General features: G+C 34.8%; 2 protein-coding genes across 2 annotated transcripts in view; one reads left to right on the top strand and one right to left on the bottom strand.

Annotated features, from left to right (window-relative positions):
- Positions 1 to 21,204: 21,204 nt before the first annotated feature.
- Positions 21,205 to 51,562, top strand: LOC145258018 (uncharacterized). Its single transcript, XM_080115742.1, has 5 exons — positions 21,205 to 21,484; positions 33,393 to 33,594; positions 39,752 to 39,830; positions 42,005 to 42,084; positions 51,010 to 51,562. Exons 2-5 carry the CDS (start codon positions 33,423 to 33,425, stop codon positions 51,240 to 51,242), a joined length of 564 nt encoding a protein of 187 aa, XP_079971868.1. The 5' UTR covers positions 21,205 to 21,484; positions 33,393 to 33,422; the 3' UTR covers positions 51,243 to 51,562.
- Positions 51,563 to 68,864: 17,302 nt separating this feature from the next.
- LOC145258251 (sodium- and chloride-dependent glycine transporter 2-like) overlaps positions 68,865 to 72,089 on the bottom strand; it is a 69,623-nt gene continuing 66,398 nt past the window's right edge. The window contains exon 14 of the mRNA XM_080116226.1: positions 68,865 to 69,628. Coding sequence (XP_079972352.1) covers positions 69,521 to 69,628 — 108 coding nt within the window. The 3' untranslated portion in view covers positions 68,865 to 69,520. The remainder of the gene's footprint in view (positions 69,629 to 72,089) is intronic.

Here is a 72,089-nt window from a genome sequence, read left to right as displayed (position 1 = left end):
ATTTGTCTTTGTTTGTTTCTTCTGGTAAACACATGTTAGTTCTTTCTTATTTATTTTATCTTTGTTCCTTTGGTATCTCTTCTCTTCTATATTAATAAAATGAAAACTGGTTTTCTCTTGAAACATTATAGGAAAATAAGAAAGCACTTCCTATGCACAACTTTTTATGCTCACTACCTCCGGTTCTACTAACGTGTGTTCTTAACCCACAATACATAATTTTGTCCCAGTTTTATTATTTTTATTTTTTAACTTAGTCGGCGTACTCTCTCAAATACGTAATCTCACTGAAATAGTAGTTAAATATTTCGCCGATATGTAATTTAGTCCTGTCTCGTAACCCAGCGTTACTTTAACGAAATTCAACTACAAAACAGTGAGTGGATAGCCCACACGAATCATAATAAGATCTACAGCATCTCTTCGCTTTCTTAAGAATGTCCCATGATTTTAGGCTACTATAGACGACCTCACATATTCGCCACTTTGTTTTCACTCATACTTAATAGAGTAGAATAGTATTAACGCCGAACAAGTAAAAACAAAACAAAAAAAAAACTATTTTAACGCTTTTTAATATTTATTATAATGTTAGAAAACAATCAATACACTAGGAAAGTGTTTCTTTATTAGGAGTTAGGATTACACGAAATCCTTTTTTACAGAAATACGCTTCAAAATAAATTCAATCACAAAAAAAATAGGTATGTAGAAGAGTAGTGTATGTGTGTATGTGTGTGTGTGTGTGCGGGTGCGTGCACGCATTATAGGCACGTATATATCTTATCTCCTCTCTCAGATAAAATTTTATATTAGAAAACTCATTAATGCAACGTACAAGATAGAAAGGTAGATCCAAATTTGAAACTTAGTAAAAAATATTCATTATGTGTGTGTATGTGTGTGTGTGTGTGTGTTTGCATTATAGGTATGTATATATTTAATCTCTTCTATTATATTAAATTCAATATTAAGAAAAATCTTGTTAATCACAATTACAATATAGAAGCAGATACAAATTAAAAACTTTGCAAAGACATTCGCATAATGTCTGTTAACAAATCGATATTAATTTAGATATATATTTAAATATATATATATATATTTAAAACATTTTCGATTACATTGTAATTTTAACCGTATAAAATGATGTTTAGCGAATGTTTTTTTATGCTGAAAACAAGCAGTGAATGTAACCCAAAATTAAAAATCGATATATAAGCCATTTAAATTTGCCTGTGTTTCTTAATCTTCCTCTCTTGGCATCAACACATGTCAATTCTATCTCATTCAAGAATTTATTTTTTTCTTTAATCGTTTTATTTATGATAAACTTTGAACATTTATATTGTTCTTTCATAATCTTATTAAAGAGTGTACGATTGCATAATACCATTTTAAGTTAGATAAAAGAAATCTCATATCTAGTGTAAGTATGAATGTTACGATATAATGTATTTACATTGATTTCTCCAACAGACATAGAAGGCATTAACGCTGAATTCCCCTCGAAAATTCTATTGATTGTTTTTATGGTTTCCATGCAGTATAGTTAACGAGAAATTGTAAACAAACGAAATATGCAACAAATAACTTTTACTAAATGCAAGTCAGTTTATTTTTCGTACCGACCTGCATAGTTTTAAGCTCTGAAAATGTTTCAAAGTTTATTTTATATATTAGATTTGTCATTATCAGTTTGGGAGTAGACTTGAAATCCATGGCCAAACAATCCGCTGTTTGTGGTGGCGTAACATTCCTTAAAAATAGTTTCCCAAAAATGACTTAATTTACGATTAATTTCAGTTCGACAGGCAACACACCCGGACTATAGTGTCAATAAGATTCATCGTCAATTAATTTATGCAGATTTCATATTTATTATTACAGAGCAAATTCTCTATTGATTGTTATATTTTAAGGTATAAATTAATATACAGAGTGAGTCACAGGAAATGAATAATTTTAGAACGCTCCTTGCTCACCTTGAGAAAGGAATAGGGAGTGAGGAAGGTAGTCTTTAAATCTACTTAAGGAAGTTTTATTTTCCTTAAAAACATCCGCTTCCTGTGACTCGCCCTATTTATATACATATATATATATATATATATATATATATATATATATATATATATATATAAGTGAACGTGTCTGTGTGTCTGTGTGTGCGATTTGACTTTTGAGAACTCTGCCAAACTTCTCCGACAATTTTGGGTCTAAACACTTGAAATTCTAGGTATAGGTTCCTTGGACATGAATCTAACTTAATAGCTTGATTTTAGCCCAAAACAATAAATTTTAAGGGGTAGTAATAGGGGTCAAAGTTTTAAAAAGTTGACCTCTGCGGTCTCTACCAAATTACTAAGACAATTTCTGATCTAAACATTTGAAATTTTACATTCATTCAGAGATAGGGCAAGCTTTTTCATCGGTTTGGGTCTAAAAAATTTTAGTTACCAATATATAAATGTATGTATGTATGTATGTATGTATCTATGTATGTTTGCATTTCTGCCTAAAACTTTCGGATTTTACCAAGATCAGTATTGTTTTAAAGTTCGACCTTTCATACGAGAAATAGCGAAAAATTGTCTAAAAACATTAATATCTTCACCTTGAACTAGGCACTTTTTTACAGCGGGTCGCTTTTTTCGCAGATATTTTTGAAAGATATCCTTTTCTTTCGATTGTCTAGCCTTAATTTAAACGTAAGTCGCTTCAGGCAAAGACGTCAGGGTTTTTTTCCCGTTCTTTTCCTCCCTTGCGGTACGGATTCGAGCCTGCCTTCCTCCAACCACTTTTTTTTTTTTTTGGCTCAACATACACATCCAAACACCTAGGCAACGCCGTGCTGAAATGGTAGTATATCTATAAAAGTGAAAATGTCTGTTTTTTCTCTATGGTAGTTAAGGAAAACTTATTATACAGAAAGGCATTACTTTACATATGCACACTTTTTAATATATACATATGCACATAACCTTATGAATAGTACATAGAGCCCGAGCAAAGCCGGGCGGAACTGCTAGTATATATATAAAAGTGAACGTGTCTGTCTGTGTGTGTGTCTGTGTCTCTGTGTACATTTCGCATCGCAATAACATTGTCAATTTTCAGTCTACAAACTCGAAATTTGATATACTGAGATTTGGGAAAATCTTTGTAATCCGTTTTCGGCCAGAAATTTGGCTGTTAAGGGGTCAATGTTTACGATATGACATTTGAGAACTCTACCAAACTCCTCTGATAATTTTGGGTCTAAACACTTGAAATTTTAGATATAGGTTCCTCGGGCATGGATCTAACTTAATAACTTGATTTTAGTCCAAAACAATAAATGTTAATGGGTCATAATAGGGGTCAAAGTTAAAAAAATTGACCTTTTTTTTGTTATATATTTTTTTTTTTTTTTTGCTCAAAACACACCTCCAAACACCCGGGCAACGCCGGGCACCTATGCTAGAATATATATATATATATATATATATATATATATATATATATATATATATATATATATATATATATATATAAACTAAACTTACACACATGAGCATGGCGACATTCATTACGTGAAACTTTCGCCTGTTCTTCTTTAAGTTTTATTGCCACAAATCTTCAGTATTGATAGAGTTTCTAGCATTCACACGGTTCCCAAAGTAGACCATAGGTTTTCAATGAGGTTTAGGTCCGGACTTTTAGGAGGCCAATTCAAAACATCCACATTTTTCTCGTTCAAAAATTTAATTACATGCTTAGCCTTTTCGTAGGGGCGTTATCCTGCATGAAAATAGGTTTTTCACACTCAGAATTTCAAAGTATTGGGATGACGTGATCTCTCAACAATTCTTTTAACTCTGGTGTTTAGACGGACCAGATCAGTCGTTCCTGCCCAAGAAATCATTCCAAACATCATTACGCTACCCCCACCAAACTTAACCGTTTTCTTCGTGCATTTTTTATTAAATCTTTCACCACCAACCCTCTTTATAAATTTCTTCCCGTCAGATCCATATATATATTACACTTACTTTCACCAGAAAAATACATTTCGCCACTGATCATCTGTCAACAACACATGCTTTTGAGCAAAGCTTAATTTGAGTTTCTTGTTCTGTTTTTCAACGGTTTCTTAGCTGGTGATCTCGCAAAAAGGCCAATTTCATTAAGGCATCTTGACACTGTTTTACGAGACGCTTTGATGTCATGATAGGCATGTAGTTCACGAGAAATGCTGGCAGCTGTCTGAAACCTATCGTTCAGTACCATCTTCTTAATCAATCGATCTTGTCTAGAAGTTATTCGAGGTCTGCAATTTTTCTTCGATGGTAGAATTTTCACAATATTCTTGAAATCTTTTATAACTCTCCCAACGGTACTTTTCGACAGCTTCAAGTCATCAGCCATCTTCCGTATTGAATGGTTTTCCCCATGAAGTTTAATAATTGATTTTTTGACGGAAGCATCAATTTTAGGTGTCATAATAATGATGGAACCAGTTGCAATGACTACAAAGTGACGTAATCGACTCATTCGTCATTTTCGTACTGAGAAAAGTGGAAAAACTGACTACACCGTCCACAATAAATTATTTTCTTTGTTTTGTCTAGGTTTTGGCCACTTTAATTAAAAAAACATTGAAATGCTCATAACTTTTTCTATCCTTTATAATGAAGTGTAATTAATACAGTGTATCAATATATATATATATATATATATATATATATATATATATATATATATATATAGTGTGTGTGTGTGTGTGTGTGTGTGTGTGTGTGTGTGTGTGTGTGTGTGTGTGTCAGGAGGTGATGAAAAAAATCCAATAAAGTGCTCGATCATGGATGTGAGAGCTGAAGATACAAAATTTATTACGACACTATATATACATATTTCAAAGTCGTACCATTGGTTCCATTACGCCGAATCAACCATAAGAGGTTGGACACAGTCAGCGTAATTTCATCAGCGACAATTGAAAAACTGTTTTTTTCAGTTACATCCCTTGAAATACGCCTTCGTGAATACCTAACTCTGACTTCTATGCGTCTTCGAAACCTTCATCTCTCATAAACAACTATTTTTGCTTTTATATATTTTATTAGCCACATACAATGCCAACATATTTTTACTCTTCTTCTTCTTCTTCTTCTTCTTCTTATTATTATTATTATTATTATTATTATTATTATTATTATTATTATTATTGTTATTATTGGCTCACATGGAGCTTTCACACAGGTCATCAAAGATCTTATTGAAAATCTGTGGTGTTCCCTAGAAGCTGAGTGACAACAAGTCTCCCCAGACGTCCAACACTCTTCGCCTCCTTCGATAGCATTTGCAAATAAGTTTGCGTTATCGCAACAGCCTCTCGCCATTGATTTCTCGTTAGCAACGGCCATTGGTCTGTACTGGAATTTGAGTGGCACTAAGCCTCCCCAAGGCTCTAGTTCTCTTCGCGCTTGTCCAGCAGAGGTCTGGTTAGTGCTCTCTCCTCGGTCTTTTCCTCCTCCTTGACCCTTCTCGGCTATTTGGTTCCACACTTTTGGGTAGGGCGGTAATGGGACAATGGGAGGGGATGCGTGATGGGGATGTAGCTTCTTAATGTTTTGCCTCTGTAGAAATTTTTCTATCCCACGCATGTGGTTTATGTGTATTATTCTCCGCATTCAAGGGTTTTCCTTAATATTTCAGCCGTTTTCCTTATCGTTAGTCGTTGTATCTTTGCAGCGATTCCTCTGATTTCAATTTCTCCCATTCTTTTTTCAAAGTTTTTCGGAATTGTTCCTAGTGCTCCTACTATTATAGGTATTATTTTGATTTTCTTCATCATCCAAATCCCTCTTAACTCTCTGGCTAGCTCTGTGTACTTGCTCCGTTTCATCTTTTCTTTCATACTTACCCTGTGGTCAGCTCGGACAGCAAAGTCTACGATTTGACAGGATTTTTCTTTCTTGTTAATTATTACGACATCTGATCTTTCTGCTTGGACGGGTTTGTCCGTCTGTATGTCCATTTTCCATAGGATTTTGTAGTTCTCGTTTTCCATTCCTGTTGCGGGCTTATGCTTGTACCATTTCTCTGTGCCTTCAAAATGCAATTGTCTGCATAATTCCCAGTGTACTGCCCTCCCCACTTTGTCGTGCCTGTTTTTGTATTCCTTTTGGGCCAGTAAGCTGCATTCATTTACTATATGGTTTATCGTTGCGTCTCTTTGTCCACAGAGTCTGCATTTGCTGTTTTCTTGTGTTTTATCGATCTTTGCTTTGCTACGGTTCGTTCTTATCGAGTTATCTTGTGCTGCAGTTATTAAGGATTCAGTTTCTCGGTTTACATGTCCTTTTTCGCATCCATGTTCAAGTGTTTTCGTTATTCTCATCTTTTGTCATTCTTATGAATCTTCCCATTTTTCTTTTCTTGTTTTGTCATTTGTCTCTCTGTTTTCTGTTTTATTGATTTTTTTTTCAGTGTCTCTCGCTGCCATAATTATCCTTTCAGCATTTTCGCATAATGCATTTTCTAGTTCTTTTTTGTCATTCACATAGTCTTCTATGCAGACCAATCCTCTGCCGCCGTCTTTCCTTTTCACGTAGAGTCTGTCAATATCATCCTTTGGGTGTAGTGCATTGTTCATGGTCATGAGTTTCCTGGTCTTCTGATCGGGGTGTCTCAGTTCTTCTTTTGTCCACCCTATAAAAGGCCCAGAGTATCTTACTAGTGATACTGTCCATGTATTTATACCTTTTATTAGGTTTCTGCTATATAATTTCGTTTCCAGGAGTTTTCTTGTTCTCCTGGGGTATTCCTTTCCAATTCTCACTTTCATTTCTGTTGCTCTGATGGTGTCTGCTTCCAGAATTCCCAAGTATTTATAGCCGTCGTTTTCCCCTAGTGCCCTCATTTCGGTTTGGTTGGGTAGTTCCATGCCTTCTGTCGTTTCCAGTTTTCCCTTTCTTATAACTAATAGTGCGCATTTTTCGATTCCAAATTCCATTTGGATATCCTGGCTAAAGATTCTGGTAGTGTTAATTAGTGTCTCTTGCTCCTTTTCAGTCCTTGCAAAAAGTTTCAAATCGTCCATGTACATCAGATGGTTCATTTTTTCCTCTGTGTTAGAGAACTTGTATCCGGCTTGGCACTTTCTCAGAATACTGTTCAGGGGCATCATGGCTATAATGAACAGCAATGGTGATAGTGAGTATCCTTGGAAGATGCCTCTTTGTATGTTAATTTCTGTTATGTGTTGTCCATCTGCTGTCAATTCTAGTCTCCATGTTCTCATTGCATTTTCTATTACGTTGATGATCCCGCTTGGTATTTCATACATTTTTAAGCATTCTATTATCCGTACTTGGGGGATCCTGTCGCATGCTTTTTTGTAGTCGATCCATACCATGACTAAATTCTTTCTTCTTTTTTTTGCCTCCTTCTTTTGATCTATATATAGCAGATCATGTGTTCCTCTTTTTTCTTTTTGGCATCATTTCTGTTCCTCGGGAAGGAGCCCACGATTATTAAGAGAGTGGTAGATTTGTTCCCTCAGTTGTGCTACCAGTATTTTCCTCATAGGTGGTAAGCACGTGATCGGCTTAAAGTTGCTGGGGGCGGTTCCTTTCTCTGTGTCCTTTTGTAACAATGTGGTTCTACCTTTTGTCATCCAATCTGGCACACTTGCTTCCTGTATACATCTTCTCAGGTTTTGGGCTAGCCTTTCGTGTGTATCATCATCATCATCATCATCATCATCATCATCATCATCATCATTATTATTATCATTATTATTATTATTATTATTATTATTATTCACTAGGAGTTTTCACACGTGGCACCATCAAAGAATTGTAATTGGGAACAACTTGTGGGGTTCCCTGGAGTCTGAGTGTCAACAAGTTTTTTCAGATCTTTTCAGTACTTTCCAACTCTTTTGATAACATTTGCAAATTGATCTGTGTTATCACTGCATACCATTAATATCTCGAGTGTAGTGACGATTAATGTTCACTGGAATTTGTGTGGCAATAAGTCTCCCCAAAGTCTCAGTCCTCTTCATACTCATGCAGTGGAAGTCTGTTCAGTGCTTTCTCTCCTTGGTATTTCTATTCTTGTTGATCCTCCTCGTATATTTGGTGTGGTATCAATTGATGTTATTACTTTTGGGGGTTGGGGGGTAACTTACAATTATACAATTTCAGTTTTATTGATTTCATGTAGGGTTCTTTTTTCTTTTACTTCTGTAGCAGTTTCTATATGTTCGGCTAACATCGGTGTCTCATATGTATAATTCTCTGCATTCGACGGTTCTCCTCAATACTTTGGCCGTTTTCATTATTGTTATCCTGTTGTCCTTTATATCTTCCCAATCTCTCTCATTCTTTTTTCAAGTTTTTTTTTTCAAATTGTTCTTAATGCTCCTACTATTGTTGATATTATCTTGACAATCCTCATCTTGCACATCCCTTTCAGTTCTTTTATTAGCTCTGTGTATTTGGTCCGCTACTCATACTCCTTGACATTCACGCTATGGTCTGCTGGAACAGCAAAATCTAAACTTTGGTAGGAATTTCTCTTTTTATTATTATTATTATTATTATTATTATTATTATTATTATTATTATTATTATTATTATTATTATTATTATTATTAACACCAGTGCCAACCAGTGACTGCCCCTACCATGAAGTGACAGTGAACACCTTACAAGAGCAATGAGCACCACGGATCATGATGCCCGCAACTGGATGACATTTTCCGATATTTGCAAACAAGCGATTTACCCGCCAGTTATCACCCCTGTAATGAAGTGCCAATATCCATAGTTAATTTCATTTCAGAGCAGTTCACTGGTGCCCAACACAAGTTATTATCAATAATTGTAGAGGAATCCAGTGCTCGCTAGTAAACGCAAACATCCGCCTTAATTTCATTTCGGAGCAGTCCAATGAAAACCGATACTGCTCATGGCCGTTAGTGACTGACACTTTAAGCCGGGAAACGACAGTGCCAGTTGTAAAGGCAGCCAAGGTCAACCAGTGCCAGACAGTGCTCCACGGCTGATTTCAGTTAGGAGTATTCCAATGGAGACCGGCACTGATCATAGCCACTAGTGAGTTCCAGTTACAAAGGCCACCAGCGCCCACCAGCAGACGCCAGTAAACGGAAGTAATCGTCCACTAACGGCACTAATCGCATGTAACCAACAGTGATGACAATCACAGCCAGTGGCTTCTGCTAACTGCCACTGCCACTTCCAGGCAATGCTAGACAGTGGAGCCAGATGATTTCATTTGGGCTACGGCCGCCAGTGCCCTCTATTTTCCAGGGCTTCCACTAACAACCGTAATTTAATTTGTTAACGGGGTGGGGCTTATTGAATCTGTTCGGGCTTTGTGACATATTTCCACCGGTCAGCGCCTGTACACGAGTCCTGCTAGCCTAGTATTAATTAAACACAGAAAAAACAAGTTGTGTGTTTATGCATTAAAAGAAATAAACGTTTCGTTGTTTCATTGATTTTAAAGACTAAATTTTGTTCATTATTTACTTAAACATTGTATTTCGAACAAAAAAAGGAACACGATTTGATTAATATCGAAACTGAATTTTAGTCACTATAAATTAGAATACATGGCTGTGTAATTACGTGTGTTTGAAGCAAAACACAACCAAATAGCACAAAAACTGAATTATGAGTTTATGGAAATAAACAAACTATTATTAAAGAAACAAATTAAAATCGAACGATAAATAATTTTTCAAATAAAATCTAATGATGCATATCTTTTAAATAAAAACGCGCTCCAATATTTTTTTTTAAATCAAAATAAACGATAAATAATTTTAAAAGCCAAAACGAACCATATTTAAAGCCAATGATGAATCATTTTTCAAATGAAATCTAATAATGAATATTCTTTAAATAAAAATGCGTTCTCATATTTTTTAAAATCAAAATAAACGATAAGTAATTTTAAAACGAACCATATTCAGAATCAATGATAAATAATTTTAAAATGAAAGGAACGGTGAATATTTTAATGGAAACGAACGATAAGTAATATTACAACTGAAAACAAACCATTAACATATTTTAAACTGAAAACGAACTATACGTTAAAAAAATAGACAAAACAAATTAAATTCAAGCAAATGATTTTGATATAAACAAACAATAAAGTTATCAGTAAAAAAAAAATCTTTATAATCAACATTAGAGAAAAAGTTCTTGGATGTGTGTTTGAAATTTTCTTTTTCTTATCAATTTCTTGTAAATAGCATCATCGGTTTCCTTGCCATTAAAATTGTTTAAAAATGAATTTGAAGAAATCCAGATGACCATTTTTTTTCTACTTTCTCAATAAAGAAAAATGTCACGATCACATTTATTAAGTGGATTTGTACGATTATTTTGTTTAATTTTCGATTTGGAGTGATTATTATGACTCCCTAGATGATATTTTAATTATGGCTAGTTTTTTGTTCAACTCTGTACTACTATTGGATAATGTGGATTCCGGATAGCGCCGGATGACCTGATGGAATGAGGAAACAAAATGTGGACTACGATATGTACGATGTTATTGAGATGTGAAATATTTCGATAGAAGAATAATATGCTAGAAGATAAATAGTTTAAACCAATAAAATATTTACATGATATTTATATTATAATATATGGGGATTTTCTAAGCTAATTAAATATTTATATAATAAAACATTTATAATTTTAGTTACAAAAACAATTTACCAAAACAATAAGATTGACCTGGTTGGTGACGTAAGATAACTAACAAGTTATCATATATTCACGAAATACATACCAGTCAGAGATTTTGCAGTCAGTCGCCAAGTGGATGGGGGTTCAATCGAACAACTAGAATTATTGGCTCGAATGAGATTTTGTCTTGCAGCCCATGGGAACATCCAATGGACACAACTAGAGACAATGTTGAAACAAAGAGAAATGTGTGCAAACTCTTAGACGGGGAAAATCAAAAAAATTAAATAGCATAAAAATATAACCCGGATGCCATGGCGTTTTCTTCTGATGGAGATATGTTCGTTACAGAACCAGAAGTCAAAGGAAACATCACCATAAGGTATGTTTATCTTTGTCTGGTGTGCCACAAAATGAAGATGATTAAAGAACTATTTCTAAATGATATTTGTCACGTATGTGAATTATGTGTATTTGAATATGTGTATACACCCTTACACGCTCATGCACCCTCTGAATGAACATCATATATATATATATATATATATATATATATATATATATATATATATATATCGGTTGGAACTTGTTTATACATATGCAATATTTAGTGCAACACGTTTTATATTGTTGATATGAGCACTTATGTACAGAAATATATGACAGTGTACGTTTTTAGATTATACATACTTCAAGAGACACGTTACATGAACACGGTTGCATAGACTTTATAAAGCTGGTATCTATATACACACGTCATACAGGCTATACAACAGATCATTGATTGAAACATGTTTGTATACACACACTCATGGCTATGCAACATTACTTGTGTTTCAAACTAAGTAAATGCTTTAAAATAAGTTAAAACACAAAAAAAAACATATCTAGAAAAATAACTTGCCTTTTGTAACATTTATTTGTTATATATTTGTTGTTGTTTTTTACCACATTTTCGTTTTCTTGTCTGTACATTATTTTGTGAAAACTTTGGATTTGTAATTTTGTGAAAACTTTGGATTTGTGATTTTGTGAAAACTTTGGATTTGTAAGTAATTTTATTTTTAGAAGAGAAGACAAATGTTTTTCCAAACAAAATGGCAATATCGATCCAGACAAGCTTTGATTTGTAGAAGTTTGCAGACGAAGAGTTGAGTTTCCGTAGGTAACCAACCCGAAGATGTCCTGGCGCAGAGTAAAGTCTCTTCCCTTGTGAAGGCGAAACATTGTGTGCAGGAATTCTTAAGAAAGTTAGTATTTTATGGAGCGGTTTCTGTTTCTGATTGGTTAATTCCGTCAGATTAGTCAGCTCTTATTGCTATTATTTAGAAAGATAACCTTCAATTTTGTTGTAACAATGCCCTCATAGTAATACAAGAAATGTTGCAACTCCAAAATATGGCCGATAAATCAATGGAAAATTTGTATTTATTATCATAAAAGCTTAGTAAAATTTAATTGTAAACGCAATGGGTATATTTGCTGATGACACTATGTTGTATTCTATACTTGTGGGGAAAAGAGTCTGTAGTTAAATGAGGGCCATTCTAGGTTTTGCAAAAAAAAAAATACGGAACTTAGTTTCGAATAAGTTTTAGGTTATGTTAAGGGTATATTAAAGTTACCTTAGAGTATGTTAGAGTTAGTTTAGTTTTCGTTTATTTTAGGATATAAATGGCAAAAGAAAGCATTTGGTTTGTAATGTGAAGATCGGTTCATTTATCTAACGCTCGCTACAGTTAGCTTTACTTTTCAAAACATATGTATTTACGGATTAAATATTTTTGTCAAGTAATCGCTACTGTAATAATTGAGAACATCACCTTACACATTTCTAACAAATGGAAAATAGTGCAAAAATAATGCTCATCTCATGGAAAATAGTGCAAAATAATGCTCATCTTGGCACCATTTATATTTAAAACATGAAAATGGCTGATAAGATAATGCTCCAAGAAACAATTTACATAGTCCTTATTCCGCGAAGTTTCAAAGAATGCTATTCATGCTATTCTTCGAAAGAAAGAAAATTATATTTGTAGCAATACTAGAATTTGCTAGTTATGGCATTAAGTTAAAACTGCAATTTATTGTAGCCATAAATTGCCAAGAAAACAGGTGAAAAAATGTTGAATATGTAAAAACATATATAAAAACAAACCGCGCATATTTCAGTTTGCATGAAAATTTTCCTTAGGTAATCCGAAAGGCGAAAATAGTTTTTTAGAGAGAATGGAGTCCAAAATTAAGTCCAGTGTACTGATGTATATAGTCCAGTTGGAAAATTTTCAAAGCAGCTGAAATAATGGAAATTGTTTTTTCGGACAGTGCAGTAGCCCAAAAAGAAGTTGCTCTCCAGTTAAACGGGGTCGAAAAATAAAAAGAAGAGAAAAACAGCATGTCAACTTTCATCGGCGGCTTAATTAGAACAAGAGATTTCAGACTAAATTTTAAAGAATTAAGATCAGGCTTTAAAAAAAAACAGCCCGTAACAGTTTGTATTACTCTGACCGGATATTGTCTAGACAGACCGAAACAAATCTTTCTGATGTCAATATTTAAAGGGTGGGGGTGATGATTAGAAAGTTTTAAGCGTCGCAGAATCTTAGCTTATTAGTAATTATAAGGCTGTCGAAAAGTCATGATATCAATGATGATAATGATTACAAAACAATAAAAATAATAATTATTATTATTATTATTATTATTATTATTATTATTATTATTATTATTATTATTATTATTATAAATAATGCAAAGTAATGCTAATAATAGCATAAGTGTAACAATAATATTAGTAATAATAATAACAGTAAAACCACTTATAATCATAACTATGTAACTTTGTAAATTGTTTTTTGGAGTATTCAGTCGAACAATAAATTTTGATCGTAAAGTTCAACTTACAGTTTTAATTTTCTTTCTCTGATATATATATATATATATATATATATATATATATATATACATATATATATATATACATATTATATTATATTACATATATATATGTATATTATATTATATTATATTATATTATTTAATATATATATTTATATATATCTATATATATATATATATATATATATATATATATATATATATATATATATATATATATACTTAAAGATTTAAAATGAATTAAATCACAGGTTAGTGAATCTAGTGGTTTCAAGTCTTACAAAATCTTATTGGAACGAAATATTCATATAAGATAATCTCAGCCAAATAAAGATTGCTCAATATACTAGATGGAGCAAATAAAATTAGACTTTGCATATTCAAATTCTATTTCAAAAGAATTACTTTTCAAATAAAAATTTATTGATTGAATCAAAGAATACAATGTTCAAAATAATTTCCTTAATCCATGGATTTTCAATGTAAGTACGTAAACACTAGAAAAATATGAATATTGGTTCAAAATTATTTTGCGAAATAGCACATACAGAGAAAATATTAAAGATTAAATGCCTTTAAGTGACATAGAGAAAGAGAATGAGTATTGAAAGCAAAAAAGAAAGATATGATAATTGGTATCCAAATACGGTTTTAATCCATGAAAAAAAGTAGGATTATTAAGTTCCATATTGTTTGAAGATTGGTAGAATGTGTGTAAAAAAAAAACGACTCCGGTGAAGCATTCAAAGTAGTGGGCAGCAATCCTTTGCGAATATAATTAATCCGTGTCATTTTTGGTAGTATAAGACAACATTAGTATGTTCTTTGCATAAATTCAAATCCAAATGGTCAAGATTGAAGTTCAATTTCGTTTACAGCCATAATAAAATATAGTTATTATTATTTTGTTTATTTGGACAAGAGTTACATTCATATCCGGGAAATTTTTTAAACTTTGAAGCCAAGCGGTTGGCATTAAAAAAAACGCTTCTGGAAATAATGATCCCTACTAATCTACCCTACTAAATTATATATATATATATATATATATATATATATATATATATATATATATATATATATATATATATATAATCAGTACGAAAAATATATAGATGTTTGTATTTATTTCCTATATATTGACGTATAGGAATAAAAAAAAATCTTTCGAAAAATAAAAATATTTCTTTCAAAAGCACATAACTTCGACTGATCCTTTGGTCTTCTTCAGTGTGATTGATGGAAACATGAGTGTGTGAACCTATCTTGGTTAAACGGCTCCACACGTGGCACTATCCCCGTCGTACGTCACCAAATGTGAACCATGCTCGTCCTTCGCAGGGGGATCCCCAGCAAGTAGCAGAACTCGTCAATCGATTTGGTTGGTATTAATTTCCTGATTGGGTTGATATGCCGCTACTTCGTCGATCTGTCATGCTGAAAGGGAATCAATCTTATACACACAAAAGAAAGACAAACTCGATTATCTATTCTACTCGTTAATTCAAAATGATATACAATATATATACTTATATACAATTGTCCATAGTTCAATGTTGATTTTGACAGACTTCACTGAGCCAAAAAAATAACAATAGATTAATTTCTCTCTCTCTCTCTCTCTCTCTCTCTCTCTCTCTCTCTCTCTCTGTATGTATGGCGGTGGAATGGTGCAGGGAGATATGGTGACGACTCTTCGATTGTGCTTGATTATCTCAAAGTCTCAGCTCGATTCTGCTGGTTTCGAGGCGGGGACCCGTTCATATAGTGAGGTGACGGTGTGGGCCGGAACCGCTTTCTGGGCCAATCGCAACCAGTGACGTCATCTCAGGGGAGGTCACATCTTCCCCCGATTGCATCTCTGGATTGCAGGCGCTGTTCTCACGAACGAAAGTGGTTTTTTGGTCTCTTTTACGTTGTGTTCGTGGGTTTTCCGTCGGTCAGGTAACTGCACAATGCCCAAACAACCCTGGCATCGAAAATAAAATTGTTTTCATTACGTCTCTCAAAGTGACATTGTTGTCGCTTTCATAAAATAATGGAATTTATAAATCAATTCTTTCTCTCAGCAAGGTTGGTTGCCGTCGCCCGGTACACAACGATACTTAAAGAAGAAAACAATCATATCTTCCCGGTATTCTCCAGTGTTTCGGGAGTTTTAGCCTCCCAAAGTGGGGAGGCCAATCGATCCCTAGGACGGTCACGTTACATTCCGCCCCACTCCCCTGTAACTTATTGTTTCCCGAGGAAACGGATGAGTCTACGTCATCCACACACACCGTCTCTGTCCCGTCAACCTCTCACCGCATACCATACCAGCTGGTTTCATCGGCCGTTTTTTCCATTATTTTTGCACCTGTTTGAAAAGAAACACATATAGTTCGAACTTGAGTTCAACAACAACCACCCACAGGTGATGGTTCTCTACATCAGCTCGTAACCCGAGCTATTCCCCTTCTGGGCTTCAGAAGTTTAAAAGTTCAAAAAGCTCAAAAGTTCAAAATTTCCAAAAAAAAAATTCAAAATTGTCAAAGTGTCATTATTCTAGTCTTTCTCTTTTTTTCAACACAATTATAACAGTTTTTTAACAAATAAGAAAAGTTTCTCAATATTTTTCAATAAAAAAAAATTATGAAAAATTATGAAAATCACCCAGAATTTTTTTCACAAATTTAAGTCACCTGTTTTTTTTCAACACATTATAAAAGTTATTGTTTTTTTATTTATTTAATCAAAAGAAATTATAAAGGTCACTCTTTTTTTTTCACAAAAATTAGCTTGATCTCGATAGTCTAATGCCCCTTTTCTTGGTAACTAGTACCCGCTCTTTATTGGACTAGTTTACTTCCTTCTCACCTTAACTGGTCACGGTCGGGATTCTCCTTGACGGTTCTCGTGTCAATTTTTTGCAAGAATTCCAAGAAAACAGAGAAGGAGAGAAAAGAAAAAAAAGAATCACGGTCACTCTTATTGACTCTGCATTTCGGGTTCTGGAGAGGTTCCGACACACGTGCTGCTTTCCTCTGGTTGCTCACCAGGAACTGGGTTTTCCGCAGATGGGGTCATCTTGGCTGCAGGTGGGTTTGGACCGGGGTTACTTCCGTCATCAACGCAAACAGCTTCGAGATGTTTCTTGCCGTCTTTCATCCTCACTCGCGCTCTGGCACACCACACCACTGCATTTTAGATCACCTTAAGCATTAATATCATGCTTATCACTCCCCACCATCACTGTCAATTCACGAAAGTTAGTTCCTGACTCTCTGACCTCCGGACCTTCTAAACGATCTACCGTTCCTTCAACCTGATAATACGCGGGTAACTCTATACCCTTCCCATGGGCCTTGCATCTCTTGACCAGTTCTATCATAGTTAAAGGTGGATTAAATTATGAACGAGGTGCTATGTTGTGTGTGGATATTCCAACTAAAGTAATGCGATTAGTTACTGTGGCCGACACAATGACGTCATGCAAAATGAAGATAAATTCCCAAGGGCCTCGCATCCCTTGTCTGCGTTGTGTGAGGATATTCCGCCTAAAGTATTACTCGTAATCTTAGGTGCAAGTGCCCCTATGAGCGTCAACAGAGTGACCGAGAACTGGGGACGCTACCTCTGTCATCAGGTGACTCGCGACTGGGCCCTTAGTCGAAAAACACCCAACGTATTGTGCGGCGGCATAATCTGCCCTCCTTCCCAGTCCACCCTGAAGATTAACTCGCATGTGAAAAAAAAATAATTCTTTGTTATTAACCTCTCAACTCGTCGTTCCAAAATGCTTCAAATTTATTTTATTTTTTAATTTAATCCAAAATCTTCATGTAGAACTTGATAAATAGACGCTTTAAAATGAGTGAATAAAATTCTCTCCCCTTTTTCTTTACTTACTCTCGGTTTGAGGCTCTCAATACTTCCAATATTAAAGTCATTACATTCTCATTAACTCATTTTCCAACTTACCCTCGGATAAATTCCACTTCTTATTCAACGAAGGAGAAATCTTTCCAGACTGAGGGATTTTTCTTCTTTCTTCTTAAAAATTAATTTAATCTTCCCAAAGTAATACTCTTACTAACTCTCGAATAATTAAACTAGATCAGAGTGCAACATCGGTTCTCATTCAACGAAGGAAAGATCCCTCCAGATTTTATTTAATTTACCGTAAATACTCTTTAGTCAACACTTCTAATTTCAATTAAATTAAACCTTCAATTAAGGAAACTGCGCGAATAATTCCTCCTTAAAGCAAATTTTAGCGTTAGTCAAATAATTTGTCTTCAAATTTTATTAAAAATTCGGGCATTATAATTGAGTATATTCGCTCGTTGAAAATCACGTAGCGTCTTAAGTATTACGATAGAATAAGCTCTCCCTTAAAGAAATTATCAAAATTCCAGATTTACACTTCACGCATAACGTTCGAAATCGATTATCTCAAAAATCATTAAAATACACGTAATCCAATAATTGTTCTTTTTTTCGGTCTCTTTTGTGTCGTGTAAGTGGGGGGGGTTCAGTCTCTCTTTCTCTCACTATATTCTTTTTTTCTTCTTTTTTTTTCTAATCCTTTCCCGATCACTCAGGGTCTTTCCTAGTCAAACGGGCACCAAATGTTAACCTTTCCTGATTAAACAGCTCCACATGTGAAGCTATCCCCGTCGTACGTCACCAAATGTGACCCATGCTCGTCCTTCGCAGGGGGATCATTCGTATGATATCTCAGTGTCGCAGGACTCGTCAATCGATTTGGTTGGTATTAATTTCCCGGTCGGGTTGATATGTCGCTACTTCGTCGATCTGTCATGCTGAAAGGGAATCAATCGTATGCACACAAAAGAAAGACAAACTGAATTATCTATTCCAGTGGTTAATTCAAAATAAGATATACAATATATACTTATATACAATTCTCCATAGTTCAATGTTGATTTTGACAGACTTCACTGAGCAAAAAAAATAACAATAGATTAATCTCTCTCTCTCTCTCTCTCTCTCTCTCTCTCTCTCTCTCTCTCTCTCTCTCTCTCTCTCTCTCTGTGTATGGCGGTGGAATGGTGCAGGGAGAGAGGGTGACGACTCTTCGATTGTGTTTGATTTTCTCAAAATCTCAGTTCGATTCTGCCGGTTTCGAGGCGGGGACCCGTTCATATAGTGAGGTGACGGTGTGGGCCAGGACCGCTTTCTGGACCAATCGCAGCGAGTGACGTCATCTCAGGGGAGGTCACATCTCCCCCCGATTGCACCTGTGGATTACAGGCGCTATTCTCACGATCGAAAGGTTTTTTTGTCTCTTTTACGTTATGTCCGTGGGTTTTCCGTCGGTCTGGTAACTGCACTCAATGGCCAAACAACCCTGAGTCATCACTCGTTGGCATCGGAAATGAAATTATGTTTTCGTTACATCTCTCAAAGTTGACGCTTTCATAAAATAATGGAATTTATAAATCAATTCTTTCTCTCTGCAAGGTGGTTGCCATCGCCCGGGCACACAATATTATTTAAAGAATAAAACAATCGTATCTGCCCGCCATTCTCCAGTGTTTTAGGAGTCTCAGCCTCCCTCAGTGGGGAGCTCAATCGCTCTCTGGGACGGTCACGTCACAAGTGCAAAACGGACAGGGTTAACTGCAGGAGGGGCATGGGTGTAACCAATGAGGTAAAGATCTATCTGAATATGAACTTCCCAATATTTTTTACTTTGAATGGTCAGGAACTTCTGTTGCCTTTATTCAAAACTGAATTGAACACCAACGCACCACTCGCATATGTAAACATACATGCATGTACATCCGCACACATTACTACATGTGCTTCTACACGTGCTCGTACACACAGAGAATACGCACGCATACGTTTATAGACGTACGTACACATACACCTGGAGACTGATGAACAGATGTAGGCCGATAAGTGGAAACTTCTGACCAAAAGTCTGGAAACTCTATTTATGAGATATAATATTTTTAAATGTTGCCCATTTTCAGCTACACATATTTGTGCTCTTTCTAAAACATTATCTATGACAGATTGCAGAATCTCCGAGTTGCGATTTAACTTTCTTTCAATTCTTGCAGGTTTTGGGGTTTGTTAACATAGACTCTTTCTTTATCGCTATCCTTTACATGAAAATACCGTCGATAAGCTCTTTGAGTCAAAACAATTTCACAACCCTGTAAATCTTATGAGATGACTGATCAATTTTTATGATTTCATGTTCAAATGAACAGCTACAGAAGGAATTGCAATACACCCTACTAAAGCCTAATTGTCACAGATGGTAAATCGCAAAAATGCAATCTAGACTTGAGGATACTTCAGAAGAACGATATCCAATAAAATTCTGTTTTAAATTTGGAAAGTAAATGGCACAGAAACGTATAGAATGCTTCAGACCCTTTTTAAACCATCTTGAATAAATCGAGCATCAGTTTTTTAGTGGCATCAGAAATTCAAGGAAGGCGAGAAGTCTTTGAGGGATAATGAAAGCTATGGAAGACGTAAGGAAGTCAAAACACCAGAGTTAATTGGCCAAATAAAGAATTTCATGGATAAGAACTGTCGTGAGACAATAAGTGCACAGATTGATGTAAGTGTGAAACTGTACAAACAATTATTTGCGATGAACTGAAGTTGCGGAAGATTTGTGTGAAGTTTGTTTCAAGGGTGAGCCATCCTTGTTACAGATTATTTGACCAAAATGGACATCTAGACAGTTCTTCACCCTCTCTATAGTTGAGACCTTGATCCCTGTGATTTTTTATTATTCCCTAAGCTCAAGGAAAACCTTAGAGGCTCTCTTTATGAAACGATTGGGAGGAAAGTGACGAGGGTCATTTACATGCTCACACAAGAGGACTTCCATGGAGCCTTTCAGAAGTTGTTGGAACGGTACAACGAGTGCATTGCAGCTGGGGGAGATTACTTCGAAGGGGACTAGAGTTTCATGTGTGTATTATCAGAAAAAAAGCCCATACGAAAACATTCTAGAAACGTATTGAAGGTACCTCGTGTGTATGTATATATATATATATATATATATATATATATATATATATATATATATATATATATATATATATATATAAGAACAAGTAGTTAATAAAACATGTTAAAAAACACTTTGAAAAGAGTTAAATACATTTAATTTTAAAAATGAAACACTAAATAAATTAATAGTCTTTAATCCTCGGAGTTATATATATATAATGTACCAACCAGGGATCGAACCCAAGACCCAAGAATCTGAAGACTTACATCTAAGCTCTGAAGGCGAAGAATATAACACAATTTTAATAGCTGTTAATTAATTGTTTTTGTTTTTTGTCTGTGATACATTTTACGATCGAAATGAACAACTTAAATGCTGATTGTGAATAATTTTCCCTCACCCAGGTGATGCCCTCAGATGGGGAGCGACCACACATATAAATGTGTGTGTGTGTATTAGCTACATGAAAGTGTTTGATCGTTATACAACTTATGAGTATGTGTGTGTGATTGCGTCTGTGGCCGCGTGTGTGCATTATAAGTAAGTATATACCTGCTCTTCTCTATATAATAAATTTAATATTAGAAAGAACTCATTAATCACAATTAAAGTATAGAAGTAGATCCAAATTGAAAACTTTGCAAAAACATTCACATAATGTCTCTTAACAAATCGATATTAATTTAGATGTTCATGAATATATTTAAAACACTTTCAATTACAGTGTAATTTTAACCGTATAAAATGATGTTTAGCGAATTTGCTATGCTGAAAACATACTCAGCGAACGTAAACCAAAATTAAAAATCGATATATATTCCATTTAAATTTACCTTTGTTCTTGGATTGCCGTCACTCTCATCGCCCGTCTTTTCAGGTAAACACGCCAATTCTTTCTTATTCAAGAATTTATTTCTTCTTTGTTCGTTTTGTTATTTATTATAAACTTATGAACATTTATAATGTACAGGCTGCGGCAGAGCAACTTGCTTATTTTGAATATTAATTAAAACACAAGTAATGCAGATATACATGTAATCCTTTGAACTGCAACTAGTATAATATTTAACGTTTATTTTTACTAGTTTTACAGATGATTTCATAAGATTGTGTTCATTCTTCTCTATACAGAGATAATCGAACTGAAGTTTCAGTCAACTCATTCCAGCATATCGATGGGTATGTTGGCGACACCTTTACGAATGTTGTTTTTCAGGTGAGTCAAGGTGTTAGGACGATCGTTGTAAACAATTGATTTCAGATATCCCCATAAAAAATAGTCATATGGTGATGAATCAGGGGACTGTACTGACTAATGTAGATCGACCCTCAGGGAGGTGAGGTGTCCTAGGAAGTTTTGCCGCAAAACAGTTATTGACGCAAGCACTGTGTTTGCCGTGGCACCGTCCTGCTGGAACCATGCATTTTCCACACCCATCTGGTTCAGTGTTGGCAAGAAACACTTATTGATCATGTTGCCATAATAGTCAGATGTCACTGATAATACCTGTTTGTTTTCTTAAAAAAAAACATGGGCCAATTATGCCAACTCGCGGTAGTGCACACCAAACAGTTACACGTGGTGCGTGTAGAGGACGTTGATGAAGTTCTCTGGGGTTTTCAGGACTCCAATAGCGCATGTTTTGCTTATTTACAGATCCCGAAAGATGGAAGTGAGCCTCATCACTGAAGAAAACAAGTGTGTCGTCAGGCAAACCCAAAAGCGCCTCACATGCATTTTCATAAGCAATAAAATCGCGTCGATTAAGTTCCTGCACCATAACCAACTTGTGGGAATGAAATTTTAATTCTTCTGGAGGAGTCGTCTCACAGAATGAGCAGACAACCCAAAATAAGATACGTGTTTGTTGGCAGACCGTCGGGGAGATCTCAAAACAGATTGCTTCACCGCCTCAATGTTTTGGGGTGACCTTGCTGTTCGTTTGAGGCCAGGTTTCTTTTTCTTTACATCACACGTTTCCCTGAAGTTGTTTACCCATGAAACAATCGACTGTTGACCAGGAAGACGACCATGGGAGGAAATATTGAAATGTCTCCGGAATGGATGTTGCGTTGCAACGACTGAGCGACCACTTGAAAAAAAATGGATCAACAGCGGAAGCGCGTTCTAACTTCACCCACTCCATGATGCTCACTGGGGTTCCTGAAAAATAAATAAAAAAATAAATAACGCACATTAAAAACAAAACTTAAACTGCCACCCTTTCAAATGAGCCCATCCTTACCATCCTTGGAGTAACCATCGCTTTAGGGCGCCAAATTTAAATAAGCAAATTGCTCTGCCCCGCCTTGTACTTTTATAATCTTAAACAATAGTTTACGATATTATAATATTAATTTTAAAGGAATCTTATATCTAGTTTTATTGTGAATGACGTGGTATAATGTTGTTTTTACATTGTGTCGCCCAACAGACGTGGAAGGCGTCTTTATTTTATTTACTTTTTAAATAAAAAAAACTAAATAAAATAAAAAAAAACTAAATAAAATGATTTTATTATTTCCGACATTTCAAAGTTTTCTAATTTCTCATTTAAATTCGATTCAAAATAAGTGTCTTCTAAAAGTGGGTGACCATCTTTTACTTTCCTTAAAATAGTTTCCTTCTTAATGATCCACTTTACCAGTGACCTCAGTCCAACTGGCAGCACACCCGAACTTAAATGTAAATAAAAACACTCTTTGTAAATTTTAAACCATTTTGGGGTTTATAAATGAAAATATAACGATGGGGGAGGGAATATCCCGGGGGCGTCATGAAATAAATACATAGACGCGTGCCTTCTCACTTGTGACGTGGGTACCGTCGCAAACGGACAAACCAATAAAACATAGGCTTTTCTTTCTGCTTTAGCAAAAGGCATTTCTTGGACATTTATAATACACAGGGTGTTGCAGAGCAACTTGCTTATTTGGAATATCAATTAAAACACAATTAATGCAGGTATGCATATAATTCTTTGAACTGCAACTAGTACAATATTTAAATTTAATTTTATCAGTTTTAAAGATATCAGTAAGATGGTGTCTATTGTTTTCTATACACTGAGTTTATCAAACTCTGAAGTTTCAGTCAACTCTTTCCAGCATATCAATGGGTATGTTTGGGACAGCTCGACGAATGTTGTTTTCAGGTTTCCAATGTCTGCTCCTTGTTTTTTCTAACTGTATATTTTATCTGCTATGAGATTAACAAAAACCCCATAAAAGTTTCTCGCTGCCACTGTGAGTCCATATGTCCATCTCACCTGGACGTTTTTCTTTCTCCCTTCGACCTCACGCCGGCAACAGCCAGCCATTTCATGCGTTCGATTTCATACGTCCATTTTCCTTGGTGCACACTTTGCTCCTCTTCCTTGGCAAAGTGGAGTATTTGTCTTTCATCTTTTGACGCAAACCCGCGCACACTTTCTAATTTGCATATATGCTTTTTTGGCTGCTGCTGCTGCTGCTGCTAACTAATATCTTCGCAAGCCAGCTATCCTAAGGCTCCTGTTAATATCTTTTACACGCGCATCTACGCGTTCTGTTACAGAAAAATAGTGTCATTCCTGATGTCTAACAAGCAAGATCTGCCGAACAGTCAGACTCCAACATACAAGTTTTTTTAAGTTCGCCGATTAAACTTTTAGGTTGTTGTGAAAGAACCCTGTTTGTTTCTTCGCGTTTACTCTGTTTAAGATTCTCGAAAAAGAATCATGAATAAACATTGTCGCGCGTGTGGTTTCATCTTTTTTAAGATTCTTGATTAAAAGTTGTGGATGACATAACTAATACATGTGATAATGTTTTTCAATTTCAAATACATTACTCCTTTGTTTTTTTTCAATAAAACTAAGAAATTCTATTTTAATGATATTTTTTTCACTCGAAAATATGAAAACTGGAAAATTCAACAAGGAACTAATACAATTTCAAAACACAATTCATAACATTTCTTGCTTTATTTAAACAAAAAGGGCATTCAAGTTTTGCTTTTGAAAACAGCAACAATTTTATTGATACATTTACTAAACATATTGATACAATTTGGTAATATTTTCATGGCCACAAAATTGCACTGTGTAACTAGAATTCCTTTTTCTCTTTTTTTTCTTTCTTTTTTCACCTTGTCTGTGTTAATAATTAATTTTTTCTTCTTTTTATGTGTGTGCAGTGAATCTTCGCGTCACAATTATTTTTTTTTCTTTTCTGTTTCCGTATCTCCTATTTAAAAAATCAATAATTTCTCTTTTTTTTCACACTAACATATTTTCCGTAGCCGATTACAACATATCGCCCGTTTTCTTAATTATACTTAAAACATATCTTCATGCGTGCTTTATTTGTCATTTTAGAATATTTCTTCTTACGTTTTTCTTGTCTATATATTTTTTCTTTCCGTCTAGTGTATGTTATTTTCGTCGTAGGACCTTTATTTTTTCGTTGCTCTGTTTTATTTTTATTTTTTTCAACGTTGTGTCTATTTTTTCTTTGTTTTTGTTTTGTTTTTTCAATTCTTTTTTTAACGTTATGTCCGTGGTAATTCAAACGATTTTTGTAAGAGGATCTCGTCACAAGCACCAAATCGACATATGTTATGCAATCGTACTAAACCGACTTATGTCGCGTGATCACTAAGCAGACTTATATTACGTGATCGAGGGGTTCATATATACGCTGTGTGATTGTGTGTAACGTGTTACTAATGTCTATAGTGGGCTTTTTCATTATCTAAACCATATGTTCTTGTTTGTCTATCTATCTATCTATCTATCTATTTATTTAACTATCTATCTATCTCCTTATACATATATATATATATATATATATATATATATATATATATATATATATATATATGCATAACTGTCTATTTCACGGTGCTTGATAGTTTCATCTAGGTGTGGATGCGTGTGTGTCAACATTATTACATAAACACATACATTTGACGACTACCTGTTTTTCTGCTGTCGTTTCTCTGAGAGTTCTTCAGTAAAATCTTGGGGAGAAGGATTCTGTGTAAAAATAGACGTTTCAAAGAGATACCAAGACGCCGTGTATTTTTCTATTTTTATTTCTCCCATATAGTCGACATTAGCTAAGGAGTGATCGACGATCTTTGCTTGGATGGTTTGTACTCCCACGTCTGAGACTTACGCCCTCTTTCGGGAGGAGACACCTTCCAGATCATCTTCTTCTGTTGATGTCCTCAATACAATTCAACTATTTTCTCAGCTAACCAGAAAACGTGACAACGATCCGTTACTTCCGATCAGCAGATCAAATATTTTCCAGTGCAACTTGATCGGTCACCGAGTTTGATGTATTTTGACATGTTTTGATAATATATCAAAACATAGTTCACATCTCTTGTTTACTTTTAGTTAGATAGACAGATAGATCGATAGATATATAGATAGATAAACAAATACAAAGATATATATATATATATATATATATATATATATATATATATATATATATATATATATATATATATATATATATATAGTGTTGTGGGGATATATAAACTTTATGCATGACGTCCATATAAACTTTATGCATTACGGTCTCAGGCGGGGATCTAATTCTGTAACCTTTTCTTTTGTAACTTTTCCGTTTTTCATGTAATACATGTTTAAACTGTTCTCCGTTGTTTTGTTCTTCTTTGTGGCTACTTGCGAGCTATAACAGATAGATAGATAGATAGATAGATAGATAGATAGATAGATAGATAGATAACAGCTAATTTCTCTTCTGTTCCACAACTATATAACAATTGGTTGCTAGTGTTGTTGATGACAAATGGTTCCAGCTTCTTTAAAACTCATCGCCGCCAGTACTGTGATCCCATAAGGGCCTGGAAGAAAGACACAACTCTGTAAGTAATTTAAATAAAATATATTGAACAAAAAAGTAAATACAACAAATAAAGAGTGTGGCTATACATCAGCCCGGCTATCACGAGTGCAATATTTGTCCATCACTTGTGTGCTAATACTGAGAACCATATTCTCCTGATCCTCATAATAATTGAATATATATATATGTATATATATATATATATATATATATATATATATATATATATATATATATATATATATATATATATAATGTAAATGTATGGTATTTATTACTAACCGATAATCTTAATAACCATTGGACCGATTGCTTTGACATTTTGGCATAGTATTTTTATCGTATCCAGGCGTGTTTTTATATATCTTTTTAATTATTACATGATACCTAATTTTTATTTAATGAATTAGTTGTTTTTTTTTGTCTTGTTTTTGTTTTGTTTTTTGTTTTTTGTAACGATGTTGCCATTTTATATATGGGGAAACATCAGCAGTTCTTCACTAGTCACGTGACATCGATAAAAGATGAAACTTTCACAACACAGTATCTCGTTTAATGTAAACAATTTGTTTAAAAAAACATGACGGTTAGAAGATCGGACACACGCAGCATTTTTTTTTAAATAAACATTCATTTATTTAAAGTTTCTCATTTTCAATATGAGTATATTAGAAACGTTTCACAAATTTTAAATGGGTGTGATTTAATTACGTGATTATTGAAAATGTAACTATGTGATTAAAATTTCATTTAAATTAACCATGAGTATTAGCAGCAAAGCAAGTATAATTCAAATGTAATTTGATATATATTTGTTCAGTGACTAATGAGATTCCTATTTAAGTCACCTAAATTATTTAGAATGAAATTAGTTTTGGGATTTATAATCAGATGTAAACATTATTTTTACTAAAAGAAAACATTAATACACTTAGTTATAACAAGTTTCATCGTGAAGTCACAATAAACTTACGTTGTATTAGAAACTGAGCGACCCCTACAAATCTTTAAATACTGAATTTTTTTTTGTTTGTTTTTTATTTTGTATAAAAAATGTAATTTTGAAATTATTTCTTGGGTGAGGGGGGGGGCATTTTTCTGTTTATCTGTTGACAAAAAAATAATTTGTAAATTTTCTTGAAAAAAAACTTTTCGTACTTTCACCTTACAATTTACGGTTTTCATAAGGAACATACATGTTTGCTCATAAATAAACTTCTATTTACAAACAAAAACGTTTACAGCCAATTTTCTTTTAAAAAAAATGTAAGTATTCTTGAAAAAACTTTCGCCTAACAATTTACGGTAAAAAAATTCATCTTTTCTTGGGGAAAACAACATTTGTTGATAAAAAAAAATCGCAAACAAAATAATAAAAGTAAATAGACAATACAAAATGAAACTTCTCTTGAAGAAAATGTATATATATATATATATATATATATATATTCTCAATTAAATATACAGAAGGTTTTTGTTATTTTTTGTATATATTGTATTTCTATTTATTTCCGTTTGTCTGTTTTGACATTCGTTTGCGTCTGTTACTTTTATCGGCTTAATTGACGAAAAATCCCGAAGATTCATGCCAAATTCTGCACGAGTACTAAAAATATATGCATATACGTTGTGTTTATTGGACCGATCGGCCGATAAAATGGGTGCTTCTTTATTACTGTAACGAAATACGACAGCTGAAAAGTTGATATTTAATTTTTTTTTTTTAAACAAATAAAAACATGATAACGACTTTTTGTTAATTTCAACATTAAGCAATGTTATCTACCCAATTGTCATGTCACAATTATTTAAGTCTTCCATGATTCAACGAAAAACTTATTTCGCCTATGTTTTTGTCACGTGACATGTGACGTAAACACATGGGATATTGCTAAAATGCCTAATTTCTTGAAAACTATTTTCTTCAATAATTAATTTCTACCTTATAATTTTTTCGTAAGTTTTGGATATTTTCATTACTACGACATGGCAATTCAGTAGATACTATTGATTTCGCTTGAAAATCTATATTTCGATTTACGAATTTCGCTAAAATAACGAAGAAGCACCAAAATGTTTACGAATCTTCTCATTAATTATATTTGAAAGCAATATTTTTTCTCCAAAATGTGCGAAAATAAGGATATTTATTCGAATAAAAAAACAACAGTTTGCTAAACTATTTTCTTTTTAAACTTATCCTACAATATTTTTAGATTCTTTTCTTCTTTCTTTCTTTCTTCCTTCTGAATTATCATCGGCCTCCCACTTACTTTGTTGGTTTATTCTTTAATTTTTCTTTTCTAATTTTTCTACCGATTTATTTAAACACAATACTTTCATACAAATAGAAAATCAGCAAATTTTTTTTAATTTACGAGGTTTTCCAGTGCGTGCTCACATACATGTCTATAGTAAAATTAAACCTCATGTTTTCCCTATCAACCTCAGGAAAGACGTGCAGTGAACTTGCATTGAATGATTTAAACGGATATACCATTTTAATATGAGATATTGCACTTCACAATTCGCTTGGTGTTTGCAATAACCATTAACAAGGCTCCGGGACAATTTTTACAGTTGCGTGACTTACATCTACACCCTGATCGCTTCTCACATAGACAATTACATTTTGCGTATTCTACAGTGGGAAAATCAGAAATCTCTACATCTGCACAGAAAAAGGAACGCCTCAAAATATTCACAAATATTGAAAACGTAAACATAAGAAACATACATTTTGTTTGTTTTTTTTTTGTTCAATTTAAACAAACTGAGCCACACCGCGCGTGGCCGTGTACAGTACATATATATATATATATATGATGGGACGATTCCAAAATTTTATCCGATTTCGATACAATACTGGTTCTGTTCTAAATTCCCGATTCAAATACAAGTACCGATTCTGATTCCGGTTATTATAAAATTTATTAACATATATTTAAAGATTCGATGCTTTTTAAAAATGTTCAAATGGCTATAACCTCTCGTATGATGTCTTCATATATTTTGCAAAACGTAAAAAATGCACTTGGGAGGAGGGCGTATATTACAAGTTTAGATCTAAATATTTTTATTCAATATCTTGTAATAGATCGCAAATTGTGAAATAAGATTTGTTTGTGTTTTTTGTTTTTTTACACAGAAATCACTCGGAGGCCACTCCATGGTAAGGATTAATGGGTATACAATAGTCAATGTGATTACAGCGTTTTTAATATATGTAATGTGATTTTTGTAAGTTGGATTACATAGGGAGACGGTTCTACAAGAACTTATTTACATTTGGCTTGAAGACACTCAGTTTGTAGTCAGCTGGGAAGCATGCCAACGGAAGAGAGTTCCACAAGCGTGTAGTTCTAAGAAAGAAGCTCTGCTTGTGGAATCTACATTTAGGTTTAGGCACAGATAAAGAGTGTGGGAAACTATTGCTAGTGGTTCTGGCTAGATGAGTATTTTTCGTTAAAGTTTGGCGAGGGGGGCCATAGATTGAAGCTCAGAGGAGCACCTGCCATGAAAATAACGATAAAGCAGAGAAAGGCTCGCAACGTCTTTTCTGTGGGAAAGAGGTTGCAGAGAAGAGAAAATTGCATCCCCCCACTAAGCTACGAAGTCTATTTTGAACTCTGTCAAGGTAGGATAAGCTGCTTTTAGCATCTACAGTCCAAATATGGCAACAGGGTTCCATCGTTGGTCGTACCTGGCCTCTATATAGGTAGGGAATTGCATCAGGGGTGAGATATTTGCTGGAGCAGTAAAAGAATCCTACCATTTTCCCAGCGACCTTGGCAACGGATTTGATATACGTGTTCCATTTCAGATCGGAGTCAAGGTCATACCCAGAAGCTTATCAAAATATGAAGCCTCCCCAAGACGAGAGCCATTCATTTCAATTGATGACAGATGGGCATCAGAGTGTTAAGGGTGTAAGGATAAAAGCTTGGTTTTAGTTGCGTTAAAAGTAGCCAATCACTTCTTTCCTCATTGTACCACGCGCTCAAGATCAGAGGAGAGAGAATCAGAGAGAACTTGATAGTTTACGGTCTTTGATGTGATACCATAGATGGTGGTGTTGTCAGCATAAATGTCTACGAATGATGTAAGGATGTGATTTGAAAGATCATTGATGTAGATTAGGAAGAGAGTTGGGCCCAGGATGGACCCCTGAGGAACCCTAGCATTAATACCGACAGCTTCTGATTTCTGCCCGTCAACAACTACTCTTATGAACCTATAAGAGAGAAATGATTTAATAATTGAGAAGACATTTCCAGCTATATCATAGCTGGAGATCTTGTGAAGTAAACCTTTGTGCCATACCTTATCAAAAGCCTTCGATATGCCAAGAGCAATTGCCCTGGAAAGGAAGCTTCCGTCGAGAGATTCATTAATCCTATGAAATAGAACTGCACGTCTGCTGTAGATCTAGCAACGAACGGAAACCATATTGCATGTCACTAAGAAGGTTATTTCTGCTGAGGTGGTTGACTACATCTCTATTTAATATGGATTCCAACTACTTACTCATGACACACAGGAGACTTATTGGCCTGTACTGAGAGGAAAGTGAACGATCACCTGAATTCTTAAATACATGGCATACTGAAGAGATTTTCCATGAGGTTGGGAAGCATTTCTCCTTAAGAGAACACTTAAATAACTTTATAAGTATGGGTCGAATTTTTTTAGTACTAGATTTTTAGATTAACACACTTAGCTAAATGACTCCTCCAAAATAAGATTCTATTTTTTTTTACATAATTATGTAACGGAAAGAAAAAAAAAACAATTATTTTAGAATTACGATTAGGAAAGCAGTTTCCCACATAAATTTAACGTTAAATTTAATTTTGTAATCCTTTTAAATTTTGTAATCCTTTTAAATTTTGTAATCCTTTTAAATTTTGTAATCCTTTTAAATTTTCAATGTTGTCTAATCGCTCAAAAAATCGAAACAAATTACTGGTAAAATAATACGTTTATTGATATATTGACGTTGCTGTGTTTCTACTAGAGTTTGTTTAATTTTGGATTTTGAGTTATTATCCAGTGTCTTTGTGGAGGGCTTATAGACAGCCATTTTTTATACTAATTCTACTGTGTGATTGAACTAAAAACGCGCTTTAAAATAAGTTTAAACACAAATAAATTTATCTAAGTAGGTAGAAGAGTCTTGCCTTTTTTATATTTATTTTTTGCAAATTTACTTTTCATCTGTTTTCTTTTTCTGTAATTACTGTAACAAATACCCAAACCTAATTATTTTTAAGGGGGGGGGTCTAATTTTAAATGTAGATATAATTTACTTTTTAAGGCTGTCCAAGATTTTAATAAACTAATTGTGAGATTTTTATCTATATTTTTCACGTATATCCAAAGGGAAGAGGTACCATAAACATTGATTTTTTTTAGAAGAAGCCGATGTCAGACAGCAAGTGCCTAGACGGTGCTATCGAAATTGAAAAAGCTTATCCAAAGCATTTAAAAAAATTTAATATCAAGTGCGAACTCTGTAATGCGAATATGTACAAAAAGATTTACAAAAGGATGTTTACAGTAATATACCAATAGAAGGAGTGTGGTTCATAACCCATTCCGTTAACCTTAGTCTTTTGTTGTAAATGGATAATTTCTAACAAATAAATTTGGATTTCATTTTTTTATTGTCAAGAAAATATTTAAAAACTTGTTTTGGAATCGGAAATTAGGCTCAAAGTTTCCCGCTACCGATTCAGATACCCTTAAAAAGTTTATATATATATATATATATATATATATATATATATATATATATATATATATATATACATACAAATATATAAACACATAGATGTATCCAGATTTATATATATATATATATACACATATATATATATGTATGTATATATACATATATATACATATATATACATACAAATATATAATCACATAGATGTATCCAAATTTATATATATATATATGTGTGTGTGTGTGTGTGTGTGTGTGTGTGTGTGTGTGTGTGTGTGTGTGTATACATATATATACATATATATACATATATATATATATACAAATCTGGATACATCTATGTGTTTATATATATATATATATATATATATATATATATATATATATATATATATAAATCTGGATACATGTATGTGTTTATATATTTGTATGTACAGGATCCAACCCTAAAATAATTAACCGATCATTATGATTTATTTAATGCATCTTCTCGGTTTAAGAGGATGCAATGTGGGTATAAAAATATAATTTAGTTTTAGGAAGAGGGTATAAAAGGGAGTTGAATCCGTCGTCAAATCATTCGAATTTTGGCTAAATTTGGACAACAATTATTAGTTGTTTTTTAGTATTTACAAGGTTTTAAAGGGGAATAACACAGGCACACCTATCCATTTGAAAATCAAAATATTGCAGATTTTCATTAACATCGGTCCGTGCTAAATAAACATTAATACAACAAAATTTCGTGATTTTTATTTCCTAAAATTACTTAAGTTTAAGCTTTAAATTTTATATTATTCATATTTTACTCCCTGGAATGTGTAACACAAAAAAAGGAAGGAAAATGTAATTAAAAGGGGAAAGACAGCAAAGTAGCTCAGTAACACGCAACAACAATTTCCAAGAATTCTCGTCCAACCGTCCGTCCACGTTTTCCCTGCGGCCTCCTTTTATGCAGTCGAGCAGCAAGATTTTGCACACGAGCAGCGAGATTTTGCGTCACTTTGCGAGACTCCTTAGTTACAAAATTCTTCCTTCCATCTCCCCCTACAGCTTAATTCAACATGGCACACATATGCGTGAACGCTTTAACGGTAAACCATTTTCTAGGTTTCCACAATTTTCCTACAAAAAAAACATTTTATCAATGTTTGTTATTAGCTCATCCTATTCTTTTCTCCTTTTTAAAGGAAATTCTATCTTTAAAGAAAGCTGGAAATATGAAGGCTGTATGTTTGATGCTGATGGTTTTTGCTGCCACATGTTTTGGGGGTCGCTACCGTAAAGATTCTGGGGTTGTTTGTCAAAATATGAACTGTCTTGATTGTCCTAAAATTCCTCCAAATTGTGTCGCCACTCAGCAATGCGGAGGATGCTGCAAAGTTTGTTCAAGTAAGTTGATTTTATAAAACCATTTTGATGTTTTAGAGAAAGGCGCTACAAGAACATGTGAAATTACAAATTTTGTTTTATATTTCCATTTTTTTTTTAATCCGTCTGTTATCTGTTTGTCAATGTGAAAGACAAGAGTTTCTATACTAACATAATTACTCTATCCTCGTATGTCCACTTTCGTAAACTTCCTCCGTTCATATTTCTATGTATATACTGTATGTCCAATGTGAAACGAAAAATTGTCGTCTAAAAGAAAACAACACCACAGCTTTATTTCAAAACTTTATTGGAAAAAAATCAATTCAGGTAACTCGATTATATAGTAGAACTGACATCTATACAACGTAGCCGCCTTCAGCCTCAATCATCGCATTGATATGGGTCCGGAACTAGGAGCATGTCTTTTTCGACAAGCGCCAACAGGAGTTCGGCAAATACTCCGCGGATGGCGGTGATAAAGCTGGTTTTAGTGTTGTGGGAGGTCATGTTGGTGATGTTCTCGACGTATGACCAAACGAAGTAGTCCAGCGGGTTAAGGTCGAGGAGTAGAAGGTTTCATGAGAGAAGGGTACAAAGTCATATCACTCTTTCTGAAGCCAAGCCTGAGTCTCTTTTGACTTGGTGGCCATATCCAGCGGCCACCTAATTGCACTAAGGAATCGCCACATTCTTCAGCACATCCAGATACACTTTGGTGTTGACTTTTAAGGCAACTTCAAAGATGTGAGGTGGCATGATGTGACTCAAACTTGAAGCCACATCAAAGACCATAACACTGGCCGGATTTTTTTTTCATCCCCCTGGACATGTCCCTGTTATTCGTGGCAATCCAGCGATGCGTTTTGAGGGTGCTGATAGTGGGCTGATAGAGCATGAGTTGTACAGCGGCGCATCTCCGATCTCGCTCGTTCAGACATGATAGAAGGTTTTTATCGCTTTTGGGATTGGTACACAACTGGCCAACTAGTAGATGTTCAACAACAACAATAAAAAAGAAAGTTGATTTTCATCAAATGGAAATAGAGTCATGCCGTCTTTTCTAGGGTGACATTTTTAATCGTTTCACACTGTATATCTGACAATGTTCTCTTTAGCAATGGTTTTTACTTGCAATTTTTATATCAACACTATATATCTAGCCTTCCATGCATATAGCACTAGCATAGCACTATGCCTATAGCATTATGCTAATAACACTGTATATCTATCCTCCCATGTAAGCTTTTGTTTCATCTTTGATTTTTATATCAACACTGCATTTCTATATAGCCACGTCTACTTTTTTTCTATGTCCAATCACTCAATTTCTATGTTGACACTATATGTCTATATTTCAAGGTTCACTTTTTCATTTCCCATCTTTCAATTTATATATTAACATATTATGTTCGTCCTCCCATTTCCATGTTTCACATGCCTATTCTTTCAACCTCTATATTAACTTCATATGTTCATCCTCACGTGTCCCTTTTTACATGGCTTATCTTTTAATTCACACATTAAAACTGCATTTTCATTCTCTTTTTATATGTTCAATCTTTCAATCTATTGACACTATATATATATATATATATATATATATATATATATATATATATATATATATATATATATATATATATATACCCCATGTCCATTTTTTCCATGCTTCATCTTTCAATTTCCATGGTAACAGTATATGTTTATCCTTCCATGTTCACTTCTGACACGCCAACTCTCCCAATGCCTTATTAAGACTATATGTTCATCGTCTCATGCCCCCTTTTTACATAACAAAACTTTCAATTTCTATATAGCCCTATATGTCCATATACTCATATCCACTTTTGTCATGCCTCATTCTTTAATTTGTATATATTAACGCTACATGTCCATCCTCCCATGTCTATTTGGCATGCTCAATCTTTAAATCATATAGTAACACTATGTATATTCACTTTTAACATGCGTCATCTTTCAATTCCTATTTTAATTCTATATGTTTGTATTCTCATTTCTATTTCTCAATAATCACTATGACAACAGAATATTCTTTTCATTGTTTTGACCCCAGCGTATATATCCGGCACAGTTAGACACATTTAATCAACCGAGAACCACATCACTCTATATAAAAGACTATAAGATATCAACGGATACACACTTGAGAGTCAAAATAATGAAAAGAATATGCTGTTGTCCTGGCCCTAATAATTACTAATTGAATGTCTACTAGACCTTGTCCTTGAGTGTCTAAGGTCTGTACATGAGTCTGTCAGGACAATCTGGCATGAGGATACTTTTCGCTACAAGTAAACCCTGACTAAATATTTAAAATTACAAAGTATTCGCAGCCTAAAAAAGATGTCCTCGGTATGGCTAGCCAACACTGGCGTTTACAAGGAAAGTTTCATTTTCTCCAAGTGACGTTATCTCGAGTAACATTACAAAGCTGTATACTACACAATACTAGATTAATTTTTGCTCTGCAACCTAATAAAGCCGAGGAAATAAAAACAATTATATAACATATTCAAATTAAAGCGTAAAGAACTGACTAATGGATAGCGTCTTCTCTTAGAATGCTGTTACGCATCGGATATCAAATTTGTCAACGCGCGTTTAGCGATAAAGATTCTCGTCTTCAAAATCTAATGGGCGAGAGCCTTTTCACTTCTATACTTTCTCTTTCTCACAGAAACGATGCTACGAGTTTATCTCTGCTCTATCGTTATTTTCATGGCAAGTGCTCGACTGAGCTTCAATCCATGATCCACTCCCGTAACATTCGCAACAAATAATCGTTTAGGTACAACTGTCACTAATTTCCCTTAATCTCTATCAGTACCTAAAACAAAACGAAAATTCCATGATCAGAGTTTCCTTGAACTGTAGAACACAATGCAGCGGGCTGCTTCCTGGATGACTATAACATGATCGTTTTCTAATCTAATGTCAATAAATTCTTCTTCAGCAGTCCTCTTAAATCATTGAACCCTACCCTAGTTCCGCTATTACTAATCATCGAGGTGTTGTCTCGCAGTCTATTCGACACTCATTAACACTTATCCTTGAGTAGCTCTTACAGCTTGATCAGTGGTAACCCCGGAATAGTAAAAACAAACGAGGCATAAGAATTAACAAGCATAGCAAATCACTAATAGAGAAGTATGTACGCAACAACTGTAAGAATTCGTTATTTAATCCACAGCTTAAACTATTTGGAACTGAAACGCGACAGAGAAATTTATAACCAAAAATATTTACATGCAGGTAAAATGTTATTATTTCATAATATTTTAATGTTAGTTCATATTTTATGGATTAAGATGCTCTTTGGGACACATAAGCTTTGTGCAGACATCTTTATCGACAAAAGAATATATATTATATAAACAGTATTGTGTGTATCAGTGTGTATGAGTTCGTTTCCCATGGACTCAGAAACGGTCGAGTCGATTTTTTTTAATTTCACACGAAGCTACTTGATATGTCTGGGAGTGTTCTGCAATGTAATCCCCCATTGAGGAGCGTTAGAACTACGCTGAGGTAGCTTTGTATTCCCGGGTGACGCCAGATAACCCAAGGACTTAAGATAGAGAAGATAAATATAGATATATTTTAATTCACCGTCAAAATTGTTGTTGGAAGATCTGAGATATGTTGTTATTTGGGAAAAACTCAACAACAGGAAATGCGAGTATGTTAGACGAACATATTGTACTGGCTGAGTGAGATTATGGGAGTTTTAGTCTTGAATGGGGTCTCAGATCGTTGGGGCGTAGCGTGATTTGATTGGCTGGGAAGACTTCCACCCCACCCACATCGGGTCGATGCGCTCTAAAATTAAACAGATTGCTTGTTGAATTCGGGGAAAACAGGTCGTATAAACCCGCCGTTCCCTGGAGATGGGCCCCCTCCACCTACCTTAACCACCTTCTCGAGTGAGGAGTTACAGTTCTTACGTAGGTTCTGTATCAGAATTCGTCTAATTAAGTATCAGAAATCGATCATCGAAAAAAATCATTAAAGAAGAAAGTCCGATTTTGACCAAAGTTTATAGCTTTCTACAACGTAACATCACGAATGCACTTGAAAAGTTTTGTCACGTCAAGAATCGTGGTTTAATTGTGCTCTAAAAAGTAACATTTCGAACGCGCCTTTATCTTATAAAAGAATATACAGTTGATTTTATAGGTGGGGTTTTTCTGCTTGTGCAATGGCGCGTTCGAAATGTTACTTTTTAGAGCACAATTAAACCACGATTCTTGACTTGTATATGTTTAACTTTAATTCAAATAATTATGTAAAAATAATTTCATAAAACCAACAGTTAATTCTTTGATAAGACAGAGGCGCGTTCGAAATGAATGTTTCTGTTTAAAACACAATTGAAGTATAATACTTGACTTTGCATTTTGAACTTTAAGTTAAACCATTATTTACATATAATTTTATAAAATAAGCAGTAGATTATCTGCAGTGCAATGTAGATTACGATCAACAATGTATTGTGGACTAAGTCACTGCGGAAAGTTTTGTTCCGGTACACTGCGGCGAGGGCTAAAAAGAACAGGCAGCGATCCATTTGATTTTTTTAAAATGGGCGATTTCATCGATTTCCGATTTCGATGATAATAAAGTGTGAGACTATGGAACATTTGTTGATCCTCATTCAATCCCAGACAACGTCGGATCTCCCTGCTAGTATAGCTATACATAACAACTTTATCTATTTAAGAAGCTCCATAAACAATGTTGCAGTGCATGACAGGTAAGGCTTCGGTAGCATTTAACCAGCTCTATGAGATCTGAAGAAAGGAAAAATCACCCTCGGATCTAAATTAAGACACTACTGTATGGACCTGAAACATGGCGTCTCAAAATCAGCTAAGAGAAGAAATTAGACACGCTTGATTCCAAGTGCCATAGAAAGATTCTATGGATCAAATGGAGCGATCGAATTACCAACCAAGAAGTGAGAAATTTCACCAACCAATAGGAAATATCCTAAATAATCTGCAAATAATGTCTCGGCTGTATCGAATATATCCTAAGATTGTAGAATTGCCATTCATGTGCTTCAATGGACACCTGATGAAAAAAAAAACTGAAAACAGACAGTTGAGAGAGATTTGATTGCGCCGGAAAGAAGCTGGAGGGATTTTGTGAAACTAGCTTCAGATGGAAAAGATTACATACATTGATTGATTCATGCGTCACAAGATATGATAATTCTTAAGTCTGTTGTATTCTGGGCTATATAACGAGTGTATATATATGCGTTATACATAATTAGTCTCTTTATCTTGCCTATTTAATATGTGTAACGTCTTCAAATATGTTATCATCTGGTATATAAATGCTTCTCCTGTTGATGTGTGTATAATAGTTATCTGTACGCGTCGACATACTAAACAGTTTGTAGACAGAAAGACGAATAAACATCTGTGCTGTACAAAGAACGACATATCTTGACTCACAATCATTTTCGTCTGTTACGACATGCTCATGAAATGCACCATATCTCTCACAGAAAAACTAAAACAATCAAGTTGTTTCATATTTACTTTTATTGGGGTTGCGAGTTATTGGTTCTGCGGTGGCACTTTTTTTCTTCTCCACAACTACATACGTTCATTTACCCAGTCCATTGCTTTCACGACTACCATCGTCTTTCTCTACCATACAACTCCCAGTCATAGACTGTTCAATCTAACTCTCTACTTTTTACGTGTAAACTAAAATTCGCATCCTTTTCTGACGTCACTCCTTACGTAGCATCAAAACACATCGCTTGTTGTTTTTCCAAAATGTATTTTGTTTATCCATTTCCTTTGTCTTAAATTCCTAAAACAGCCCGATAAATTATTAGTGCTAAACATGACATTTCATCCATCAAGTTACATTCCCGAAAACTATTAAATGTAAATATTTCAAATGTACATATTTATTTCGCTTTTATAACATTACTTCTGACATTCCATATTTACAAATGATAACATCGACCATTATAATACTCATCATAATAATCGACTATTTAACCTTCTGGTGTTCTCCGGTAGACTAACAGCATATTAAATCTAAGTAAGTCATATTTTTAATTTAACACACTTAATTAATTTTGCCTTCTGTTTTTCTTTTTTCTTTTTTTTTGTGTTCAATACTTTTTCAGAGACGAAATTCACATTTCACTCTAGTGTAAACATGTTTGAAGCTGACACGAATAGCTACATGAAGTGCATGAAAGATCAGTAAGTTGTTTATGATTAAATTCTTACAACTTTCCAGTCGCGAGTTGTGAAATTTACTTATTTTGCCATTATTAACCATGAAAATGATTAGTCCAATATTGTTTTAGGGTGTTACTGAAATTCGTTCAAATGGCCGACACGTTATACAATGACTTTGTCATATTCCCCTACAGATGCAGTTTTATTATTTTCTATGAAAAAGGGTAGCGGGATTAATGGATGAAATCTTAGACTATGGAATCGGCTAAGAAAGTCAATCAGTCTTGTTTAGAATCTGTATTGTTTGGATATTAAATAACTAAAAATTATTGAATATTCCATAAAACAGCTAATCCCAATTAGTTAATTAATCAATTTTATTTGCGAGAAAATGTAGCAGATGATGTAAAAAAAAAAAAAAACAGAATATATATAATATTTATCCAAATCGATTTTAAATCTGTGGTAGGCATCGTTACAATTTCCTGTAGAAAGCTATTTCAAGGAGCAGGAACAAAGGACAGCAAATGCCGCTTTTATTCTGCTGAGACAAATGCGACGATGGTGCAGTTAAGGGACGCCAGAACGGGGAGACCTTTCCTTCAGTTTTCTACTTGTCATCGTTCCGATATAATTATTGGTTAAGTGAAATTCCTCAAAAATTACATGAACTTATTAGGGTTAAATATGTAATGAATGAAATAAATTTAAATTAGATTTATTCTAGGAAAATTACCCAATATTTGCCATATATTAATCTTATTGTTCTATAAAACATACACACTAATACACAGACACAGACACACACAAACACACACACGCACGCACACACACACACACACACACACACACACACACACACACACACACATATATATATATATATATATATATATATATATATATATATATATATATATATATATATATATATATATATTCGACGCATGAAGTTCCGCCACAACTAAGTTGTTCGGAAATCCACACAGATGATTTCTTCATAGCAGTGAAGGCTTTGTGTAGAGCCAACCACACTTTTTGGTATTACTGCTAATCTTTGTCGATGTAGATGACAGAGCATACAGCAGACCGAAGAGTTGTACATCAGACTTTCCTTCTCCTAGATGCATGTCTTAACGAAGACTGAGTGGTGCATCTTGCCCAGTGAATTAATGCGCCCCCAGGTACCAAACTGGACATTTATACGAAGCGTGGTACATACAGCACTTAGCCTTCCCAAATAGCCACCTATCTGGTACTGTTCGGGCTCATCGTTGCTTAACTACGGTGATCTAGCGGGAACCGGTGTGCCAGGCGAGATTGTGCTGTATATATATATATATATATATATATATATATATATATATATATATATATATATATATATATATATATATATATATGTTGAGACGATTAATAAGAATCAGAATAAGGAATCGCAAAAATCAGAACTTTTTGACGTATCAGAATCAGTATTGATATCGGGAAAATGTGTGTTTATTTTCCGATGCCACAAACGATTCCTTTAATTATCTTTTTTTATTTGATTTTGTTTTAAAAAATATTCCTTAAACTAATAAATATTTAATGAAAACAAAAATCTATAGATAATCTCAACCTACAAATGTGTTTTTATGTTTCAGAAAATATATGCAACTTTACGGTAATCGGGGTCAGTGGGTAGGGGGAAGTATGATTTCGTGTGGTTAAACTGCCGTATGAGAGACGTGTTGGTATTCTTTTAACTTGACGGCTGTTTATTTATTGGCCTACGTTTTCGCTTTGATCTGAAGTAATATTATACTCTTATCGTCGCTACTTCCCATCTTAGGTTTTTATGGTTGTTTTGTTTTTGTGGCGACTTCATTTTCCTATTGACAAGTTTTATTTATTTATTTATTTTTATGTTATTTTATATTTTTTTTTATTCTATTCCACAATTTTTTATCCGCTCATTTGCTTCTACTTATTAAATTCTTTAATTCTTGTTGAACAGCCTTCTTAAATAATCAAATTCTACACAACTTAGACCATTACCGATTACTACACTACTACCTTATATTCATTAATCCTTATCCTCGGGTGGCCTTCGACCTTGATAAGTAGTGTCTCCCTTTAAAAAAATATATACAGCATTTTTTAAATTATGACATTTTTTAATACTTGTATTATTTTTTATTTCAATTTTTTGACAGATGTTACTGCGTTTATGAAGGTAAAAGGCTGTTGAACTATAGCGTTTTCCCAAAAAATATGGCCGGCAAATATGCTTGCAGTAAGTTGTTTTTTTTACAGACTTTTCTATATAAACATGCGCCATCGATATATTGTATCGTGTATTCCGTCTGCTTTGCATATGAGTTCGTATTGACAGCTTTATTAGTCAACAGGTACTTTCATCAGTCATGCAGTTCTTAATACTGGAGTTATTCCTGGGCAGGGACAACCTTCACACCAAATCGCCATACATACACAATTTTACCTCTTCCCAGTGAATAATAATAATAATAATAATAATAATAATAATAATAATAATAATAATAATAATAACTATCAGGAACACCCGGCATAGCCCGGTCGTAGAATACGCTTACATACGATATTTTATTTTATGCAGATTTCGTAGATATTATTATAGAGTCAATTTTCTATCGCTTCTTATACATTATAAAGTTGTGATTTAAAAAAAAATCATATAACTTGAGTGCATAAACTTTAATCGAAACTGAAACCAAAACTTATGAAGAAAAAAATAAATGTATTGCAATGTAGGGTTGGTGTTCTAGCGGTGTCAGAAATTTCGTGAAAATAGTGAATAATTCCACCCTATCTTTCCAAGCTTATAACTCCTCGAAAAATGTAATTCAAGCCCTAATTTTTTTTCAATTAAAGGAGCAAGGACCAAGGTTTTATTCAAAAAAAAAAACAAAAAAAAAACAATGTGTTTTTTTTTAAAAAAAAAAAGGTTTTAAACTTCGGACTTTACAGGTAAATTTCTAAAAGACGGATTTTTTTTTTGTTTTAAATTTGAATATATTATTTATTGACCTTTTCTCTTCAATTTTTGATATATAAAACTATTCAACATAAATTAATTATTTACTTTTTAATAGACATTTCAAAATGAGAGGCGTGAATATTCGACCCCCTGTCTTTCCAAGCTTATAACTCCTCGAAAAATGTAATTAAAGCCCTAATGTTTTTTCAATTAAAGGAGCAAGTACCAAGGTTTCATTAAAAAAAAAATTAAAAAAAAACAATGTGTTTTTTTTTTTAAAAAAAGGTTTTAAACTTCGGACTTTACAGGTAAATTTCTAAAAAACGGATTTTTTTTTGTTTTAAATTTGAATATATTATTTATTGACCTTTTCTCTTCAATTTGTGATATATAAAACTATTCAACATAAATTAATTATTTACTTTTTAAGAGAAACTTGAAAATGTGTGACACTTACACAAATGGGGGGCGTGAATTTTAAAGAAAACGTTTGTCTAAAATATTATATTCGGTTTATTGGAAAGAACATAAAATTTCACATTGATCCTTAAAATATCGTAAAAATAGAATCAATAAAAAAATTTTGATAGATTTTTAAAGTTTAAAAATTGAAAAATATTGAGTTCGGAAAATTCATTACTGTTTTTTTTTTTTTTAAATATTTCTATTACTTTTAAAACAACTGTAATAGTTTATTTTGGAAGTATAATCCATAAAGAAAATAAATAACCCACTTTTAACAGAGAAATTACGAGATTTTTATATTTTATTCGCAGTTTCGTGTTAGGGGTGTCAAAAATTCCTACAAAAATTCTGATACAGCTATTGGTGTCCATATGACAGTGTTTATACACTACTATATAAACGTACGTGTTGAATCGTTGTGTGGTGAATGTGTATACGTAGCACTACTAAATATCTGTGTTCTTATCATAAACGGACCATATGTAGGTCAGTACGTTGTATTTGTTGTGGAACGGACTGTTGTTCTTATATCCTTAATATCTATTTTATGGCCCATGATTCCTCTAGATTTTGTTGCGTACGTATCAGAACATATAACACATTACGACATACCTGTGTCTGCTGTTGGCTGTCTCTGTCTTTTGGCCCTGCCTGTGGGATTCGTCAATTATCTTTGAGGGAGCTGAAACCTGTTGTAACAAAAACACTTCAAAACGGACCTAAGATGAATGATTGTTTTTATATACATTTTATTCACTGACATGCATTTCGTCACAGCAGAACTGGAGTGAACGACGATTTGGCTTGGGGTGGTTCTTCTCCATTCTTAGACCTCTTTTCCTTCATGGGGAGACCCATTTTAGCCCATCTTGTTCATTTTACATCTCCGATCCAATTCAACGATGCTTGCGCAAACCGGAACACGTGACATGCGACACGTCACGTTCGGTCACCTTTCGGATACTTTCCGGTGCAAACTGACCAGGACACAAAGTTTGACATGTTTTACAATCTGTCAAAACATGACTTCAAATCTCTGTCGTCCACTTATCACGAGATAGACAGATAAATAGATAGATAGATGGATAATTGGAGAAATAGATAGACGGATAAACATATAATTTACTGCTCTTCCCTAATCTCTAACGCATATATATACATACACACACACACACACACACACACATATATATATATATATATATAACTTGAATTCTTTCAGCTATAATCGAAACCGAAATCAAAACAGGAAAAATTCTTAGTAAAATTATTTAGAAATGGAAAGTCATAACAATTAAACGACAGTCACTCGGAAGAAAAAAAGATGTAAGCATGACACACAAAATAACACACACGCTATCATATTAATATATAGATGATGATGATGATGATGATGATGATGATGATGATGGGGGTACCATCTTCGAATGATACCACACAAAACAATTGTGAAGGATCAAGGAGAGGGGAAAGCATAGACACAGCACTCTCCTTCGACACTAGCGCCCAAGTACATGTATTTGGTGACTTTAATGTCCATCACAAAAACTGGCTTGGATTCTCTACTTACACAGATGCAGCGGGCAGCGCAACTCATAGCTTCTCTTTATCTCACTCCCTATCGCAAATTGTTACTTTTCCAACCCGTTTCCCTGATCAGGAAGAACAACACGCATCACTCTTAGATCTGTTTTTGACCACAGTTCCTGATGATTGTATAACGAAAGCCGACAGCCCACTTGGGAACGCGGATCATGCAGTGATAATGGTTGAAATCGCCCTAAACTCTAGACCCAAAACTGAAGAACCAGTGCTCAAAACAACGAGATATCATAAAAAGGCTGACTGGGAAGACATCAGAGATCTTATCAGAGATGCCCCATGGGGAAATATTTTTTCTCTTACTGCTGAACAGTGTGCAAATGAGACCACTGAATGGTTCAAAACTGCAATCGAAGCACATGTTCCCATGCGGAAATTCTATAGCAAGCTCCACTATCCCCAATGGTTTACTTCGACTTGCGCAACTGCCATTGCTCAAAGGCAGCATGCATTTCGCAGGTTATACCGACCTAAGTTCAGTTCAAACAGACAGAAGTACATAGAAGCTAGAAGTAACGTTAAGAAAGAAATAGCGACAGCTAAGAGGGAATTTACGGAAACCACTAAAAAACGCATCGAAGCACAAAAACTAGGAACTCGTGACTTCTGGAAAATCTACAACAGTGTAGTAAACAATGGGCAATCAATAATTCCCCCACTAACCAATAATCACGAGGTTGTTTGCTCAGCAAGCGAAAAGGCTAATATGCTTGCCAGTCGGTTTGCCTCAAACTCCACACTGGACCCTTCCAACCACCCACTACCTCAATTTCCTATGCGGACAGACGCCACGCTAGACGATCTGAAAATCACCCCTGCTCAGGTGCATGCTATCATAAAAAACCTTGACACTTCAAAAGCATGTGGACCCGATTTCATCCCAGCTGTGCTATTAAAAAAGTGCTCAGCCGAAGTAGCTCCAGTTCTCTCCAAGCTCTTCAACAAATGCCTTAATGAAGCTTGCTTTCCGGGCTGTTTGAAAACTGCTTCTGTGGTACCAGTATTCAAGAATTCTGGCGAAAGAACTGACCCATTAAATTATCGCCCTATTAGCCTCCTCCCACTTTTTGCCAAAATATTTGAGACCTTAATTAACCGTGCTCTAGTCCAGCACCTTACAGATGCTAAACTTCTGACCGAGCAACAATATGGATTTAGACAAGCCCGTTCCACAGCAGACATCCTCACTGTAATCTCTGAACGTATATACCATTCACTGGACAAAGCGGGAGAGGGCAGAGCGGTAGCTCTAGATATATCTAAGGCTTTTGACAGGGTATGGCATGAGGGTCTCCTCAGGAAGATTAGATCATACGGTATCACTGATAGTATACTTAACATAATTAAATCCTTCTTAGATAAAAGAAAAATCCAGGTTGTCCTCGACGGTCGTACAATTAAACAATATGATATAAATGCGGAAGTGCCCCAGGGATCTATCCTTCGACCTCTACTGTTCCTGATATTCATAAATGATCTCCCCGACAAAATTGCCTCTGAGATGGGTATATATGCTGATGACACCACACACTATAGCAGGCATGACAGGAAAACAAATGAACATATATCTAAAGTAATGGCAGAAACACTAGAGGATGACCTCCAATCAGTAGTGGAATGGGGACAAAAATGGATGGTCACGTTCAATGCCGCCAAGATTAAACTGGTTTCCTTCAATAATTACAAGAAATCTTCTCTACCACCTATAGCAATGGCCAACGACTCTTTATCTGAGAGTACGTCTTTCAAGCTCATTGGCCTAACGTTCACAGGAAACATGAGTTGGAACAATTACATCGAGGGCATTGCCAGGGCCGCTGCAAGGAAGGTGGGCTCTCTCTACCGTGCTAGAAAACTTCTAACACCCGAAAGTTTCCTGTACCTCTATAAGGCAACCATTCGCCCATGTATGGAGTATTGCTGTCATATTTGGGCTGGTGTATCGGCTATTAGTCTCTCGCTCCTTGACAGGGTTCAAAAGAGATTCGCAAATCTGATAGGCCCTAAACTGGCATCTAAGCTTCAGCCTCTGTCCCATCAACGAAACGTTGCATCCCTCTGCCTGTTCTACAAGTATCTTAATGGTGAATGCTCTGATGAACTGCAAGCACTTGTGCCCCCACGACGTGAACACCCTCGACAGACCCGACAAGCTGCAAAATCCCACCCCCACACTGTAGAGATCCCTAGATGTAAAAGATCTTTCTACTCCAGTAGTTTCTTCCCCAGAACTGCTAGACTTTGGAATTCCATTCCAGGTCACTGCTTCCCCAACTGTACTGACATGCTGAAGTTCAAGTGCAACGTGAACCAACATCTTGCTGCCCTAATCCCTACATAGTACCCCAGTAGTTGTTTCCCCTGATAGTAGCCACCTACACCAAAGTGGCAATGTGCCTTGTTTGGGGTGAAAATGTAATAAAAAAATTTTTTTTTAAAACCCTAGAAGGAGGAATACTAATCAGACTTCCACTCAAATAGTACGGAGAGTACTGGAACCTTGGGAAGACTTGTTGCCACCCAAATCCCATTGAAGACTAATTGTCGTTGCCAACGAGAGGACGTTATAGTAATGCAATGGGAATCAATGTTTAGGCTGGGAGCGAGAAATAATAGGAGGCCTGTTGCACTAGGTTCGCAGAGAATAAATTATTCTGGACGTGTGAATCGACATTTAGGTTCGATATTATAAAATTATTGTGATAATATTTCGCAACAATTATATGGTTATGTGTTTTACTTGGATGTAATTCTAATTTATTCATTTTTTTTTTATTATACATAATGTAGCGTATGCATAATTTTTGTCATGTGAGTTATAAATACATTTTTAAAAATGGTTCTTCTTCGTTATCGTAGAGAAATTCGAAAATTGAAATATTGAATTCCAAGTGAAACGGACAGTATATATTTAATTATCGTGTCGCAGTAATGAAAATATCCAAAAAATATGAAAAACGATAAGGTAGAAAAATAATTAACAGTTTTCGAAGACAACAAAAAATAAGTTTTGCTAAATTAGCCAAAGATTTTCAGTTTTCAGAAAATATTTAGCTCCCTTTTGCTACAATTAGAATTCTCCGGTTTCTTTCTTTGCAAAACACAAATTTCGCCAATAAGGAAGAAGAACCGAAAATTTTGTTGCATCTGTAAGTCAGATGTAACGGAAGTAACTCTGATGACCTATGTGAAAAATCTTAATTCATGAATAAAGAAAATGAGGAGAAGGAAGAAGACAAGGAGAATTGTTTGGATTAATATAATGTAAAACAAACATCTCTTTCAAATTAAAAGCCGTATCTTTCATGAATATTGATGTTGCCTATCTCTGTCAATTATAGACTCACTAGCGTTTCTGTCTTAAATAGACTGCCAGAGAAAGTATCCAAGTTAATAGGTTCTGCGCTATCTACCAAACTTCAGCCCCTGTCCAGGCTTACAGTCATTTCCATAACTTTTAGTTTGTTTGTTTTTTAAGAACTATTCTTAAACTCAACATTTCAACAAACAATTGCTAAATTGCAACCTTAATAAAATAACCTTGAATTCATTTTTATTGTATAATTTTGCTTTTTAATAACGACTCGTAACTGACGTTTTATTTCTCAAATTCCGTAATTTATTAAAATATGAATATTTTACAGCCGTTTTACATACTGGTATGTGTGGGACTGCTTTTGTAAAGTGACTTCCAAACCAACCAGCCCTGGCAGTGTCGTTATCCCCCTTTTTCTCAAGTTCATAATTATCACTCCTTTCCATGTTCTTCTCGAGCTACCCCTGCTAAATTGCATAGATATCTCAACTATTCAACATCGAACTATTCTTAAACTCAACATTTCAACAAACAATTGCTAAATTGCAACCTTAATAAAATAACCTTGAATTCATTTTTATTGTATAATTTTGCTTTTTAATAACGACTCGTAACTGCCGTTTTATTTCTCAAATTCCGTAATTTATTAAAATATGAATATTTTACAGCCGTTTTACATACTGGTATGTGTGGGACGGCTTTTGTAAAGTGACTTCCAAACCAACCAGCCCTGGCAGTGTCGTTATCCCCCTTTTTCTCAAGTTCATAATTATCACTCCTTTCCATGTTCTTCTCGAGCTACCCCTGCTAAATTGCATAGATATCTCAACTATTCAACATCGACTAACCCAACACTCTCATTAATTTTTTTTCAAGATAGCCATACTTACAAAGTCTCCTGTCCTGTACACATCTAGCTAAACTGTTCAGATTTAATCTTACTCTGAAACCATCGAATCTAAGCTTATTTTTTATTTGCGGAATGTTATCCTCATCTCCATAGTGGTTGCTTCACAATGTTTCGGCCAACTATTCCTCTGACCTTCTGACTGAAGGTAGCTGTTTTAATCCTACCCAAAGCCGGACCAGAACGTGGTGAGACAACAACGAAGGTAGTAATTACTGGTGATGCAGTTAAAAGACTCATCATTCCTATCTCATCGCGGTTAACCACCTGACGAAGGCCAGAAACGTTGTCCGAAACGTTGTGAAACCATAACAATGAAGATGAGGTAACAGTCTGCAAATAATTAAATAAATATACAGATTACTGCTCTCAAAGGATTCCAATAATGAAAAATAAATACTACTACTACTACTACTACTAATAATAATAATAATAATAATAATAATAATAATAATAATAATAATAATAATAATAATAAATTAAATTTTATTTAGCAATTTATTAAAACAGAAATAATTTTGAAATAACATTTCTTTTTATTAAATTTTTAGATATTTTTTAATGTTCTCATTTTTTTTTTTCACGATCAATTTATAATCCCTACAGTTAGATTCCTTTTGGTAACAGGGCCTGCAGATCATATTACTGTAGTGGTAGTGATGATGTGGAAGCCAAAGACTCTGTCTTTGTAGACGTCTCCTTCTTTCTTTTATCTTGTTGATCATATTTCTGCAGCTGCAGTTGTAAAACCGTAGATAAATTGTTTATTTCCCCCCTGCCTTTATAGACGTTTTTTTATTCCTAATTATTTTCTATGTTAATTTAAATAAGTTATGAATTAAAAATTATTTAAAAGTTATATGAAGAGGTTATTCCTCTTTATATAATTGGAATACCTTTTAATATGTACTTATTTCTTTGCAAAAATTAGTAAATTATTTCATAGTTTGAATAAATTCTTTCAAAAAATCCATTTGTATTCATAAATTTATATATTCTTTCTTTACTAAACTGTTAAAATCTTTTCATTTCTTTGGAAAAGAAAGAACTTTTTTTGTAATTTGAAAATCATCTTTACAATTTTCTCATTTTTTTCCATAAATTTATATATTGTTCCTTTAGTTTGAATAAATTCTTTTAAAGTTTTTCATTTTTATAATTGAATACTTTTAAAAATTTAAATTACTTTTTTTAAATATCTTTTTATGAATAATTCTTTTTTATAAAAATTCTGTAAAATTTTATTGCTAATTTCTCATAAAAGTACATATTTTAACTTGAATTTCTTATTTCTTGTTATAATTGAATGAATACTTTTCTTTTCTTTTAAACTTTCTTATTTTTAATATTTATTTTTATAATTTAAATATAATTTTAAAACAGTTTTATAACTTTAATCGTTTTATTTATTTTTGTAATTGGGTACATTATTTTTATAGTTTTAATACTTTTCAAAATCGTTCTTATTGCTTATTATAAATGAATTAGTTATTTTCATGATTTCAATAGTTCAATATAAATGTTTCTCATTTATTTTCATAATTAAATATAAAACAATTTTAATGTTTTTTTTATTTTCGTATTTCTTTAATTTTATTCAGATTAAAGAAAGAAAAAAGAAAAGAAAAAACATAAAAATTCTTTGAGAAAATTTAATTTCCTTTTCTAATTTGCACAGTGAGAGAATTCCTGAAAGATATTGTTATCGTAATGCACGATGTTATAGCAGCTGCAGTGAATGCTGTTTTTATGTATCGATTTGGAGTTTTAAAAAAAAACAGGATTAGACTACTTGAAAAATAATAATCTTTTTTTTTTTTTTCATAAATCGTCTGGTTGGAAAGATTGTTTTACAAATTCAACCAGTTAATCAGAATTTTAAACTTTTTCTCCATTTTCTTTCTTTTTGCAGAATGCGCCTATGACAAAGAAAAAGATCACCGCATGGGAATAGTCGGCAAAGAATATGGTTGCACAAAACCAGGTGCTTATGGACAAATAAGGTGTAAAGGCTCTAAATGTTACTGTCTCACTCCCGACGGAAAAACATTTGGAAGTCCTCACTCTGTTTCTGAACTTCAAAAATCTAAAAAATTGTGTATAAAGAAATACGTGAGTTATGTTATGAGAATGTGGTACTGGTAACACTCCTGCTGTAACCACTCAAAATCTTCACTGTTATCTTGAACTGTTCAGTTCTATAAATGTTTGCGATTTGTTTTGTCTTACCTTGCAATCAGTGGCGTATTATTTCTCCCTGTTTGGTCTTGCGCAGATAACATTTTTTTTCGATTTTTGCGATTACAAAAATTAAAATAAAACGGAAAATATTTTTAAATATTTAAAATTGAAATATTCGAATTTTTTTTTAACTGAATTATTTCATGGCGATGTTTTTAACCGAAGCATCGGATCTGCCAATCCGTTCAATTTTCTTTGAATAAACCTGCATTTGATGGAAAAAAGCATTTTACTTCATTTCTTTTTCTTTTTTTTTTTTTTTGTTGTCGAAATGGAAAATTAACCAAGCCAATTTATAATATAATATACATGTGGCACCTTTTTTTTTTGCTTAATAATATTGACTCGTTGTTCTTTACATGCTTTTGTTTTCACTGTTTGGTAGTATACGATGGAACGATAAAAATGTCGCCCTAGATAAGACGACATTTATTTCATTTCCGTTTGATGAAAACCTGTTTTCTTTTTTCTTTTTTTTTTTTTTTTTTTTTTTGCTGTAGACTATATATTGACAACAAATTCCAAAAGCGATAAGAGCTTTCCATCTTGTCTGAAAGTTACACAATGTTCAACGAGCGAGATACAACTCATGATCTCTGCTGATCCAAGTTATGACAACAGGACCATTGCCAACACCCTCAAAATGTATCGCTGGATTGCACGAATAAAAGGGACGTGCCCAAGATGATGAAAAAAAAGTTTCCGGCCAGGATTGTGGTTTTGGTGTGGCTTTAAGTATGAGCTACATCATGCCACCTCACACCTCCGAAGTCGGCTTGAAAGTCAACACCGAAGTGTACCTGGATGAGCTGAGAAGTGTGAAATCAGGTCGCCGCTGGGACCCTGGGTGTGGCAGCAGGTCTCGACGCCGGCCCACAAAGTCCAAAGAGACCCAGGCTTGGCTTAAGCGCTTCTCTCATTAACCCTCCCGCCTCCTCCCCCAACCTAAACCCACTGGACTACTTCGTTTGGTCATACGTCGAGAATATCACCAACATGACCTCCCACAACATCAAAGTCAGCCTAATTGCTCCGATTCGCTGAGTATTCGCCGAGCTCCCGCCGGCGCTTGTGGAAAAGGCATGCCCCAGTTCCGGACCCGTATCGAGGTTTAAGGCAGATATATTGAATAGATGCCAGCTCTACTGCATAATCAAGTTATCTAAATTGATTTTTTTCAATAAAAGTTTTAAAATAAAGTACACTGCGACAATTTTTTTAATGTAACAAAGTAATACTACAAAGTATACTCTGTGCGCGACTATTAACGGAAAACCAACGAACCAACGATATTTACATTAGATGCAAACATTTACGAAAGAGGCGGCGGCGACTGTTTTTATTAAAAAGTTAATGTTATGGTAAGGTTTTTAAAAAATTGTCTTTAACCTTAATAAACTACAAAAAAATGACACAGGACTCTCGATTCAACGATATCTATAAATATAAAAGCGAAAATGTATGTATGTTTGTATGTGTGTTCGCTTTTTCTGTATGTCTACAAAAGGCTTTTTTCAAAGAAGCGGTCGGTCGCTTCACAACTTTTTAAAACTTTTTATATCACATATAAATCGTAATATTTCAGAGTTAACAACGAAGCTCGCCTGTCTATTTAATTTGCTCGATTTCGGGAAGATAAATATTCAACATTTGTCGCTCGCCGCGTGTGGGTTAGTCTTTTTCCTATAACATCTTGGGAAAAATAAAAATCCCGCAGTCAAACTTGACCTCATTAACTCATTAAAACGGGCACCTGCCAAATCCAAGTAATTAAATAAATTCAAACGTGTTTCCGTCAGTATCTCGCGGTGGGGCAATAGTTAACGTCGCACGATTTTTTTTTTTCACACTTTAATTTACAACTTTGCCTCAACGGTTCGGGTTCGATCCTCATACTTACTTTTTTTAACCCCCACCCCGGAGTTTCCACACACCCCTCCAAACACCCGGGCAACGCCGGGTACCCCTCGCTAGTATTTTTTTAAAATCAATACATTAAAAAAGGAACGCTGCTACGAATTATTTCTAATGTAACAAAGTAATAATTTAAAATGTTGTCTGTACGCCTGTATAATCAGGAAACTAACGAACCAACAATATTTGCTTAAGATGAAAACCTTTAAAAAAGAAGCAGCGGCGGCGTTTTCCTTGATTTAAAAGTAAAGGTTATGTCTTTAACCTTAAAAATTACAAAGAATAAAACTGGACGCTGGATCAAACGATATTTTTTATTAAATCAATTCATTAAGAAAAAAGAACGCAGCGACAAATTTTTACAATATAACATAGTTGATAACATTAATACTACAAAATGTAGTCTGTACGCGACTATTAGCAGAAACTCAACGAACAAACAATATCTCCATTAGATGAGAACATTCACAAAATAAGCTGCGGCAACTACTTTTTTTATTAAATTAATTAACCTTAAACAAATTCCTTGCGGCTTTCTTTTTTAATGTTTTGATTAATTAAAAGATATTGTTGGATCGAGCGTCCAAACTTATGAGATAGAAAATATGAACGAATCTCTTAGTTGTCTCCCTCTGTATAATGAACTTCCAAACAATGAAGCGCCAAACAATGTGTAATGTAAACACACATCTTGCTGCTCAACTCAATACATACTATCCATCAATTTCTGTCCCAGATAGTAGCCCCTACATCAAATTGACACCGAGCCTTGATTAGGATGATTAGGCAAAAAAAAAAAATATTTTTCGATTTTGAGGCGTCTTTTAAATCCTTACACGATCCTATTATCTTTTCTTCTTCTTTTATCTTTTCTTTGTTTTCGTTTTTTTTGCTTCTTTGTGGGGAGGGGGGACTTTTTGGATTCTATTTTTCTTCCTTTTTTATTATTTACTATTACAATGGATGCTTCGTTTGTTAACAGACAAACAAATCATAAAACTATTTATTTTTATGTAAAGCACATTTTTACACTCAAAGCCTGAATTATATACGTAAAAATGATCATTTTCATTAATTTGGATTCAGTTTGTATCTGACTACATTTACACCATTTTTTTGGTGTTTTTGTCTGTCGCCGCTAAAGTACAAATTTACTCTTTATTACATTGCCTACGGATATACTTATATGTTATATATTTGTTCTTTGTTTACTATATTTGTTTATTATTTACTTCTTTTTTTCAGTACACTTATCGACAGTGCTCAAAAATTAACTTTTTTCTTTTTTTAGTTAATTTTTTATCTTAGCTCCACTTATACAATTTCCTTTAAAATAACGACTTTTCTAGGTTTTAGATTATGCTGAATAAGATACTTTAACTTTGGCGGAGACAAGTACTTTTCGAAATATAATAACATGCATTATGCACTGTAATTCACTGTTGTACACACGCGATAAACAAATCTACTTTTCTCCGCATGACACTGCCACTACCCAATTTTTTGCGGTAGGGTCTACTAACGAGGAATATCAAGGTTAAATTTGGGGCAAATACTTTGACAATCCCCCTCATAAAATGGGATGTCTATTCCGAAAGTCGTACTTACCATGGCGAGGGTGGGCGTGTCTATTCAATACGACGTTGAGGAGGTTGGGGTGTCTATTCCGAAAGCCGTTCTTAACATTAGGACGTTGGGGATTGGCCACAAAAACAACCGCAGTTTAATTTTTATGCGGGGGACATGCTTCCATCGGGCAACGCTGGTTAACGGGTCCTGCTAGTATAAAATATAGGCATATTAAGTTACTATAAATATTTTCTATCAGTAAAATTCCTGACAATTTGTTATGATCACAAATGAGTAATGAAATCAAAATAAATTGGTTTTATAACAATTTAATACAGATGTTGCTCAGTTAAGGTAGTAGGGTCAGTTCACAGGCCAAGGCTAAAAAAAATGGGAGGAAGTGTTAAGAGAAAGACGAATAAATAAATATCTGGCCAGGGATTGTATAGTTGGGAAGTTAATTTCTAAAAGCCCTCCAACACATCTCAGCAAAAATAACTTAGTGAAACACAAAATGGTTTTCGTTCTGCTAGATCTACAGCAGATGTGCTTACAGTTATATCCCATAAGATTAGCGAATCTCTTGACGAAGGCTACCTTACTAGGGCAATTGCTCTTGACATATCAAAGGCCTTTGATAGAATATGGCAAAAATGTTTACTTCACAAGATCTCCAGCTACGGTATAGCTGGAAACGTCTTCTTAATTATTAAATCATTTCTCTCTGATAGATTCATAAGAGTAATTGTTGATGGCAGAAATCAGAAGCTCTTAGGATTAATGCTGGAGTCCCTCAGGGGTCCATCCTGGGCCCAACTCTCTTCCTGATCTATAGTAATGATCTTCCAAATCACATCCTTACATCATTCGTAGACATCTATGCTGATGACACTACTATCTATGGTAGTACATCTAAGACCGTAAACGACCAAGTTATCTCTGATTCTCTCTCCTCTGATCTTGAGAAAGTGGTACAATGGGTAAAGAGGTGGCTTGTTACTTTTAATGCATCTCAAACCAATCTTTTATCTTTACATTATCAACGCTCTGATCCCCATCTGTCATCAATTGAAATGAATGGCTCTCGTCTTGGGGAGGCCTCATGTTTTGACAAGCTTCTGGGCTTGACCTTTACTCCTGATCTTAAATACATTGAACACACATACATTAGATCCGTTGCCAAGACCGCTGGAAAAATGATGGGATCCTTCTATCTATCCATTAGATATCTCACAGCTGATGCAATTCTCTATCTATATAAGAGCCAGGTACGTCCAAGGTTGGAGTACTGCTGCCACATCTGGGCAGGAGCTGCTAGAAAGGACTTATCCTGCCTTGATAGAGTTCAAAATAGACTTCGTAGCCTTGTGGGGGATGTCCTTTTCTCTTCCCTGCAACCTCTTTCTCACAGAAGAGATGTTGTCAGTTTGTCTCTGCTTTATCGTTATTTCCATGGCAAGTGCTCGGCTGAGCTCCATTCTATGGTCCCCCCTCGCCAAACTTTCACAAGAAACACTCGTCTAGCAGAAAACACTATCACTAGCCCCCCCCCACTCTTTATATGTGCCTAAACCTAAACGTAGATTTCATGAGCAAAGCTTCTTTCTTAGAATTGCACGCCTATGGAATTGTCTTCCGTTTTTTCTGCTTTCCAGCTGACTACAATATGGTTGTCTTCAAGTCTAACGTAAACAAGTTTTTGATGAGCCGTTCCATATAAGCAAACAAATTTACCGAATCTCCATTACTACCGGTTACTACATTGTCCAATTTCTACTGTACACGCTTTAACCCTTATCCTCGAATGGCCTTTTGGCCTTGATAAGTGATGATGCATAAGTAAAAAAAAAAAAAAAAAAAAAAACACACATACCAGTATGTAAGACGAGCGTTAAAATGAATATGATGGTCATTGAATAGATGAGAGTGTTTTGGGTTAGTTGATATAGAACAGTTGAGGTAGCAGGGTCATTTAACATGAGAAAAACGTCACTTACAAGGTAATAATTAAACACCAAGTCAGTTTTACTGGGGAAAAATCCAGCTCTCCAAAAAGGGGCACGTTGCTAATCTTTGTTAAAAAATATTTTTGATTTCTTCATTTTCGTATGAAATGAAAGAGAGAATTTGAAAAGAACAATCGAAATAATTATTATTCAAAATCTTTCGTTTAAAGGGGTTCGTGGAAATTCTACAAGTATTTCGAAGTTAAGACAACAAAACAAAAAAAAGTCATTAAATACCAATATATAGCAAATAAATAATACCAAAAAGAAGATGAGTTAATCTTCGACCTACCTAGATAAGATTTTCTTTTAACTTATTTTAAACCGGTTACTTAATTAATATGAAAGTGTACTTAATTATTTAATTACTTCAAAGCATACTTAATTAATATGAAGAGTGTCATTGAGTGTAAGTTCGAACAGAAAAAGAAACCTACCCAATAAATGGCACCAATCGTGCGAAAATGTAATATTTTATCGACCTATTATCGGTTCCCTTTTATTAGGGTTTGAAACTGACGGCATTGATGTTGTAATACACATTATTTATAAATATTACACTCTTATTTACTGGCGAGCTCTGGCTCCCTCTGCAACTATCGACCATTATCGGTCACTATCGATCATGATTAGTGTCGGCCTCTGTTAGACTGCTGTAGAATGAAATCGCCTGTTCTCAATTGTCAGGCATTGTTATCCAGTGACGGGCACTGATGGTTACTGGTGGTTAATGCTATTTTGGGGTGATTACTTGCATTTACTGGTTGACACTGGTTACCTTTACAACTGTCATTTTTTTTTCAGCGTTCACTATTAGTCACGTTTATGATCAGTATCGGCCTCAATTGGACTGCTCCAAAATGAAATTGTCTGTCTTCAATGGCGAGTACTAGTGGTCATTGGCGCTTTGAGACTTAATTGCGTTTATTGGCGAACACTGGCTCTCTCTGCAACTATCGATCATAACTAGTGTCGGGCTCCATTTAACTGCTTTGAAATAAAATCGTCTGTCTTCAATTCTCCTCCAGTGACTAGTACTGTTATTCACTGGTAGTTATGACATAAGTATTTTGTATGTGCACTAAATGGACATACTGCGTATGTATGTGACGAAGGGTTACTCTGAATGTGTGTACGTATCGCTAAATGTATATGGTGGTTCTTCACTTTATGAATCCCAGCTTATCGTGTTGCAGTCTAGGTGTGTGTTCTTAACATTTTCTCAGTGTATAATTAACTCTTTTCTTTAACACTTTTAACCCTGTCATGATCATTAATAATGTCTCTTTTCATGTGTGTGTGTGTGTGTGTGTGTGTGTGTGTGTGTGTGTGTGTGTGTGTGTGTGTGTGTGTGTTGACATAACACAAATACATAAACGTGGCATACCTGGTTCTGCTGGCCAGCCTTTTCGGGGAGGTTCTTCTCTCATCTTGAGGGAGATGATTCTCTTGACAAGAAGACGCATGCGATTGACTCAAGACGATTGGTTGGCTTCTTATAGTTGTTTATTCGCTCCCATGCATTACGTATAGAAGAGGAGCGATCGACGATCTTTATTTGAGTGTCTAATTCTTACATGTCCCACGTCTGAAACGCTCCCTCCTTTGAGAGAAGACCCCTTTCAGATCATCTTCTTCTGTTGATGTCCTCAATCCAACTCCGACTATTTTCTCAGCTAACTAGCACATGTGATCACATACACGTACTTCCGGGTAGCTATCAGACCTCTTACGGTGCAATTGATCGGTCACCGAGTTTGATGTGACTTTGACATGCTTTAACAATATATCAAAACACAACTCATACCTCCCCGTTCAGCACGCCAGTCAGATAGATAAATCGTAGATAGATAGATGGATAAATAGATAGATAGATCGATAGATATATCGATAATACTCATAGATATATAGATATATCGACAGACACATAAATAACAAATAATTCCTTGTGTCCCCAACACTGCCACTTCTTGACAGAATCGAGCACTGGACTATAAATCACCTGTCTTGCATTGTGGAGCATTTTCATCCGGTGGCTGGCACCGTCATCGATTGTGGTCATTGCTCTTTTAAGCTGGTTACTGTCACTTCATGGCACTGGGAAGCATTGCTGTTTTTAGGTGGTTACTGCTGTTTTGAAGTGGTTACTTGCAGGTGTTGGCGCTTACCCTCAGTGATTCATGGGCATTGGCTGCCTTAACAACTGTCAGTCAGTGGCCTTAACTGTCGGTCACAGGTGGTCATGACCAATGTCGTGTTTTATTTCAAGCCTTAGCAAAGCAAGGAGCATTCTATTCTTCATTATTTATAATTCTGATATGCTGCGGCGGTGTAGATATGCTTTTGTTTTTATGCAGAATACGAACCGTGCTATTTTTAGATATGATGTTCAAGTTAAATGTAACTTTATATGGTATTGTTTGTGCATTTAAATTTAAAAAAAATGTTAGTTGAAGGTATATATTAGTTACAAAAAGCTATCTCGCATGTTAAGAATAGATTTCTAAATAAGAACTTCATTATTTTTGCCCTCCTTTCCTCACTCTCTCAGCTACGTAATCGAATGTAGGTAGTAGCAAATATTTTACCCTCTTTATTTTACTCCTTCCACAAACATAGAAATCACGGGTTCTTTTATTCATAGTCTAACTTTCCTATAAGACACCTGCAAATTATTCCACTTACTATATTCTTTCATTACTTTAATAACATGCATATTATTTTCGGCTAAGAATAGAAAATAACGATCGCTCCTGTTTACTCTACAGTTTAGCAGACTGACGAAATGGGCGTCAACCAGCAATTGGGCAACCACTTTAACTATTCTTCTAAGATTTACAGACAAAACGATTCTCAGTAGCAATTTCGCATACATTAGTCAAAAAAAAACCTTTTCCTTACATATCTTATTTTAACTTCTTAAACTATTACTTTACATTTTTCAGTGCAATACACACCTTCACAGTTTCCATCCACATTACACATCAGGAAACCAGATACTAAATTATTGACGCAAAATATAGATATTCACGTATCAAAAGTACAGAATACCAGAAATGCAGCATTCGCTCTTTTTCTCTATTCGTATTGTTGTATAGCCGGGTGTTCATATTGTACAGAGAGATACGGATGGGAACATTCCTTGATGAAGGGAGAGATAGAAGATAGATACATTTATACAGTTCTGTGAATGTTTCTATAACATATATTTTAGAGAGGAGAATGGTTATCAGTTCTTATGACACAAGGAGGGCGGTCATTACTTATGACAGTGAGGAGAACACATTTCTTAAGATGGAGAGACACATTACTTAAGGATGGGGTTTATACACAAAGTTCATTATAGATGAGGGAAAACAATGTTCGTATAATATTACACGTTACCTTTGTTTGTTGAGAATGACGCAACACGAAGACGCAGTTATAAAATTATGATGATGTTCGTTTAGTCATTCGACCGGTCAATGATTGATGACATCCAGAAATTCAAAGTCACTACATGATCACAACATTTGCTTCCCAAGAGGGAGGTACTGACTTCTGACCACTGTCAGCTCTGTCTCCCGTCTGTCTCTCTGACTGTCTGACTAACTCTGTCTCTTTTTGTCTCCTAAAACTAGCAACTATATTGAGAATTATTTTCTCAGCAATGATGTCATCGCATGGCCAAAAACGTGCTCGATCGATCCCGTGGCCTGAACATGCGCGATCCTCACATACCTGGTTCGCACTTGTCCAACCCATTTCTTCTAACCTATTTCCGACCTGACTTATTTTCCAACATATTTAAATTTGCTATTGTTCATTTTTCTAACTGACCTTGTTTTAATTCTGTTTTCATAAAAGGAATTCAACAATCAAAATTCCTTTTTACAATAACATCTCTAAACAATTAAATCTTTTTTCCTGGACCTATTTCCGAACCTAGCTTACCAAGTTCAATTCTCATTTTTACTTATTTAATGGGGACCTTTTCTTGTAACAACATTACTGTTGTTTTTATTTTAGTGTCGTTGTCAGACATGTTTACGTGTTATTTGATTAACACTGCAAGTATTTTTTCTTATCATTTCTTTTCTATAAAAGAAGACGTTCACACAACATCGATAAATCAATGTTTACACAAGTTATTGCTTCAAGAAAATCTTACATGAAATCATTATGTATTATGTCTGTTCACTTCGCATACACTCAAAATACGAAAAATAGATTATAGTTTACATCCGTTTAACAAGATTGCTTTGGTGGTGAATCTTAATATTTGCACTCTATAGTTTACAAAGGTATTCTTCGATACATTTTGATATACAAATTTTAATATACGGAAGACCAACAATATACTTAATTAACCTTTATCGTTAGAATCTCCATATTTTTTTCAAATAGGAGCATTAAAATATAACATTTCTGCTTAGAATATGTTTATGATCATTTTAATAGTTTTTGTTGCATTTTACTATTAGAAAAACATGTTTTATTTAAAAGAATAAAAATCCTAAAATATATTTGTATCATAGAAGTTATATTTTAGTGCGGCTAAATAATGCAATGTGAAAAAGGCATTTTTCATTGTTTACGATATACCAATTTTTATCTATGGAAGACGAGCAGAGTGCAGAATTCACCGTTCATTGTTAGAATTTTCATATTTTTCTTTACAAGTAGTACACTAAACATTTAACATTCATACTAAGAATACATTTGTGAAATGTTTACAATATTTCTTTTAGACTTTACTATATCATTTTGGTATTGGAAAAAAAAAACATGTATTACTTAAAAAAAAAAAAATAAACACCCAAAAATATATTCGTATTATAGAAGTTATATTTTGAGGCGCGTTATATGCATAATTAGATAGATTGAAATTTGTCTATCGTCACTAGCGCAGAATGCATTTGTAAATCATGCAGTGCGAATCTTTTACTGTTTCCGCAATATTTTACATATACGCGTATGTATTTTGTTGGTTAAACTTTTCTTATTTCTTTCATAATTATTTTTTGATGATAATAATAATAATAATAATAATAATAATAATAATAATAATGATAATAATAATAATAATAATAATAATAATAATAATAATAACGGAGGATTCATAAGGATGACAAAAGATGAAAATAACGAAAACACTTGGACATGGATGCGAAAAGGACACAAGCTGAGAAACTGAATCCTTAATAACTACAGCGCATTTTTTTTACGTGGAGTTCACCACTTATCAAGGCCCAATGGCCACGCGGGGATAAGGGTTATTGTGTGTACAGTAATCAATGGGATAGTGTAGCAATAGTATTGGAGGATTGATAAGGTGTCATTACTTAAGGGGGCGGTTAATCAGGAATTTGTTTGTGTTGGACTTGAAGGCATCCAGGTTGAAGTCGGGAGGGAAGCATGCAAGCGGAACAGAGTTCCACAGGCGTGCAGTTATAAGAAAGAAGCTCTGTTCATGGAATCTACGTTTTGATTTAGGCACAGATAAGGAGTGTGGAAAATTATTGACGGTGGTTTCAGCTAGTCGGGTGTTTTTTTTAAAAGATTGGCGAGGGGGTACCAGAGAATGGAGCTCAGACGAGCACTTGCCATGGAAATAACTATAGAAAAAAGACAGGCTCGCTACATCTCTTCTGTGGGAAAGAGGTTGTAGGGAAGAGAAAAGGGCATCCCCCACCAAGCCACGAAGTCTATTTTGTACTGTGTCAAGGCAGGATAGGCTGTTTTTAGCAGCTCCTACCCAGTACTCCATCCTTGGACGTACTTGGCTTTTATATAGATAGAGAATTGCATCAGCAGTGAGATATCTTCTGAAGCGGTAACCAACCACATCAAAGCAAAGATCGACAAAATACAAGAAAACAGCAAATGCAGACTCTGTGGACAAAGAGATGAGACGATAAACCATATAAAAAGTGAATGCGGCAAACTGGCCCAAAAGGAATACAAGAACAGACACGACCAAGTGGGAAGCGTAGTTAACTGGGAATTATGCAAACAACTGCATCTCGAACTCACAGACAAGTGGTACAAACATAAGCCGGCAACGGTACTTGAAAACGAGAATCACAAAGTCCTATGGAATATGGACATACAAACTGATAAACCCATTCAAGCAAGAAGACTAGATGTCGTAATAATTAACAAGAAAGAAAAGTCCTGTCAAAGTGTAGACTTTGCTGTTCCAGCTCACCACAGGGTGAATATCAAAAAAAAAGAGAAACGGAAAAATACACAGAGCTAGCCAGAGTGTGACCTTGAAACGCGACCTTAACCTTTGATCGCGGCCCAGTTATGATCTTAACCCTGGGTCGATGCCCAATTATGACTATCCTAGTCACCGGGTAATTAATTATGTCGGCTGGGCAACCAGGTCTGCCAACCGTTGGTACGTCGCGTCACCCAGTGAGTCCTCGTCTAGGCGTTGGGGGACTCTTCTCGGTTGCACGGTCCTCAAGGCCTGTTCTTCTTGATCGTCTAGTTGGTCGTCCTGTTGACTGGGTGTTCGTTGACGGGAACGGGGTCACAAGTGGCAAGTAAAAAGAATTAAAATTACATGGAACAACAGCACATCAGCAAACAAACTCCAGAGGTTGGTTGATATGTAATGTATTTAGGAAATTCATAAATGATTATCTACAGACGTATGTACAATTGAAGATTAAATGGAAGCAAGCAATTAGATTTGTGAATAAGCTTCTTGTTGTTGAAATACTCGGTTGGAGTCGCGGACCGTTGTAATTATCGTTAAGGTGTTCTGGCTGGTCTCTTCCTAGGTCCTCGGGATTCTATTAAGTTGCAAATTGAGCTCTCTGGCGACCAGCGAGGGGGAGAGAGAAGTTGGGTGGCTGGAGTCCTCTACCGAGACCTTTATCTCTGTCTTCTCTCTTCTTCTAACTCTGCTCTTATCTATCTCTCTGCCGAATCTGATTAAATAGAGTTTTACAGATCTTATATAGTAAAACCCTTGAATAATGACGACGCCTACGTTCGTCTTCGACCAATCAAATTGATGGATAACAATCCACCTGATTCCTTCTCATTGGCCTGTGCCAGGTATTATTTTTCCGCCCCCAATTTCCAAAATCAAATTGACTCCTCCCCAACTTGTCTGACCCCGCCTTCTTTATAATGTTTTTTTTTTCATATTATCAACTGATAATCAGAGGAAATATTATTGTTTAGCTTGTAATAGATCACCAGCTTTCATCTATTTAAAAATATCAGTTTGATATTCTTTCCCCTTTGAATTTATTTGTTCTGTCAACATCCCGACAAAATATGTTATGGGAAACCGAAAAATCTCTTGATCTAAATTTCAAATGGCTTTATCATAGTCACCCGAATCAGTTAATATTTGATTCGAAAAAAACATTCTTTGAAGCCGACAAATGCGTGTGTTAAATTTTAACTCCAAAGAATTTATTTATCTTTTGTTTTGATCTTGTCACAAATATATTTTGTGAGGCCAACAATTACGTGTGTGTGTGTGTGTGCGTTTCTCAGATCAAAAACGATCCGACATTTCACTTGTCAACTAACCCATTTCAAGCCGACCGACATTTCAAAGCTTTGATTCGGAATTTGTCACCGTCGCTCGATTTGAAACAAAACGTATGTTTTTTTAAGTTATCATTCTGTCCGTTTGGCTAAAGCATTTATTATTGTTTTAAGTGATCTTTTGCTTTGAAGTTTAGCAGGCGGCCACCACTTCTATCCCCCCGACCGTATGGTATCTCAACAACAAGATTTTGATACATAAAAATATTAACAAAAAAAATTATTTTTTTTTTGTAACCGGTGTTCGCCCGGGATTGATTATCACCTTTAACAAAAACGTCACATCGACCCTACTGATCTGATGTGGCCCCTCTTTGGTGTTACAAGAGAGCTGAAAGGGATATGGGTAATAATAAAAAATCAAGATAGTACCTATAATAGTAGGAGCACTAGGGACAATCCTGAAAAACCTTGAAAAAAGAATGGGAGAAATTAGAATCAAAGGAATGACTGAAAAAATACAACGAACAACAATAATGAAAACAGCTGAAATATTAAGAAACCCCCTTGAATGTGGAAACTAACACACAGGAGCCACAAGCGCAGGCCAAACGAACTGCTGTACAGGCAAAACATGAAACACTACATGGAATTAAGAACACTGAAGCCGCATATCTCCACCCCCAACCTCCCATTGCCAGATTACTGTCCCCTAAAAAAAAGAGAGAGACCAAATAACCAAGTAGAGTTAAGGGGGAAGGAAAGACCGAGGAACCAACTAGGCATCCGCCGGATAAGTGCAAAGAGAACTGGAACCTTGGGGAGGCTTATTGCCACTCAAATTCTAGTGAAGACCAATAGCCGCTGCCAATGAGAACTCAATGACAAGCAGCTGTTGCGATAATGCAAATTTATTTACAAATGTTATCGAAAGAGGTGGAGAGTACTGGAAACCTTGGAAGACTTCTTGTCACTCAGCTTCCAGGGAACACCACAGGCTGTTTTCAAAGAGAGATCTTTGATAACCTGCTATTGATATTGTTGCCATATATTTTGTCATATCATGTACTTGTGAGCCAATAATAATAAATTTGTTAGATATATGTACGAACTTATAACGAATTCAACCATTGAAAGAAAAACATTATATTGTATATTTAAAAATTAATTTAAATTATTCACTTAATCAGGAACATTTGAGTGATTTCACCTGACTCCGGTGCCGTCGTATTTTCGCCTGCTTATGCTTTTCATTTTCCTCTACTTTTTATAACTGTCCAGTTTTTTTCAACTAAACAATTTTATACAATTACCATATCTCCATTTTTTATTACTAAACAGAAAAAAAAAACGGTTCCTTTTTTTTTTCAACTCATGATACGGACACGGATTTTAAGATTATTCGGTACTTTCACATAACAATTTACTAAAAAAAAAATCATATCGTATCCTTATTTTTGATATAATTATTGTTGTCTTTGTTGTTGTTGTTGTTAGTTGTATCAGTATTATTCGTAGTATTAGTATTATTAGTAGTAGTAGTATTTATTACCATCCCCTTACAGCAAGTGACAGTAACCACTTTAAATGAGCAATGCACACCATAGATGACGGTCTCTCACATTGGATGACAGTGTCCGACATTTGAGGACACGCAATGTACCCGCCAGTGCTCACATGTGTATACCCGTGCCTACCAGTGCCCTCACTTTCAAGAAGTGACAGTAAGCACTGTCGATTTCATGTACACCAGTGATACACGATATATACCAGTGGCCGACCCTTGGAAACAGGTGATTTCAGTTAGGAGCATTCCAAAGAAGGGTGACTGATCATGGCCACTAATGAGTTCCTCTTGCAAAGGTAGCCAGTGGCAACTAATCCCTACCAGTATCCACCAGTACCCGCCAGGACCCGTTAGGATCCACCAGGACCCGCAAGTAATCACCCAATATTAGCATTACTCGCGAGTAAACATCAAATTTTCTAGGACCAACAGTTGCCCCCAATAAATACCATAGTTTAATTAATTTTTTCTTTTACCAAATCTGTTCTGATTTTGTGTCATACTTTCACCGGGAAACGCCGATGCACGTGTCCAGCTAGTCATTCAATGCTTTGTTGCCATATATTTTGTCATATCATATACTTTGTCCATAGAAAAACTTGGATCTCACGTCTTAATAATTATTCAACCTATAGTTAGCATCTATCTGTGTTAGTAATAGAGATGGTTCTCTTAGTAAATAGCCTTAGACGTCTCAATAAATATTCACTGTCGTGATATCATATATCCTCTTGTATTGTATCGTTTACGCGTGTAACAGTGAACGTTTTCTTCATCGATTGCCTCGGACCTCTAGTAGTACACTTCGCATTAATTTCTCACTCCCGTGATGGCATATATCATCTCATATTCTATTGTTTGTGGTCTTTCTTTTCGAAAATAACATTGGATTTTTGTGAATGCACCTCACAATAATTATTCACTTTCATGTTGGCATATATTGTATTCTCTGTGCTGGTAACAGTGAGGGTTTTTTTTTTACATGGAGGTCACCATTTATCAAGGCCCGGAAGCCACGCCAGGCAAACGGAAGACAGTTTCACAGGCGTGCAGTTCTAAGAAAGAAGCTTTGTTCATGGAATCTACGTTTTGATTTAGGCACAGATAAAGAGTGGAGGAAATTAATGACAGTGGTTTCAGCTAGACGGGTGCTTATCGTGAAAGATTGGCGAGGGGGAACTAGAGATTGGAGCTCAGACGAGCACCTGCCATGGAAATAACGATAAAACAAAAACAGGCTCGCAACGTCTCTTCTGTGGGCGAGAGGTTGCAGGGAAGAGAAAAGGGCGCCCCCCCACTAAGCCACGAAGTCTATTTTGTGACTGTTTTTAGCAGCTCCTGCCCAGCAGTGCTCCATCCATGGTCGTACTTGGCTTTTATACAGATAGAAAATTACATCAGTAGTGAGATATCTTATCGAGCGGTAGAAGGATCCCATCATTTTCTTAGTTACCTTGGCAACAGACTTGATGTATGTGTTGCATTTCAGATCAGGAGTAAAGGTCAAAGATGTTGAGGGTCATGGATATGACCTTCAACTATATCCGATGGTGAGGCCCCAGCTTACGGGCTTTGGGGAGTGTGGAGCCACCCTTTAATTGCCATTGCTCCCAGGTCCACTCTGACCCGGAGTGGTAGTACCTATTAGGATCCCAACTATGGGTTAAATAGAAACCGACTTGCAAAAAAAAAACATATTCTATTTAAAAAATTTTCTTCAAAATCACCGGATTCGGCATTAAATAACCTGGAAAGGGTTGATATGCCATAAAACAAAAACAACCAACCAACCAACCAACCAACCAACAAAGATGTTGAGTGTATATATATATATATATATATATATATATATATATATATATATATATATATATATATATTTGAAGTGTATATGTTATCGTCTAATGATGAGTATATAAAAAGGAAATATAACATTTCTGACAGTCTTTACAATAATGTGGGACGAATACAGTTCTCTTTGGGGGAGGATTAACATACCTTATCCATTTGGGTTGATTTTGATTTGACAGATCCTTGGAAAAGATACAAACGAAGATTCGTACGACCCGAAATCTTGGTTGTATTTACAGAAACTTTATTTTTCGGTGTTTCCCCATTGGAAAGCTGTACGCCAATATTAGATTTTTACATCTTAACTATCAACATTTTCCGACAGTCTCCCCTGATCGGAGCCATTACGGTCAGCAGATCGTCTCTCTTAACCCTGACTGTCGACTGTTGCTCTCAACTCTGATTGACAACTCTTGACTAATCTTTACGTATCTCTCAAAAACCATCTCCCTCTCTAAATTACGTCATCAACACGTATCACAACACGACCATCTTCTTATCTCTATCACGTAGTCATCCGTGTTTATTTTTACTTATCAAATTCCTTTTCCCAGGTTAAAATTCCAAGGAACTATTTTAATGTAAATACTTTCTAAACTTAAATATCTTTTTCGCTTCGATCACATTCTTTCTGTTGTTGAAATTTCTACTAAATTATGAACTGGCTACCCGGTATTTTCCGGGAACCAATTCTCTTCGAAAATAACCTTGGACCTCTGAGAATACACGTTTCAATAATTATTCTCTAACGTGATGAAATATGAACTCTCATATTCTATTCTTTGTGCTTGTAACAGTAAGGGAAGATAGCCTCGGACATATGAAGCTGCATCTCTAAATTTTGCAAAAAATTAATTAAAGTCATTTTTTATGGGAAATACTAAATTAGTTCAAATTAATAAAACAAATCTAAAAGAATCGTCTTTAATGTTTAATTGAAAAAATAACTAATTAGGATTTGCCTTTAGAAGTTAATCATTCTATAGCCATGCTTTTTTTTTCTTCGCATCAACAATGCATCACATCCATCGACAACACATTTTTCCAAATAACTGCCAAACATCTAATACAAAATTAACTCAAATCTCTAAAAAAAAAAAAATAATAAAATAAAAAAGGAGAGACATCTAAAAAGAAACGTTTTATGCCGTTGATTTTTGTTGGCAATAAAACATTTGATTTTTTTATTTATAAGTTAAGTTATTTTGGTTGTTGACATTGGTGTGTCTTTTTTTATTTATAAGTTAAGTTATTTCGGTTGTTGACATTAGTGTGTCTTTTTTTATTTATAAGTTAAGTTATTTTGGTTGTTGACATTGGTGTGTCTTTTTTTATTTATAAGTTAAGTTATTTTGGTTGTTGACATTGGTGTGTCTTTTTTTATTTATAAATTAAGTTATTTCGGTTGTTGACATTGGTGTGTCTTTTTTATTTATAAGTTAAGTTATTTTGGTTGTTGACATTGGTGTGTCTTTTTTTATTTATAAGTTAAGTTATTTTGGTTGTTGACATTGGTGTGTCTTTTTTTATTTATAAGTTAAGTTATTTTGGTTGTTGACATTGGTGTGTCTTTTTTTATTTATAAATTAAGTTATTTCGGTTGTTGACATTGGTGTGTCTTTTTTATTTATAAGTTAAGTTATTTTGGTTGTTGACATTGGTGTGTCTTTTTTATTTATAAGTTAAGTTATTTCGGTTGTTGACATTGGTGTGTCTTTCTTATTTATAAGTTAAGTTATTTCGGTTGTTGACATTGGTGTGTCTTTTTTATTTATAAGTTAAGTTATTTCGGTTGTTGACATTGGTGTGTCTTCGTGACAATCTGTGTATTCCTTTTTTATTGCGGGAAGCCATTCAGGTGTTGGTTTCATGCTGGTTTTCAATCGCTGAAAGAAATTTAAAATTACATCTTTAAAATTACATCGTCATAAAAATGCGCAATATTATATTTTTACAAACGTCCAAATGGTTGTTTTCTGTTTACATTTTGCTTAGGAACACACAAAATGTGTAGAGGAATGAATTCCCGAATGCACCGGTGATATAACACCGGCGGCTTATTCCCCTTTGTTAACCTTAAAAGTGTTAGATGTTTCAGACTTAACGTCAAGCAAATCAAAAAAATCCTTATTTGTTTATTCCCTCTTCTGCTGGTGAGATCAGGTAAGGTTTTTAAAAGCCACCGTACTAGGTAATGTATACTCTATCCTACAAAAATTTCAGAGCAACCCCGTGAACATTCCTAAGTAGAAGCGACTAGCAATAAACTAACCCCATCTTAAAGAGAAGATAAACCTGGAGGAGTGGATCTATTTTAACTGAACATAACCCATTCTCAGACTGACAGCAACAAAGATGCTGCTAAACTGATTGTCGGGGACGTATTCTCGATCGGCATGGACAACACGTACTCATGATGTGTTCTTTTTAAATAATCTAATTGATTGTTATGTTTACATTTGATTTAGGAGCACAAAGCAGCTACAACCACTATCAACAATTTCCCCCACTCTCTATCTGCGCTTGATTCCATGAACAAAGTTTTTTTCCTAAAACTGCTCGCCTGTCGAACACTGTTCAACTGACCTGCTTCCCGGTCGACTACAATATGGTAGCCTTCAAGTCCAGTGTAAATAAGTTCTTATGATGCCGTCCTCTCAAATATTTCAGTTCTATCCAATCTACAGCATTAACGATTACTACACTACCACCTTATCTTCTGGCCTTGATAAGTGGTGACTCCCTTGTGAAAGAAAATAGAGAAACAAATCCCCTAATACACCGGCGATATGACACTGGAAGCTTATTTCCTACTGTTGACCCAAAAAGTGTTGGAGATTTCGTTGGACATTTCGAACTAAGCATCTAAAAGAATGTGTGTATGACCGATCGTTTAGCCTTTGTAATAGCGTCTAGCTTGTAGTGATGTAATTTTTTTTTCTTTTTCGAGAAAATTGTCTTTTGCCTAGTGTTATGATGTCCATTGTGTGCTATTATAACGTATATAGCGACATAGTGTGGGTTCATGTGGAGGGGGATATGTTGTGCTGGGTTGTTTTCGGTTATTATGTTGGAAGTACTCCTTCAGTTTTATCCTGCGTATATATTTTCCAAGTCGAAGTATATATTTGTGTGTGTGTGTGTGTGTGTGTGTGTGTGTGTGTGTGTGTGTGGTAGTAGCAGTAGTAATAGTGATGGTAGTAGTAGTAGTAGTAGTAGTAGTAGTGGTAGTGGTGGCAGTAGTAGTAGTAGTAGTAGTAGTAGTAGTAGTAGTAGTAGTAGTAGTAGTAGTTGTTGTTGTTGTTGTTGTTGTTGTTGTTGTTGTTGTTGTTGTAAGTGTTGGAAATTTCGTAAAATACTTCGGACGTAACGACCAATAGAGTGAAGGATATGAGTGTTATTGATTTTTTATGTTTTCTTTTGATTTATGAATACAAAGAAGGCTACGGTTTAATTTAATAAAGAAAATAATATAAATCGCGTATTAAAAATGGAATTTGACCTTTCCTAAGAACTAAGCCTAAAACCTTAATTAAACCTAAAGACGGTTGCCTTTCTTTTTTTTTCTTTTTTTTTTTTATTCAATTTTCACCCCAAACAAGGCACATTGCCACTTTGAAGCAGGGGGCTACTATTAGGGACTTAATTAGCGGGGTCATTATGAAGGGAGATGAGTAGAAAGATGTTTGTTGACATTACACTTGAACTTCTGCATATCGTTGCAGTTGGGAAAGCAGAATCCCGGAAGGGAGTTCCAAAGACCCGCAGTTCTGGGGAAGAAACTATTGGAGTAAAAGGCTTTCTTTCACCTACGGATCTCTACTGTAAAGGGATGAGACTTAGTAGCTTGTCGGGTTTGTCGGGGGTAGTTACGTCGGGGAGGTACAAGTGTTTGCAGTTCGTCAGAGCATTCACCATTAAAGTATTTGTTGAACAGGCAGAGGGATGCAACATCTCGTCGATGGGACAGTTCAGGACCTATCAGGTTGGCGACTCTCTTTTGAACCCTGTCCAGGAGCGAGAGATAAGCAGCAGATGCACCAGCCCAGATGTGACAACAGTACTCCATACATGGGCGAATGGAGGCCTTATAGAGGTATAGGATACTGTCAGGCGTAAGTAGTTTTCTAGCACGGTAGAGAGAGCCCACCTTCCTTGCAGCAGCCTTGGCAATGCTCTCAATGTATTTATTCCAGTTCATATTCCCTGTAAACGTTAGGCCGAGGAGTTTCTAATACTCTACTCTAATTCAGGCGACAAAACAAATCATACTATCAGATGTGAACGAAGAGGCCAAAACAGAAAATAAAATATGTTCCCCTGTGCAATGTTTTGCACATTATTTCC

Source organism: Euprymna scolopes, chromosome 33 (genome assembly GCF_053919585.1).
Source record: "Euprymna scolopes isolate OS-2025 chromosome 33, ASM5391958v1, whole genome shotgun sequence".
Classification (NCBI taxonomy): domain Eukaryota; kingdom Metazoa; phylum Mollusca; class Cephalopoda; order Sepiida; family Sepiolidae; genus Euprymna; species Euprymna scolopes.
Note: the sequence above shows the minus strand (reverse complement) of the source record. Positions and strands in the feature narration are given on the sequence as shown.

What these genes read in the sequence shown, in the direction of transcription:
- LOC145258018 (XM_080115742.1), top strand. Translation starts at nt 33,423, where the DNA reads ATGAAGGCTGTATGTTTGATGCTGATGGTTTTTGCTGCCACATGTTTT. An exon ending in ATGAAGTGCATGAAAGATCA is followed by an intron (nt 39,831 to 42,004) that starts GTAAGTTGTTTA and finishes ATTTTTTGACAG; the next exon opens with ATGTTACTGCGTTTATGAAG. An exon ending in GGCCGGCAAATATGCTTGCA is followed by an intron (nt 42,085 to 51,009) that starts GTAAGTTGTTTT and finishes TTCTTTTTGCAG; the next exon opens with AATGCGCCTATGACAAAGAA.